Raw genomic sequence first — 72,089 nt, forward strand, 5'->3', positions numbered from 1 at the left:
TTTTAGTTCCTCTTCACATTCTACCATAAGGGTGCTGTCATCTGCGTATCTGAGATTATTGATATTTCTCCTGTCAGTCTTGATTCCAGCTTGTGCTTCTTCCAGCCCTGCATTTCTCATACGTGCTCATCATATAAGTTAAATAAGCAGGGTGACAATATACAGCCTTGACATACTCCTTTTCCTCTTTGGAACCAGTCTGTTCTTCCATGTCCAGTTCTGACTGTTTCTTCTTGACTTGCATATAGGTTTTTCAAGAGACAGGTCTGGTATTCCCATCACTTTCAGAATGTTCCACAGTATATTGTGATCCACACAGTCAAAGGCTTTGGCATAGTCAATAAAGCAGAAACAGGTATTTTTCTGGAACTCCCTTGCTCCTTTGATGATCCAGCAGATGTTGGAAATTTGATCTCTGGTTCCTCTGCCTTTTCATAACCAGCTTTCGCATCTGGAATTTCACAGTTCACATTTTGCTGAAGCCTGGCTTGGGGAATTTTGAAGATTACTTTACTAGCGTGGGAGTTTCATGCAATTGTGAGGTTGTTTGAGCATTCTTTGGCGTTGCCTTTCTTTGGGATTGGAATGAAAACTGACTTTTTCCAGTCCTATGGCCACTGCTGAGTTTTCCAAATTTCCTGGCATATGGAGTGCAGCACTTTTAAAACATCAAATTGCATTATTTGCAATAGCTCAACTGGAATTCATCACTTCAGCTAGCTTTGTTCATAGTGATCCTTTCTAAGAACCACTTGACTTCACATTCCAGGATGTCTGGCTCTAGGTGAGTGATCACACCATCGTAATTATCTGGGTCACAAAGACCTTTTTTGTACAGTTTTGTGTATTCTTGCCACCTCTTCATAATATCTTCTGCTTCTGTTAGGATCATACCATTTCTGTCCTTTATTGACCCCATCTTTGCATGATATCTTCCCGTGGGTTCTCTAATTTGCTTGAAGAGATTTCCAGTCTTTCCCATTCTATTGTTTTCCTATCTTTCTTTGCATTGGTCGTTGAGGAAGGCTTTCTTATCTCTCCTTGCTATTCTTTGGAACTGTGTATTCACATGCTTATATCTTTCATATTCTCTTTTGCTTTTCGCTTCTCTTCTTTTCACAGCTATTTGTAAGGCCTCATCAGACAACCATTTTGCTTTCTTTGTATTTCTTTTCCATGGGGATGGTTCATCCGACATTCTATCAGATCTAATCCCTTAAATCTATTTTTCAATTCCACTGTATAAACATAACGGAGGTGATTTAGGTCATACCTGAATGGCCGAGAGGTTTTCCCTACTGTCTTCAATTTAAGTCTGAATTTGTCAATAAGGATTTCAAGATCTGAGGCACAGTCAGCTCCTGGTCTTTTTTATGATGACTGTATAGACCTTCTCCATCTTTGGCTGCAAAGAATATAATCAATCTGATTTCAGTGCTGACAGTCTGGTGATGTCCATGTGTAAAGACTTCTCTTGTGATGTTGGAAGAAGCTGTTTGCTATGACTAATGCATTCTCTTGGCCAAACTCTATTAGCCATTGCCCTGTTTCATTCTGTACTCCAAGTCCAAATGTATCTGTTACTCCAAATGTATCTTGACTTCCTACTTTTGCATTCCAATCCCCTATTGAAGGATTGAAACCATATGATCACTTTAATAGATGCTGAAAAATCTTTCATATATTCCAACAATCATATGTGATAGAAACTCTCCAACAATTGAACATAGTAAAAACTACCGCAATTAAAACCACACAAATCAAAACTACAATGATGTATCACCTTGCACCATTCCAAATGCCCATCATTAAAAAAAATAAAATCTGTAACTGCCCTGCTGGTCCAGGGGCTAAGACACCATGATCCCAATGCAGAGGTCCCAGGTTTGATCCCTGGCCATGGAATTAGATTCCACATGCAGTGATTGAAGTTTGTTGCAACCAAATAAAGAAGTAAATATATACGTGTATATATATATTTATATGATTGCATACTAATATATGAAGGAGAAGGTGTGGAGAAAAGAGAAAGCCCCTGCCTATAACCCAATAATCACACTGTTTGCCATACACTAAAAGGAAACCTTAAACAAAAAATACATGTGTATGCCAGTAACCATTGTAAAACCATTTAGAGTAGCCAATAGAGGGAAGCAACCCCAGTGTCCATCAAACGAAGAATGGATAAAGAAGCTATAGTCCATATATAGGATTGAAAATTACTCACCCATAAAAAGGGAGAAAGTTGGATTATTTGCAGAGTTGCAAATGAATCTAGAGCCTATTACACAGTGAAGAAATTAAAAAACAGAAAGACCAATATTGCATATTAATATATATAAGTGGAATTTAGAAAATAGGTACTGAAGAACCCATTTGAAGTGTAGGAAGAGATGCAGTCCTAGAAAACAGACTTGTGGACACAGTGTGTGAAGGAGAGAATGGAATGGATTGACAAATTGCACAGACATATGTAAAATACCAAGTACGTAGTAGATAACTAGTGCTATGGAGAGCTCTAGTGGAGTGGGTTGTGGGGTAGGAGAGGAGGTACAAGAGGGAGATGGGAGGACCACTCAAAAGGGAGGCTCAGCTATATTTACTAATAACTGATTTATTTCGCTGGGCCGCAGAAATTAACACAACATTGTAAGTTAATTATGCTCCAAATTTTAATCATTTTGTTTCAATTGATGAAAGAAAATCAATACTTGGCCAACTTGTGAAAGTGAGAAATAAAGTATCCAGGGCATGTCAAGTAAAATATGTACCTAAGACTGCTTTAGTATGTATAGACTTAGCAAAAACAAACAAACACACTTAAAATGCAGAACTAAGTTAGCCAGAATAAGTTCAGACTCTACACTTAAGTGTCCCTTCACTTCACTAATTTGTCATAAACGTAAAGAAGGGGTTCCTAAAATAAAGCAAACAAATGTGGTGATATGTTTTCATAAAATGATGTCACCATTTTATGAATCCATGAATCCCCTCAAGTTTTAATAAGTAATAGCAGACCTTTGACTTTCAGAACTATGGTAAGTAGGAATTAGTAAGCATAGGTTAAAACTGAGGTGCTGCATAAGAATCCTTTATATCGCAATACTAGAATGTGTGCTGCTGCTGCTGCTAAGTCACTTCAGTCGTGTCCGACTCTGTGTGATCCCATAGACAGAAGCCCACCAGGCTCCCCTGTCCCTGGGATTCTCCAGGCAAGAACACTGGAGTGGGTTGTCATTTCCTTCTCCAATGTGTGAAAGTGAAAAGTGAAAGGGAAGTCGCTCAGTTGTATCTGACCCTTAGCGACCCCACGGGCTGCAGCCTACCAGGGTTCGCCATCCATGGGATCTTCCAGGCAAGAATACTGGAGTGGCTTGTGTGTGCTCCGAGAATGTGTGCTACTGACTGGGAAAAATGCATAGCCTAAAAGTGGAGAATTATGTTTTCTTCAGCAGGACTTTCATCCTAAGAAGGATTTTATCATGAGGAGTAACTTCTCAAGTATTGCAAAAAGCCTGCTCTGAACAAGGATAGATGGGGCCAGGTTTTACAAAAGTTTTGGTACAATGATCAGGTATGGAGAATGTCCAAATATTATGGTTAATGAAGAAACACTGGACACCAAAAGTGAATGGGTTGAGATTTTTTTACTTATGGGAAGATGCAAAAATCTGGGCTCCATGAAATAATCCCTTTGATAAACACCTTAACTAGGGCTAGTATCTATTCTCTCTGTCTGGAATCAGTCCTTCAGGCAACACTGGTGGCAGCTGCAGTAACTAAGGACTTGATCAGTTCAATACAGTTCAGTTCAATTCAGATGCTCATTCGTGTCCGACTCTTTGCGACCCCATGAATCACAGCATGCCAGGCCTCCGTGTTCATCACCAACTCCCGGAGTTCACTCAAACTCATGTCCATTGAGTTGGTGAGGCAATCCAGCCATCTCATTCTCTGTCCCCCCCGTTTCCTCCTGCCGCCAATCTCTCCCAGCCTCAGGGTCTTTTCCAGTGAGTCAACTTGTCGCATGAGGTGAACAAAATACTAGAGCTTCAGCTTTAGCATCAGTCCTTCCAATGAACACCCAGGATTGATCTTCTTTAGAATGGACTGGTTGGATCTCCTAGCAGTCCAAGGGACTCTCAAGTGTCTTCTCCAACACCACAATTCAAAAGCATCGATTCTTCGGCAATCAGCTTTCTTCACAATCCAACTCTCTTGATACAAGTCCTTAATTGCAAGGACATACCTGAAATTTTATACCTCCTGCAAAATGCATCAGTTCAGTTCTGTTCATTCGCTCAGTCGTGTCCTACTCTTTTCGACCCCATGAATCACAGCACGCCAGGTCTCCTTGTCCATCACCAACTGCCAGAGTTCCCTCAAACTCATGTCCATCGAGTCAGTGATGCCATCCAGCCATCTCATTCTCTGTCGTCCCTGTCTCTTCCCAACCCCAATCCCTCCTAGCATCAGACTCTTTTCCAGTGAGTCAGCTCATCGCATGAGGTGGCCAAAGTATTGCAGTTTCAGCTTTAGCATCAGTCCTTCCAACGAACACCCAGGATTGATCACCTTTAGAATATATACTGCTACCTATATACAGCAAGATAAACTTTCCACATATACATATGCATGTGTATGTTTAGCTATACATATATGGCTGTCTAGGTTGCACTAGTAGTAAGTATCCTGCCTTCTAACGCAGAAGTCATTAGAGATGCAGGTTCGATCCAAGTGTTGGGACGATCTCCTGGAACTAAGCGTGAAAACCAAGTCCTATTTCCTCACCTTGAGAATTCAGTGGATTGAGAATACATGATGGGCGACAATCTGTGTGATGCAGAGTGTCAGACAGGAGTGTAGTGACTTAACACATGAAATATCACTTTAAGGGTTGCTGCTTCCCTGGTGGCTCAGAGGTTAACGTGTCTGCCTCCGATGCGGGAGACCTGGGTTCGATCCCTGGGTCGGGAAGATCCCCTGGAGAAGGAAATGGTAACCCACTCCAGTATTCTTTCCTGGAGAATCCCATGGATAGAGAAGCCTGGTAGACTACAGTCCCCAGCGTCGCAAAGAGTCGGACACGACTGAGTGACTGAACAGAACAGAAATATACATATACATATATATATATATATATATATATATATGTATACCTTCTGTCTTAGTCAAGTCCAAAAGATAGAGTCTGTACTCCAGCACATCATGCCCAATGCATACATAAGTAATAATTTTTGCGGGTAACAGTACCAGGTACAAGACACCTTTTAGCTGATGTGCAACCAAATTGAAGTAATATAGAAACCTTTAATGCTAGTTTCAGAGAGAAAATGGTCATCTCCCAGTTGATACAGTCAATAGGACTCAAATCACTAATAACATTCAACTTGGCCACTCTATGGATCCTAGTCAAGAAGTTTCAGTTCAGGCCTGTCTGCAGGCTCACATTTCCATTTCTCAAATGTTTTCATTCAATTCTCAGACAGTTAATATATAGACAATCTACGTGCCCTCTCGCAAAATGATTAAGACTGTAAGAACAAAGAACATTTCTAGGGCAAGAGACAGATGGTGCTACAGGTTGGTGATTAGATGGAGGAAGATGGAGAGGAGAATGAAACGGAGATTTCAGAGCTTGTGTCTGACTGTTTGAGTTGGTGGGAGCAACACCAAACCTGCCTTCAGACCTCAGAATGCTATACTAGACCAAATGCAGTGTTACCACTTAGAAATTCAGGAGATAGTATTTGGGCAGGGGGGTGGTGGTCTTGTGGGAGAATTCTCTATTAGAGTTCTTCCAACATATAGCATAGTTAATAGATTTGGAGCCATGGTTCACGTTTCGATAGCATGCTCTTTCACAAATATTTCAATTGAGTTATCTTCAGTGGATCTATCATATCAAATCTTTGTGAACCCCATGGACTGCAACAGGGCAGGATTCCCTGGTCGTCACCAACCCCTGGAGTTGTTCAAACTCGTTTATTGAGTCGGTGCCACCATCCAACCTTCTCCTAATCTGCCATCCCCTTCTCCTCCGGTCTTCAATACATTCCAGGCATCAAGGTCTTTTTCAAAGAATTCGAACTTTGAGTCAGCTGGAGCTTCAGTATCAGCCCATCCAGTGAATATTCATGGTTGGTCTCCATTCGGATTAACTGGCTTGATCTTCTTGCAGTGCAAGGGACTCTCAAGAAACTTCTCCAACACTGAAGTTCAAAAGCATCAGTTCGGCACTCAGCTTTCTTTATGGTCCAACACTCACATGCATTCATACATGACTACAGGAAAAACTATAGCGTAGACTAGATAGACATTTGTTGGTAAAGTACTGTATCTGTTTTCTAATATGATTTCTAGCCTTATCAAAACTCTTATTCAAAGGAACAAGGATATTTTAAATCATTACTACAGTCCCCATCTGCAGTGGTTTTGGAGCCCAAGAAAACTAAGTCTCTCACTGTTTGCATTGTTCCCCCATCTATTTGCAATGATGGACAGGGAGGCCTGATGTGCTGTGATTCATGGGGTCGCGGAGAGTCGGACACGACTGAGCGACTGAACTGAACTGAACTGAATGGGAGTGCATTCCATGATCTTCATTTATTTAATGTTGGATTTTAAGACAGGTTTTTTAGCTCCCCAATAGGTTCTTTTGTTATTTTTCATTTTCTGCCTGAAGGGTGGTGCTATCTGAGTATTTGAGATTATTGTTATTTCTCCTAGTACTCTTGATTCCATATTGTGCTTCATCCAGTTCAGCATTCCGTATGATGTACTCTACAAATAATTTAAATAATTAGGGTGACTACATATAGCCTCGGTCATCTGTTTTCTTGCAATTTGGAAACGATGTAATGCACCTTGTCTCGTTCTAACTGTTGCTGCTTGACCTGTATACAGATTTCTCACAAGGCAGGTAAAGTAGTCTGGTATTTTTGTTTCCTTAAGAGTTTTCCAGTTAGTTGTGATGTGCATTATCAAAGGCCCTAGCATAGTCAGTGAAGTAGAAGTAGATTTGTTTTTTTCGGGAATTCTCTTTCCTATGATCCAGTGGGGGTTGCCAATTTGTTTTCTGCTTCTTCTGCTTTTTCTAAATTTAGCTTGAACATCTGGAATTTATCAATGCACTTACTCTTGAAGACTAGCTGGAGAATTTGAGCATTACTTTGATAGAGTGTGAGATGAGTGCAACTGTGTGACAATTTCAATAATTTTGTTATGACCTTTCTTTGAAACAGGAATGAAACTGACGTTTTCTTGTCCTGTGGCCACTGCTAATTTTTTTTCCCCTAATTTGCTAGCATATCATGTACAGCACTTTCACATTCTCATTATTTGGGATTTGAAATAGTTTAGCTGGAATTTCATCATCTCCAATAGCTTTGTTTGCAGTGATGCTTCGTAAGGCCTTCTTGACTTCGCATTCCAGGATAGCTAGTTCTAGGTGAGTGATCACACCACTGTGGTTACTGTAAGATCTTTTTTCTGAAGTTCTTCTGTGAATCCTTGTCACCTCTTCTTAATGTCTTCTGCTTCCTTTAGCTCCATACACTTTTGTCTTATTCTGCCTATCTTTGCATGGGATATTCCCTTGGTATGTCTAATTTTGAGGGAGAAATCTATAGCCCTTCTCGGTCATTGTTTTCGTATGCCTTTTTACATTTATCACTTAGAAAGGTTTTCTCAGCTCTCCTTGCTATTCTTTGTTACTCTGCACTCAAATGGACATATATTTTCATTTTGCCTATCACCTTTCCCTTCTCTTCTTCTGTAGAAAGTAAGCAAATTGAAAGTCCTCCTCAGACAAGCATCTTGCCCTTTTGCGTATCTTCTCCTGGGGGTGATTTTGATCACCGCTTCCTGTGCAGTGTTATGAACCTCCATCCATCAGTCCATCATATTGGGCACCTGGCAGTCTTGGGAATTCATCATTCAGTGTCCTTTCTTTTCACCTTTTCATTCTGTTCATGGGATTCTTCTCAAGACAAGAATACTGAAGTGCTTTGACATTCTTTTCTCCAGTAGACCATGTTTCATGAGAATTCCCACCATGACCTGAATATCTTGGGTGGTTATACAGTATAATTCATAGCTTCATTGAGTTAGACAGGACTCTGTCCAAGTGATCACTTTGGTAAGTTTTCTGCAATTGTGGCTTCTATTTTGTCTGTCCCCTGATGGATAAGGATGAGAGGCTTATTGGGGTTTCCTCATAATATTTCAGTTATGAAATCATATAACAGCATACCTTGGATTTGCATTTTCTTTTCTCTTTGGATACTTCTCTACTGATACAAAATGAAGAAAGTACACACTTGGAAGTCCCATATTTTTATTAGATTTTTTACTTACTTTTTAAACTGTACCAATGTTGCTGAATGACTTCCTGCCACTAAATATAACCTATTTTTTAATAACTCCTCCTGCCATACGAGACACACGCAAATAAATGGAAAGGAAGACAAAATGCAAAAGAACAGACAAACCAATTTCCGAAGAGTGTTGCAAATAAAGAGAAGCCATGGGAAAATCAGCCATAAGTTGGTTGACCGACATCGTAGTGTGAGGGAAACTCTGGAGAGAAATCAGCAAAACTTGTAAACAAATCATTTGTCGTCAATCTAGTACAGTTCAGTCTCTCAGTCGTGTGTGACTCTTTGTAACCCCATGGATTGCAACATGCCAGGCTTTGCTGCCCACCAGCAACTCCCAGAGATTTCTAAAACTCATGTCCATTGAGTCCATGATGCCATCTAACCATCTCATCCTGTGTTGTCCTCATCCCCTTCTGCCTTCCATCTTTCCCAGTAGCAGGGTCTTCTCGGGTGAGTCATTTCTTCACATTACGTGGCCAAAGGATTGGAATTTCAGCTTCAACATCAGTCCTTCCAATGAATATTCAGGACTATTTCCTTTGGGATGTACAATTTGGATATCCTTGATGTGCAAGTGACTCTCAAGAGTCTTCTGTAACCCCACAATTCAAAAGCATCAATTCTTCAGTGATTAGGTTTTCTTGTAATCCAGCTCTCACACCCATACAAGACCACTGTCACTTGTCATAGATATCCTTAAGTTCCTATTTATAACATCTGATTCTCATTATCCCTCCCTTCCTAATATATCTTGCCTACATATTAAGAACCTGCTGGATTTCAAATCTAAATGACACATTTCAACTTCTTCCTTAGTTTCATGACAGGATTCCTTTTGACCTTGTTAGCCACCTCTGATTAAGACAATTGTGACCACACTTAATGTATCTTATAAAACTTATTAATGTATGAAAAAGGGAATTATGCTAAAACTAATGCTAAAAGCATTAGTTCTCACTAATACTTGAGAACTCCTTCAGAAACTGGACTCTCAGCCTTCCTGATACATTCTCTGGCAAGGTCTAGAGGCTCAGAGGAAAAGAATATTATAGAGATTCACCTTTTTGTATGGAATGGATTGTGGAATATAGTTGAATCTAAAACCTCTTTAAATTGTGACATAAAAGTAGGCATGACAGTTCGCTAAAAACAAAAAACAGAGCCACATACACTTGGGAAAATAGTTCTAGTGGCTCTCTAGTGATATGACAGACCTGTTCATGTCTGCCGCTTAGAAGCCTGGTCCTAGATAAGGAAGAGGTATATGTGGGTTTTAGTGTTGACATTTCCTCTCATTTCCAGAGATTTCCATTGCTCTAGAAAAGGGAAAATTTGTTAGAAGTTATTATTCCCAAATCAACAAAGCCATATCCCAGTTTACCAGATCCCATATAGCTAAAGAAAGATAGAAATCCATATTTCTGGTAATAGGAAAGAAATTCCAAAACATCAGTGGAGAAAAGGAAGCAAACTTCTTGCCACATGGGAGGAAGTTTTCCTTTGTTTTGTTTTTAAGCAGCAGCCAATAGTCTATAGAACATTCACAGAGATAATTTAGAGAAAACTGCTTGTCCTTCAGTGTGAAACATATGAAGACCTGTGAAAAAGAAAGAAAATTTGTATCTGAACATCAGTTAGATGTGTAAGTGTGTGTCTCTCTCCTATCCAACTCCTTGAAAACCAATGAGTGTAGCCCCCCTGGGCTACAATTCTGTCAATGGAATTTTACAAGCACGAAACCTGGAGTGGGTTGTCATTCTCTACTACATTAAGTTAGATGTATAAAGCTGAAGAAAAACATTACCCAAGTATTTTACAGCATCTTTTTCAAGGTAAAGCAAGCTGTATAAGCTCTCTGCTCTAGAGAGTCTCTCTGAAATTCCAAAGTTGCACTTGTGAAAAGGGCAGGTTTACAAACTTGTGGACTGGGATGAATCAAGGCATAGAAGAGACAAATTAAGCAAAAAAGGGAAATGTTTAACAATCTGGATTACTTCAAAATTCCTTGAGTCCTTTATTTTTTCTCTAAGCCCCAAAATAGAATAAATTCCATCCTTTACTGCTTCTACACGTCAAGCAGGAGAAAAAGGTAAAAAGAAGGAGTAGAGTGCTGAGAAGTGGGTCCTAAATCTGTGCATCTGAATCAGTAACTTTACTACATTTTCTTTTTTTTTTTTTCTCTAGAACTCATCTCCAAGAACTTCCTTCTAACTCTAATAATGCTGCAGATCTTGTGTTGCCTTGGTGATGGCAGTAGAGGGCCAATGAGATAGTGTCCCTGACTATCCCTCAGGGCTTCAGGTATAAGGCAATGTATCCAGTGTTAATATTTGTTGTGGGAGAGTCTAGAGATCAGCTAATGACATGTTCCAAATGGGCACAGAAACCATACGCATGCAGAACCAGTTGCAGATTAAGAACTTTAATCACTTATTCCTCCTGGACATGGTGTTCAAGAAGATAATAAGATCTAGGCACAGTTTTAGTCTCTGTTTCTATCACTCAAGTATGAAGTACAAGTTTGTGCTGGTTTAAAGCGGGGATGGGTGTACATAGAAGCATAAGTGATCATGAGGTAGTCATGAAGTGGCTGGTTGCTGTCACATTCAATGAATGTAAAGCTGAGGACAATAAATCCATATTGTAGCATGCTGTTAGAACTATGCAGAACTATGGCTGCTGGTGCTGGATTTCAAAGATGTCTTCAACATGTCCCCCACTAGGTCCTATCACCTATTCCATGTTTTATGCTATCCCTCCAACAAATGTTCAGGGAGGAGAAAATACTACTAGTTTGCTGCCATGAAGCTAGAGCTAATGTATCTGCTGGAGTATGGACTTGGTCAAGAAGCAGTCTCCTCCATCTGTACTACTAATTCCAGGCAAGCTGAAAATACAACGTTCCAAGACTAAAGCAGATAGGGTCCTGGAAAATGTGCTTATTAACATCCTAACTGCACAGAAGAGACATCAGAACATAATCCTCCTCCACTTAAGCATTTCTGATGAGTTTCACACCTAAATGATAAGATGTTTCTAATCATGTCTGACATCGCTGCTCACTGCACGTGTCTACACATGACCAGTCATTCAGGTTCCCTTAAGGTCCATGTTTTATTCTTCCCCTGTTCTGTGCCTTATCAGGGTCCTTCATTTTGCCTGAATTGCCCTTCACTTCTTTCACAATTTCTCCTACCAAATGCTGATGTTTTTAATGCCTTCTTCAGGTGTAATTTCATCTTCAAATGCTTCCTGAAACATTTATAAGCTTCCCCAAATATATCACTACCTATAGTGTGTCTACACTCCACGTATTAATATATATTACTTATATTCATTACAATCATTTTTCACTATCTCTTCTATTAAGACAAAGACTTAAAATAATGTGAATAGTACTTTTTTGCACTCATTCATAGCACTTATATATTCCTGACATATATAGATCGTTTCTTTCTGATGAATAGCCACAGGTAAGGTGAGAAGCCTGAAAAATATATTGGATATTGCTCATCTATGACATATTCATCAAATAAATCTACACTAGACATTTAGAGTCTTAAAATAATGTAAACTTTCAGATGTTCAATCTGAATTTAGAAAAGGCAGACGGGCCAGGGATAAATTGCCAGCATCTTCTGGGTCATAGCAAAAGCAAGATAATTCCAGGAAAAAAAAAAAATCTACTTCTACTTTCCGGATGACATAAAAGCCATTGACTGCGTAGATGAAAAAAAAAAAAAAAAAAAAACTGTGGAAAATTCTTCAAGAAATGGTAATGCCAGATCCCATTCCATGCCTCCTGAGAAGTCTGTATGTAGGTCAAGAAATAATACTTAGAACCAGACGTGGAACAACAGACTGATCAAAACCTGCAAAAGGGATATGTCAAAGAATAGTGTCACTTTGCTTATTTAACATATATGCACAGTACATCATGCAAAATGCCAGGCTAAATAAAGCACAAGATGGAATAAAGATTACCTGAAGAATTATCTGTCCTCAGATACTCAGATGATACCTCAGTTATGGCAGAAACTGAAGAGGATCTATAGAGCCTCTTGATGAAAGTGAAAGAGCAGAGTGGAAAAGCCGGTTTAAAACTACACTTGCAAGAAATGAAGATCATAGCATCCAGTACCGTCACTTCATGGCAAATAGATGGGAAAAGAATGGAAACAGTGACAGACTTTACTTCCTAGGGCTACAAAATCACGACAGACACTTACTGTAGCCATGAAATTAAGACACTTCCTCCTTGGAAGAAAAGTTATGACCAACCAAAATAGCATATTAGAAAGCAGAGACATTTTTTTGCTGATAAAAATCCATCTGCTGAAAACTATGGCTTTTCCAGTAGTCACGTATGGATGTAAGAGTCGGATTATAATAAAAACTGAGCACAGAACAATTGATATTTTTGAACTGTTATGTTAGAAAATACTCTTGAGAGGCCCTTGAACAAAAGGAGAACCTACTAGTCAATCATTAAAAAAAAAAAAAATCAGTCCTGAATATTCATTGGAAGGACTGAGGCTGAAGTTGAAACTTCATTTTTGGTCACCTGATGTGAAGAAATGACTCTTTACAAAATACTATGATGCTGGAAATAAATTGAAGGCAGGAGGATATGACAAAACGGTATGACAAAAGATGAGATGGTTGAATGGGATCACTGACTCTGTGGCTATCATTCTGAACAGGATCTGACCATTGTTGGTTTGGTAGGGAATTTTGGCATACTGCAGTCCATGGGGTCACAAAGAGTCAGACATGTCTCAGTGACTTAACTGAATGAAAAAATAAACAAAACAAAAATGGTGCCTAATCTGAATGTGATTCGTTACAGATATATTACAGATACTGATACTGATGCTGAGGAGAATACAGAAGAATTAGGGATAATGATATCAATGATAACAATTGTTTATACATAATGTCAGTTTGCTTCGTGTACTTCGTTATCCATTCTTATGGAAATGTAATCCTAACAATAGCTTCAGAATTTGCTGCAATTTATTCAGGTCAACATTGTCTGAGGAAACCTCATATTAAAAGCTTGCTGGACTTTGACAAGCAACATCCTTTATATTGCTGTTTTTTCATCTATATACATAAGATAGTGGATCAGTTTAGCAGTTGTTCACCTCTAAGCTTTAACCTTTTCTTCCTCAGATGACATTATATACAACAGACAAAATTTAAACTATTTGAGTTGATTTATGGAATGAATGTGGGCCTGCAAAATTTTGATTTCTAATTTATCTTTTTCCTGCAATCTTCTTAATCAAGACATCTCCCTATAACTTCTAAACTCTTTCATGTTTGGATATTTTCAATGGCAGACATTTGACTATTTTGCTCCTTAGAAGCCTTCTAGCTCATAAGTGTCTAGCTTTGTGCACCTCCTATTGTAACAGGTTATGCAGTTTAGAGAAGGTTGATCTTACAGCCTGGATTAGTAGAAGCTGTCATCAAAGAACCATTCAATAGAATTGCGCCAAGGATCTTGAACTTTGAGTATGGTGGTTAGTCACTGGAGTGCTCATTGTCATTGACCTGTACAGTTCAGACACAAAAAATATCTGCTTGCAATGTTGGAGACCCTGGTTCAATTCCTGGTCAGGAAGATCACCTGAAGAAGGAAATAGCTACCCACAACAGTGTTCCTGCCTGGGAAATTCCAGGGACAGAGGAATCTGGCGTTGGGGGCGTTGAGGTGCGGTACTGTCCTTGGGGTAGCAAATTTAAGACACGTCTAAGCCACTAACACTTTCCCACTCTGTTAGTACTTTGGTACGGTGGTTTACTGGAAAAGTCTAGTGGTCCAGAAGTCAGAGGTAGACTCTGACTCAGGCATGCAATAAACAGGAAGACCAATGGCGAAAAAGAAAAAGAAAGAAACAGAGAACTCACCCAATGTGGCTTGCTGGGAGAACTGTACCAGACTATTCCTCCTTAATGTTATACCACAAAGGTTCATTTAAAAATCAGGCAACCTTCAACTATACAAATCCTGGCCACTAGTACCTGTAAAAGACTCCCATGCTGGAAAACTGCGTTTGGTTACATGAAAGTATCCTCATCTGAGAGGTGAAAATCCCATTTCCATTGGTAAAATTTTGACAGGGATAACATGGAAACAAATGACTGAAAGAAAGTGAGATGAAGTGTAGTATAATTTGATTTCCAGTTGAGATTATACTTGCTTTTCCACTGCTTTATCTTGCTTCTCTCATTCCATGTCTCCTGAAAATCCTCACCATTAAGTCCCATGAACAGCAATAATGGGCACTGATTTAAGGGATTCTTATGGAAAATGTTCCAACCACAGAATAGAAAATACATACCATTCAACAAAATAGTAAAGGGAAAAACATTCATGTTCTAGCGTCAGTTTCTCTTAATGAGAAATTTTGCTCTTTCTGCCATTTACTATCCCTGATACAGACCTCTGAAATCTCTCTATTTTCCTCTTTTAGGTTCCTTGCCCACATAAGTCATTGTAAAATATGATTTCTTTAGAAGATGATGACATTTTTTTAGCTGATCTTGGGAGCGACACCCAATGTTGGTTATTTTAATTTGTAAATTATATACTATTTTTTCAGAGGGTTAGGATCTTAACAATCTTGCTTCCATCCAGAATTTCTTAAGATGAACATGTTTAATACGTGTTTCTTATTGATCCCATTAGTTCTTGTTCAGATGTTTTTTATTTATTTTTTCTAAATAGAGACCTCTACTCCTGAAGCAGGTGAGTAAAAGCAAAAGGAAACATAGACATGGAATGTGACTGTTCATTCCAATCAGAGACCACAGTCTATCAAAGAAAATTGAACAGCTCAACTAAAATAGTAATCTTTTAACAGTCTGTAAAATCAGATTAGAAAACTTCATGAGTAATTTAAAATCATATCTCAAAGGTCATTAACACAAAGATAAAAATTAAGGGAAGCAGAAGAATGGCAGATGCACAGGCAGTGACACCAAGAAGAACAGAACACAGACTGAAAGTTCAGTGTGACTGAATAAAAAAGCATTAATGGAACAACAGGAAGACTGATAATTACTAGCTTATTGTGAACAAGGTCAGATTCCTGATCTCTGAAGAAACAGGTTTTGTTTCGGGTACAGGGACCACACTTGATCACTCATGAACTTTTGTGTAGCAGAATTTTATCCAAGAATGAAATGGGACAGAGAAAACTTCTGACATAGACATCAGAAGGGGGATAGAGAATGCCCCCTGACTAGTCTAAGCAAGATAGCTATATACTATTTCATTTCGTCATAAAAATAAATCCACAGAATGACGCAAGGTTGTAAAAAAGTTTACCAGACCACTTCCATAATTTACATTTTAAGGTAACAGGATTAGAATTTACCAGACCCACTTCCATAATATACGTTCTAATATTAAGTTTAGTCAGAATGTTTTCAAGAAGGAGAAACTGTTCTCAAGCAGGATACACTGTTGTTATATAATCCTTACTAAAGAATAATAATAATAAGCTTGTCTTTTCCTACTCCTTGAGAATTCCAGGCCTCTATTTCTTCTTCAAGAATCTCAAACTCTTTCTCCTCCTCAGGGCCTCTGGACTTATCATACTGCCTATGAACTGACTCTCTTATTATCCTCTTTTCTTTTTAGGAGAATTACTTTGCCAAGGAAAAGCGGTGTCATTTTAATTCCATAACTACTTCCTGATGTGATGGAGCTTCATCCTTAAATTTATCAGCATCTCTTCTAACCATCATATTGACAGTCTCTGGTTCAAGTAATAGATGGGAGAGGCTGCGGCAATTGTAGGAGCCTGTACATTTGTAACTTAAAAACTTTCACACAGTTAGAAACAAACCCTGTTTTAAAGTTAGAGATGAAAGTTAAAATAGCCATTAAACCAAATTAAAACCCAGGCAAAGTTAAGAGTTACATTATGTCCATAGTTACATGAGTCCATTTTAGGATTTTTAGATATCATCAGATCAAGAAGTGTCACATATGATTGTTGTTATTGAAGACATTCACAGAGCTGAAAAAAGGCTTTTCCTTGAAGTGGAGAATCCCACCATGGGAAGCCCCCTTCAACTGATGGGGAGTTTGAAAAGCTGAAACCTGAATCACATAGTTAATTCTAAACCTTTATGATGTATGCAAATATCTGTGCTTAAAAATAGTCTGTCTTTGAGATAATCCTTTTTTTTTTTTTGGCGGGGGGGCAGTCTGAACCTTCGTTAAAGGTATGGGTAAATTTTCAACTAATGGTTTTGTGTTTCCTGAGTTAGCTTATGCAGATGCCTCTTAATGATATCATTTCTCTTTTTCTACCTTTCCTGAAGATTGGAGTTGGTTAAGTGACATTCTATTCATATAATTTTGACACTCCTTCAGTTACAATAGTTTTAAAAATGGAGCCACTGTTGCTTTGAATTGTAGAAATTAAGATTCCACTTGCATCATGAGAAGTCAGTACAGTAAGATTTTGTCCATTCCTTAAACTCAAGCTGTAATGATACTGCTCTTGACATGAAAAGAGTTCTTTGAGCATGATACACACAGTGCCTTTGAGGTTGGTAACAACAGGAACAACATTTGCGCTCGACCCATACTTTTCCCATCAGCCCACACCCTAACATTTACATTATTGTTCATATTAAAAGAAAGGGTTCCATATTCATGAAAACAGAGGCCTGGACTTGTTCAGCATATTCCTCCCCCAAAGGGATAAGAGAAGCTCTGGCATCATTAGGAACCCATGCGGAATTAACACAGAATCCTAGCTGCAGCTTAATGGATGACGGATATAATAGTGTTTGCCTCATCCTGACAGCTCCAATATAATAGTGCATAGTAGGAAAGTGGACCAGAGGCTTCTGTGAGCACAGAGAAATTTGCCAAGGTTTCCAAAAGGAATCAACAGATTAGCCCCAGCACAGTGCTTAATACCTGGTGTCCACAGATATTATTAAGATGTGGGCTTGTGTGTGGTCCCACTTCTCTGGAGAGTCTGATGACTGGGGCCTATACCTCAGAGGTCAGTCTCTCTCTAGTGTGGTCTTTTGCAGACAAGACAGGGAGTCAGAGGTCTCTTAGATGTCTGAAGGGAAACCCTCTGGAGATGCCCCTCCTTTCCACAGTAATAGCAAGCCCATGCCTTTTCATCCGTGTTTTTCTGCTTATTTTTCTCAGACTGTTTCAGAGCAGTTGGGACTTCAGTATTTTGTTGGATTTCCCCCCTATTTTCCTCCTCATATTCTTTACCATTATATAGCATCTGAAACATTTGCAACAGTTTTTCAAGCTTTCAGTTCAGTTCAGTCTTTCAGTTGTTTCTAACTCTTTCTGACCTCATGAATCACAGCATGCAAGGCCTCTCTGTCCATCACCAACCCCTGGAGTTCACTAAAACTCATGTCAATCGAGTCGATGATACCATCCAACCATCTCACACTCTATCGCCTCTTTCTCCTCCTGCCCTCAGTATTTCCCAGCATCAGAGCCTTTTCCAGTGAGTCAACTCGACGCATGAGGTGGCCAAAGTATTGGAGTTTCAGCTTTAGCATCAGTCCTTCCAATGAACACCAGGATTGATCTCCTTTAGAATAGACACCTTGGATGTCCTTGCAGTCCAAGGGACTTTCAAGAGTCTTCTCCAGCACGACAGTTCAAAAGCATCAATTCTTCGGCGATCAGCTTTCTTCACAGTCCAACTCTCACATCCATACATGACCACTGGAAAAACCACAGCCTTGACTGGATGGACCTTGTTTGGCATAGTAATGTCTCCACTTTTTAATATGCTATCTAGGTTGGTCATAACTTTCTAAGGTTCAATTGGGTCCAAATACCTGTTTTCGTAAATTATGGCAGACATCTGGAGCCAAATGAGTGAGAAATCTTTTTTTAGAATTATTTCCCCCTCTGTAATATTAACGTGAAAGTCAGTAAAATTATGGAGAGACTCCGTATTCTATCTAGGCAAGTACCATAATTTCCTTGTCTCCCTATTCTATGTCAGCCAACTTAGCATAGTTTAAAATCAGTAGGTGGTGGGGGGGGGGGTGTGCAGTCCTAAGATGGCAGAGGAATAGGACGGGGAGACCACTTTCTCCCCTACAAATCCATTGAAAGAACATTTGCAAGCTCAACAAATTACACAAAACAATTTCTTTACACTGGCAGAGGAAAAAAGACACCCAGAAATGTGGCCAGTTTTCTTCAAAGGACGTAGGACAGAATATAAAAGATAAAAGGAGAGAAAAAAGAGTTAGTGATGGAGATCCACCCCAGGAAGGGAGTCTTAAAGAGGAGAAGTTTCCAAACATCAGGAAACCCTCTCTGCGGCAGGTCTGTGTGGAGTTTTGGATTCTCAGAGTGCAACGTACCTGGGAGGAAAAACACATACATACATAAATACACAAAACCTACAGATTATGTGCCTAACGACAACTCCCAGCAGAGAAGTACCCCAGTCACTTGCATCTACCACCAGGAAGAGGAGGCTGAACAGGGAGGAGCGGGATACATTGTTTAGGGTAAGGACCAGGTTTGAATACCCTGAGGGCAATCTGAGGGAGCTATCATGAGAAAACAACCTCAACTATGTGATAGCCAGGGCCGGGCTGGGGGTGGGGCTTCGTGTGGGAAGAGAGGGAGAACTATCCTGCAAAAAGCCCTAACCTAAGGTACGGCCGGGCCAGCTCACAGAACAAAGGACTGAGAGAATATCAATGGAGAGTTAGCCGGCAGTGGACAGCCCATCAACTTCAGTAGTCAGGCAGGTGGAAGCCAGAGCAAGAAAGGGGCAAACTCAGCCCCAGAGACGGCATGCCCTATCAAACCATGAACAGGATTCCAGTTGCTAACCAAGACTTCCTGGGATTCTGGACAGTTGACATCCATCAGGAGGGTGGCATCTAGAGATCAGCTCCCCAGTGGAGACACATGGCACACCAGAGATGGTGCACACTATCACCCAGTAAACCAAGCGACTGGGACACAGGAAGTGATAGGACGAACTCACTGCCCAGGGAATGCACACTCGCCAAGCACCTGGTTGCCTGAGCTGTTCCGACCTGGGAAGGGTACAAAAAAATTTAAAAAAGCCCAACTGAGTCTAAGTCTTTGTGGAGTACCTGAGATCGTGAACCTAGATCAGGAACATGCACACAACTGGGGACCAGCTCCATGCAGAGTAATCTGGAGCCTGAACAGTGTAGACTGGGAAAGCACACACACCAAAAGCAGGAGCAAACCCAGGGTGTCCAAGACACCGTGAGAACTCTCCACATGCCAGTGATATTTGTTTGCAATGTTCCTCCCTCTTCACAGCACGGTTGAAAAAATAAGCCTGAATAAGAGATCACTTCTCGCCCTTATGATATGGTGGAAATTAGACACTGAAGAGATCAGCGAACAGAAGAAACCAAACAAAGAGATGGAACCACTTTGAAGTGACAGGTGAAACAGAATAAACGGTGTAGATAACAGCAACTACACAGGAGGGACCTTAGATCATCTAAGCTGGAACCAAGAACTATCTGAAACTGAACTGAGCCCACACTGTCTGCAACAGCTCCAGAAAAATTCCAGGATGTATTTTTAATACAATCATTTTTTTTAACTTTTATTTTTTAAGACCTCTATACTGCCTTTAATTTTCATTTTTATAACATACTATTACATTGCCCCCACCAAAAAAGTAGAGGTTAGACCATCAAAACTACAATATTTAAACAAAAACAAGATCCCCCAAATATATATATATATATTGTTTTGTTTTAAGATTGTATTTTTGAGAGTCCGACTTCTACTTTAGATTTTTAATCTTTGCTTTTTGGTATTTGTTATCAATTTTTTACCTTTACAAATCTACTCTTAAGTACCCATTTTTATCTTGGAGTGTGAATACTGGCTTGATTACTCTCTCCCGTTTGGACGCTCCTTTTCTACACCAGGTAGCCTCTATTTCCTACCTCCACCTTCATTTCTCTACCCACATCTGTGAAATTCTTTGTGTGTTCTGGGCTGTGGAGAAGATAGTACTACCTTGATCTATCTCTCTCCTTTTGATTCCCTTTTTTTCTCCTCCATTTCACGCTATCTCCTTCCTCCCTCTTCTCTTCTCTGTATAACTCGGTGAGCCTCTCTGAAGGTTCCAGACTGTGGAGAGCACATAGAGAATGGTTTACTGACTCGATTGCTCTCTCCCCTTGTGATTCCCCCTCTCTGCCTTCTGGTCACCTTTTATCTCCCTCCTCCCTCTTCTCTTCTCCATGTAATTCTGCAAACCGCTCTGGGTGTCCTTCACTGTGGAGAGTCTTTTCATCATTAATCTAGAAGTTTTATCATTGGTGCTGTATGGATGTAGAAGTCTTGAGGCCACTGTGAGAATAAGACTCTAAACCAGAAGCAGGAGGCTTAAGCCCAAATCCTGAGAACACCAGAGAACTCCTGACTTCAGGGAACATTAACTGATAAGAGATCATCCAAAGCCTCCATCATTTCAGTCGCTCAGTCGTGTCCAACTCTCTGTGACACCATGAATCACAGCATACCAGGCTTTCCTGTGTATAACCAAAGCCTGGAGTCCACTCAAACTCATGTGCATCCAGTCGGTGATGCCATCCAGCCATCTCATACTCTGTCGTCCCCTTCTACTCCCACCCCCAACCTTTCCAAGCGTCAGAGTCTTTTCCAGTGAGTCAACACGTAGCATGAGGCGGTCAAAGTTTTGTAGTTTCAGCTTCAGCATCAGTTCTTCCAATGAACACCCACGATTGATCTCCGTTAGAATGAATTGGTTGGATCTCCTTACAGTAAAAGGGACTCTCAAGACTCTTCTCCAACACCACAGTTCAAAAGCACTAATTCTTCGGCGATCAGCTTTCTTCACAGTTCAACTCTCACATTCATACATGACCACGGGAAAACCAAAGCCTTGACTAGATGGACATTGGTTGGTAAAGTAATGTCTCTGCTTTTAAATATACTGTCTATGTTGGTCATAACTTTCCTTCCAAGGAGTAACCGTCTTTTAATTTCATGGCTGTATTCACCATCTGCAGTGATTTTGGAGTCCCCCAAAATAAACTCTGAAACTGTTTCCACTCTTTTTCCATCTATTTCCCATGAATTGATGGGACCAGATGCCATGAATATTGTTTTCTGAATGTTGAGCTTCAAGCCAACCTTTTCACTATCCACTTTCACTTTCATCAATAGGCTTTTGAGTTCCTCTTCACTTTCTGCCATAAGGGTGGTGTCATCTGCATATCTGAGGTTACTGATATTTCTCCCAGCAATCTTGATTCTAGCTTGTGCTTCTTCCAGCCCAGAGTTCCTCAGGATGTACTCTGCATATAAGTTAAATAAGCAAGGTGACAATATACAGCCTTGATGCACTCCTTTTCCTATTTGGAAGCAGTCTGTTGTTCCATGTACAGTTCTGACTGTTGCTTCCTGACCTGCATACAGGATTCTCAAGAGGCAGGTGAGGTGGTTTGGGATTCCCATCTCTTGAAGAATTTTCCACAGTTTATTGTGATCCACACAGTCCAAGGCTTTGGCATAGTCAATGAAGCAGAAGTACATGTTTTTCTGGAACTCTCTTGCTTTCTCCATGACTCAGCAGATGTTGGCAATTTGACCTCTGGTGCCTCTGCCTTTTCTGAAACCTGCTTGAATGTCTGGGAGTTCACGGTTCACATATTGCTGATGCCTGGCTTGGAGAATTTTCAGCATGATTTTACTAGCGTGTGAGATGAGTGCAGTTGTGCGGTAGTTTGAGCATTCTTTGGCATTGCCTGTCTTTGGGATTGGAATGAAGAGTGACCTTTTCCAGTCCTTTGGCCACTGCTGAGTTTTGCAAATTTGTTGGATTATTGAGTGCAGCACTTTCACAGCATCATCTTTCAAGATTTGAAATAGCTCAGCTGGAATTCCATCACCTCCACTAGCTTTGTTTGTAGTGATGCTTTCTACGGCCCACTTGAGTTCACATTCCAAGATGTCTGGCTCTAGGTCAGTTATCATGTTACCGTGACTATCTTGGTCGTGAAGATATTTTCTGCACAGTTCTTCTGTGCATTCTTGCCACCTCTTCTTAATATCGTATGCTTCTGTTAAGTCCAAACCATTTCTGTCCTTTATCGAACCCATCTTTGTATTAAATGTTCCCTTGGAATTTCTAATTTTCTTGAAGAGATCTCTTGTTTTTCCTATTCTGTTGTTTTCCTCTATTTCTTTGCACTGATCACAGAGGAAGATTTTCTTATCTCTCCTTGCTATTCTTTGGAACTCTGCATTCATATGCTTATATCTTTCCTTTTCTCCTTTGCTTTCGCTTCTCTTCTTTTCACAGCTATTTGTAAGGCCTCCTCCACCAGGCATTTTGCTTTTTTGCATTTCTTTTCCATGGGGATGATCTTGGTCCCAGTCTCCTGTACAATGTCAAGAAACTCTGTCCAGAGTTCATCAGGCACTCTATCAGATTTAGTCCCTTTAATCTCTTTCTCATTTCCACTGTATAATCATAAGGGATTTAATTTAGGTCATATCTGAATGGTCTAGTGTTTTTCCCTACTTTCTTCAATTTAAGTCTGAATTTGGCAATAAGTATTTCATGATCTGAGCCACAGTCAGTTCCTACTTGCACTGAATGCAAGGATCACCCAAGAGCCAACAAGTTCCAGAGAAAGACATACCACACAAATTCTCCAGCAACACAGGAACATAGTGCTGAGCTTCAATACACAGGCTTCCCAAAGTCATACCAATCCCATAAACATCTCAAAACTCACTACTGGACACTTCATTGCAATCCAGAGAGAAGAAACCCAGTTCCACCCATAAGAACACTGACAAAAGCTCAACGACTCAGTAAATTAACAAAGATCAAATGCAACGAACAGATTTTAAAAGCTCCAAGGGAAAATCAACAAATAACACACAAGGGGATTCCCATAAGAACAGCAGCTGATCTTTCAATAGAATCTGTTAAGATCAGAAGGGAAAGGCAGGACATATTTAAAGAGATGAAAGAGAAAATATGCAACCCAGATTACTGTACCCAGGAAGGATCACATTCAAATATGAAGGAGAAATCAAAAGCTTTTCAGACAAGTAAAAGCTGAGAGAATTCAGCACCACCAAACAAGCTCTTCAACAAGTGCTAAAGGATCTTCCCTAGACAGGAAACACAGAAAGAGTATATAAATTCAAACCCTAAAGAACAAAGTAATTGACAATGGGATACTACTTATCAATAATTATCTTAAATATAAATGGGTTGAATATCCCAAACAAAAGACAATGACTGGTTGAATGGATACAAAACAATACCACGATATACGCTGTCTACAAGACAGCCACCTCAAAACGAGGGACACATAAAAGTGACCGAAAGTGAAGACCTGGAAAAATCATTTTACACAAATGGAACTTAAAACAAAACAAAACAAAACACTAGTAGCGATACGCTTATCAGATGAAATAGACTTTTAAATAAAGTCTGTGAAGAGAGACAAAGAAGGGCAGTACATAATGATCAAAGGATCACTCCAAGAAGAAGATATAACAATTATAAATATATATGGACCCAACATAGGACATGGAGAAGGAAATGGCAACCCACTCCAGTGTTCTTGCCTGGAGAATCTCAGGGATGGTGGAGCCTGGTGGGCTGCGGTCCATGGGGTCGCTCAGAGTTGGACACAACTGAAGCGACTTAGCAACAGAAACCTAGGACATTGCAATATGTAAGGCAAATGCTAACAAGTATGAAAGGGGAAATTAACAATATCACAATAATAGTGGGAGACTTTAATAACCCACTCAAGCCTATGGATATATCAAATAAACAGAAAATTAACAAGGAAACACAAATTTTAAATGACACAATGGACCAGTAGACCTAATTGATATCTATAGGACATTTCACTCTGAAACAATCAATTTCACCTTTTTTTCACTTGCACATGGAAACTTCTCCAGGATAGATCACATCCTGGGCCATAAAACTAGCCTTGGTAAATTAAAAAAAATAATAATTGAAATCATTCCAATCATCGTTTTTGACCAAGTGACATAGATTACATCTCAATTACAGGAAAAAAAAAAAAAACTATTAAAATGCCAACATATGGAGGCTTTTCAATAACCAAAAATCATAGAGGAAATAAAAAGAGAAAAATATGCATAGAAAGGAGTGAATAATGAAAACACAACAACCCAAAACCTATAGGACACTGTAAAACCTGTGCTAAGGAAAGGTTCATAACACTACAGGCTTATGTATGGAAAATCCCCAAAAGAGGGAATGGCAATCCACTCTAGCATTCTTGCCTGGAGAGTTCCATGGACAGAGGAGCCTGGTGGTCCATGAGGTTGCAAAGAGTCAGACATGAGTGAGTGACTAACAATTTAATTTTCAGGCATGTTCATTAAGGGTCTTGGGCTGTGGCAGACTCCAAGCTTCAGCTGACTGAAATCTTGAGAATCAGAACGAGATGCTATCAAGATCCCTTATATTCCAGCTTGTCTGGTGCAGATATAGATATCTATTCTTCTTCATATTGAGATGGTAACAGGCAGGAAGGCCAGGGGTCTCCAAACGGAGGAAATAAGCTGCAAGTGTCAGACATTTTTATCTCTCTTAAGCGGCAGGAGGAAACAAACTAGATATTTTTTTTCTTCTCTATACAAATTTTAAAAAAATTTCTCTTAAAATACTGTGTTGCCATAATGACACCTGGTTTCACCTGAAGTTAACTATTCTCAAATCTTGAGTTAAACAATTCATTTTTCTTATGGAAATGTTGGTCTTAAGATATGTTAATGTACTAAGCATTTACCTCAGACTCTATCTTCAAGTCGGTTCCGCCAAATGGCTCAGGGCCTACTTGATAAACCTCTATGTTATACTCAGATATTGTTCCCTTAATCTATGCAAAATGAAACTATTTGTATAGTAATCTGCCCTTCTACAAGATTCAAGCTAATCATTTTATGGCCCAGGATGAATCATCTGGTGTCAAAATTATCCCAAATGCATCTTATATCTGAGGGGCGTGGTGCCATTCTAAGCCTTAAGGCATTCCTTTCTTTCATTAACAGACAGCTGCTGCTGCTGCTGCTGAGTCACTTCAGTCGTGTCCGACTCTATGTGACCCCATAAACGAAAGCCCACCAGGATCCCCCATCCCTGGGATTCTCCAGGCAAGAACACTGGAGTGGGTTGCCATTTCCTTCTCCAATGTGAAAGTGAAAAGTGAAATTGAAGTCACTCAGTGCTGTCCAACACTTAGCGACCCCACGGACTGCAGCCTTCCAGGCTCCTCCATCCATGGGATTTTCTAGGCAAGAGTACTGGAGTGGCTTGCCGTTGCTTCTACGCTACTGACTATATAACATTCAGCTGAAGACTAGCAGGGGGGAACTCTTTCTGCCCCCTTCTGATGTCTATGTTAGAAAGCTTTCTCTATCTCCTTTATCCTTTAATAAAACTTTATTACACAAAAGCTCTGAGTGATCAAGCCTCGTCTCTGGCCCCGGATTGAATTCACCTCCGGAGGCCAAGACCCCGGTGTCTTTGTGTCATTCCGCAACAACCTTTCAATATTCTTTCCACCTATCAGTTCAGTTCAGTTGCTCAGTCCTGTAAAACATTTTGTGATCCCATGGACTGCAGTACTCCAGGCTACCCTGTCCATCAGTAACTTCCAGAGCTTGCTCAACTCATGTCCATCAAGTCGGTGATGCTATCCACCCAAATCGTCCTCTGTCATCCCCTTCTCCTCCCGCCTTCAATCTTTCCCAGCATCAGGGTCTTTCCCAATGAGTCAATTCTTCACATCATTAGCCAAATTATTTGAGCTTCAACATCAGTCCTTCCAATGAATATTCAGGACTGATTTCCTTTAGAATGGACCGGTTAGATCTCCTTACAGTACAAGGGACTCTCAAGACACTTCCCCAACACCACAGTTAAAGGCATCAATTCTTCAACACTCAGTTTTCTTTGTGGGATTATTTTATGAGAGTTCAATTCTCTTATCCATACATGACTCCTGGAAAATACCACAGCTTTGAGTAGACGACTTTTTGTTGGCAAAATGATGGTTCTGCTTTTGAATATGTCTAGGTTCCTCAGAACTTTTCTTCCGAGGAGCAAGCATCTTTGAATTTCATGGCTGCAGTCACCATCTGTGGTGATTTTGGAGACTACAAAAATAAAGTCTCTCGGATTTCCATTGTTCCCCAATCAATTTGCCTTGAAGGAAGAAAAACAAATGGCATGATCTTCGATATCTGAATGTTGAGTTAAGCCAGCTTTTTAACTCTCCCTTTTCACTTCCATCAAGAGGCTCTTTCGTTCTGCTTCAGTTTCTGCCCTAAGGGCATTGTCATCTGGATAGCTAAGGTTATTGATATTTCTCCCAGAAATCTTGGCTCTAGCTTGTGCTCTGGCATTTTGCATGATGTACTCTGAACTAAGTAAACATGGTGACAATATATAGCTTTGACATATGTCTGTGCAATTTAAAACCAGCCCATTGTTCCATGTCTGGTTCTACTGTTGCTTCTTGACCTGCATACAGCCTTCTCATGAGGCAGGTAAGGTGGTCTGGTGTTCGCATCTTTGGAGAATTTTCCAGCATTTTGTTGTGACCTACATTGTCAGTGGCTTCAGTTCAGTTCAGTTCAGTCGCTCAGTCGTATCCAACTCTTTGTAACCCCATGAATTGCAGCACGCCCGGCACCCCTGTCCATCACCAACTCCCAGAGTACGCTCAAACTCATGTCCATTGAGTCGATGATGCCATCCAGCCATCTCATCCCCGGTCGTCCCCTTCTCCCTCTGCCCCCAATCCCTGCCAACATCAGGGTCATTTACAATGAGTCAAAACTTCACATGAGGTGGCCAAAGTATTGGAGTTGCAGCTTTAGTCCATCAGTCCATCCAATAAACACCCATGACTGATCTCCTTTTATGATGGACCGGTTGGACCTCCTTGCAGTCCAAGGCACTCTCAAGAGTCTTCTCCAACACTGCAGTTCAAAAGCATGAATTATTCGGCACTCAGCTTTCTTCACAGTCCAACTCTCACATCCATATATGACTATGGGAAAAACCATAACCTTGACTTAATGGACCTTTGTTGAAAAGTAATATTTCTGTTTTTTAATATGCTATCTAGATTGTTCATAAGTTTCCTTCCAAGGAGTAAATATCTTTTAATTTCATGGCTGCAATCAACTTATGCAGTGATTTGGAGCCCAAAAAATAAATCCTGACACTGTTTCCACTATTTCCCCATCTATTTCCCATGAAGTGATAGGTCCGTATGTCATGATCTCAACTTTCTGAATGTTGAGCTTAAACCCTTCTTTTTCACTCTCCTCTTTCACGTTCACCAAGAGGGTCTTTAGTTTCTCTTCACTTTCTGACATATAGATATTGTCATGTGCATATCTGAGGTTGTCGATATCCAGGCAAACTTAATTCCAGTTTGTGCTTCTTCCAGCCCAGAATTTCTCATGATGTACTCTGCATATATGTTAAATAATCAGGGTGATAATTTGTAGCCTCGACGTACTCCTGGGCATAGTCAATAAAGCAGAAATAGATATTATTCTACACTCTCTTGCTTTTTCTATGATCCAGTGTATGTTGGCAACTAGATCTCTGGTTCCTCTTCCTTTTTCTATATTCAGCATGAATATCTGGAAATTCTTGGTTCAGTTTTGCCGAAACCTCACTTGGAGAACTTTGAGCATTACTTTACTAGCATGAGAGATGAGCACAACTGTGCAATAATTTGAATATTCTTTGTGAGTAACTTTCTTGGGGATTGGAATGACAACTGATCTTGTCTAGTCCTGTGGCCACTGCCGAGTTTTCCACATTTGCCGGCATATTGAGTGCAGCACTTTCACAGCATCATCATTTAGGACTTGAAAGAGCTCAGTTAGAATTCCATCACCTCCACTAGCTCTGTTCATAGTGATGTTTCCTAAGGCCGATTTGACATCACATTCCAGGATGTCTGGCTCTAGGTGAGTGATAACACCATTGTGTTTATCTGGGTCATTAGAGAGACGCTGGCCCCAGTGGCACAGACGCAAGAGACGCCGGCCCCGGTGCAAACAACCACGCAAAGAGGTACGGCTGTGAGGAGGTACCCCAGGCCTTAGGCCAGGGCCAGTGGCCGAGAGGAGCTACCCCATGTCCAATAGGCCGTGGCTGCGCGGGTGCAGGAGGGCCAAGAGAAGCTACTCCACCTTCAAGGTCAAGAGGCGCGGCCATGAGGAGATACCCCTCATCCAAGATAAGGTGCAGTGGATGCGCTTATTTGGAGCAGCTGTGAAGAGACATCCCATGCCCAAGGTAAGAGAAACCCAAATAAGTTGGTCGGTATTGAGAGGGGGCATCAGAGGGCAAACACACTGAAATCATAATCACAGGAAACTAGTCGATCTGATCACATGGAACACAGCCGAATGTGCTCCACTGGAGAAGGGAATGGCAAACCATTTCAGTATACTTGCCTGGTGAACCCCATGAACAGTATCAAAGGGCAAAATGATAAGATACTGAATGAGGAATTCCCCAGGTCGGTAGGTGCACAGGATGCTACTGGAGATCGGTGGAGGAATAACTCTAGAAGGAATGAAGGGATAGAGCAAAAGCAAAACCAATACCCAGTTGTGGATGTGACCGGTGATAGAAGAAAGATCCGGTGCTGTAAAGAGCAATATTGCATAAGAACCTGGAATGTTAGGTCCATGAATCAAGGTAAATTAGAAGTGGTCAAACAGGAGATGACAAGAGTGAGCATAGACATTCTAGGAATCAGTGAATTAAAATGGACTGGAATGGGTGAATTTAACTCAGATGACCATTATATTTACTACTGTGGGCACGAATCCCTTAGAAGAAATGGAGGAGCCATCATGGTCAACAAAAGAGTCCTAAATGCAGTACTTGTATGCAATCTTAAAAACGACAGAATGATTTCTGTTCGTTCCCAAGGCAAACCATTCAATATTACAGTAATCCAGGCCTATGCCCCAACCAGTAATGTCCTTTTCATCATAGGGGACTGGAATGCAAAAGGAGGAAGTCAAGAAACACCTGGAGTAACAGGCAAATTTGACCTTGGAGCACGGAATGAAGTAAGGCAAAGGCTAATAGAGTTTTCTCAAGAGAACGCACTGGTCATAGCCAACACCCTCTTCCAACAACACAAGAGAAGACTACACATGGACAGCACCAGATGGTCAACACCAAAATCAGATTGATTATATTCTTTGAGGCCAAAGATGGAGAGGTTGCATACAGTTAGCAATAAAAGTCCAGGAGCAGACTGTGGCTCAGATCATGAACTCCTTATTGCCAAATTCAGACTTAAATTGAAGAAAGTAGGGAAAACCACTACACCATTCAGATATGACCTAAATCAAATCCCTTATGATTATACAGTGGAAGTGAGAAATAGATTTAAGGGACTAGATGTGATAGAGTGCGTGATGAACTCTGGACGGAGATTCGTGACCTTGTACAGGAGATTGGGACCAAGACCATCCCCATGGAAAATAAATGCAAAAAGGCAAAATGCCTGGTGGAGGAGGCCTTACAAATAGCTGTGAAAAGAAGTGAAAAGCAAAGGAGAAAAGGAAAGATATTAGTATCTGAATGCAGAGTTCCAAAGGTTAGCAAGGAGAGATAAGAAAGCCTTCCTCAGTGATCAATGCAAAGAAATAGAGGAAAACAACAGAATAGGAAAAACAAGAGATCTCTTCAAGAAAATTAGAAATTCCAAGGGAACATTTCATGCAAAGATGGGCTCGATAAAGGAAAGAAATGGTATGGACCAAACAGAAACAGAAGATATTAAGAAGAGGTGGCAAGAATACACAGAAGAACTGTCCAAAAAAATATCTTCACGACCAAGATAGTCACGATAAAGTGATCATTGACCTAGAGCCATACATCTTGGAATGTGAAGTCAAGTGGGCCTTAGAAAGCATCACTAGGAACAAAGCTAATTGAGGTAATGGAATTCCAGTTGAACTATTTCAAATCTTGAAAGATGATTCTGTGAAAGTGCTGCACTCAACATGCCAGCAATTTTGGAAAACTCAGCAGTGGCCACAGGACTGGAAAAGGTCAGTCTTCATTCCAATCCCAAAGAAAGACAATGACAAAAAATGCTCAAACTACCACACAATTGCAGTCATCTCATACGCTAGTAAAGTCATGCTCAAAATTCTCCAAGCCAGGCGTCAGCAATAGGTGAACCTTGAACTCCCCGATGTTCACGCAGGTTTCAGAAAAGGCAGAGGCACCAGAAATCAAATGGCCAACATCTGCTGAGTCATGGAGAAAGCAAGAGAGTTCCAGAAAAACATGTATTTCTGCTTCATTGTTCATTGACTATATATGCAGATAAGGAAGCAACAGTCAGAACTGTACATGGAAAAACAGACTGGGTTCCAATTGGAAAAGGAGTACGTCAAGGCTGTATATTGTCACCTTGCTTATTTAACTTATATGCAGAGTACATCCTGAGGAACTCTGGGCTGGAAGAAGCACAAGCTGGAATCAAGATTGCTGGAAGAAATATCAATAACCTCTGATATGTAGATGACACAACCCTTATGGCAGAAAGTGAAGAGGAACTCAAAAGCTTCTTGATGAAATTGAAAGAGGAGAGTGAAAAGGTTGGCTTGAAGCTCAACATTCAGAAAATAAAGACCATGGCATCTGGTCCATCACTTCATGGGAAATAGATGGAAAAACAGTGGAAACAGTGTCAGACTTTATTTTTGGGGGGCTCCAAAATCACTGCAGATGGTGATTGCAACCATGAAATTAGAAGACGGTTACTCCTTGGAAGAAAAGTTATGACCAAACTTGATAGTATATTAAAAAGCAGAGACATTACTTTGCCAACCAAGGTCCGTCTAGTCAAGGCAATGTTTTTTCCCGTGGTCATGTATGGATGTGAGAGTTGCACTGTGAGGAAAGCTGATCGCCGAAGAATTGATGCTTTTGAACTGTGGTGCTGGAGAAGACTCTTGAGAGTCCCTTGTACCACAAGGAGATCCAACCAGTCCATTCTAAGGGAGATCGATCCTGGGTGTTCATTGGAAGGACTGATGCTAAAGCTGAAACTGCAATACTTTGGCCATCTCGTGCAACGAGTTGACTCATTGGAAAAGACTCTGATGCTGGGAAGGGTTGGGGGCGGGAGAAGAAGGGGATGACGGAGAATGAGATGTCTGGATGGCGTCACCGACTCTGTGGACATGAGTTTGAGTGAACTCCGGGAGTTGGTGATGGACGGGGAGGCCTGGCGTGCTGTGATTCATGGGGTCGCAGAGAGTCAGACACGACTAAGCGACTGAACTGAACTGATGCCTTGTCATTTAAAAATAATAATAATTATTGACTCTGATGTGAGTAGATGGAGGACAGGAGAAGGGGACGACAGAGGATGAGATGGCTGGATGGCATCACCGACTCTGTGAGCATGAGTTTGAGTGAACTCCAGGAGTTGGTGATGGACAGGGAGGCCTGGCCTGCTGTGATTCATGGAGTCGCAGAGATTTGGACAGGACTGAGCGGCTGAACTGAAGATCTCTTTTATGTAGTTCTTCTGTTCTATAATTCTTCAGTTTTATATAGTTCTTCTGTTTTTACCACTTCTTTTTAATAGCTAATGCTTCAGAAACGGTCCATACTATTTCAGTCCTTTATTTTGCCCATCTTTGCATGAAATATTCCCTTGTATATCTAATTTTTTTCAAGAGATTTCTAGTCTTTCCCTTTCTATTTTTTCCCTCATTTATTTTGTGTGTGGGGGGATTGAAAGCATTGTTCATTTAATGTTATTTTCTTATATCTCCTTGCTATTTTTTGGAACTCTGCCTTCAGATGGGTGCATCTTATTCCTTTACTCCTTTGCCTTTAGCTTCTCTTCTTTTCTCACCTATTTGTAGGGTCTCCTCAGACAACCCTTTTGCCTTTCAGCACTTCATTTTGGTGGGTGGTTTTGATCATGGCCTCCTGTACAAGTTTAGGTACCCCCAACCATTGTTTTTCAAATTGTGTTTGTCAGAACTGATCCCTTGAATCTAATTTCTCTTCTACTGAATATTCATGAGGGATTTGACTTAAGTCATACCTGAGTGGCCTATGGGTTTCCACTACTTTCTTTAATTGAAATCTGAATTTTGCAATATGGAGGTCATGATAGAGCCACAGTAAGCTCTTGGTCTTCTTTCTGCTTACTCTATAGAGCTTCTCCATCTTTGGCTGCAAAGAACATAACCAGTATGATTTTGGTGCTGACCATCTTCTGATGTCCACGTGTTGTGTCTTCTCTTGAGTTGTTGGAAGATGGTGTTTTCAATGACCAGTGCATTTTCCTTGCACTTTTCGATGGCAGCTATTCTAACTGGCATGAGATGGTAGCTCTTTGTGGTTTTGATTCACATTTCTCCAATAATGAGTGACATGGAGCATCTTTTCATATGTTTGTTACCCATGTGTATGTCTCCTTTGGAGAAATGTCTGTTTAGATCTTTGGCCCATTTTTTGGATTGGGTCATTTACTTTTCTGGCAATGAGCTGCATGAGCTGCTTGTATATTTTGGAGATTGATTCTTTATCAGCTGTTTGTTATTTTCTCCCATTCTGAAGGCTGCCTTTTCAACTTGCTTATAGATTCCATTGTTGTACAAAGGCTTTAAAGTTTAATTATGTACTGATTGTTTATTATTGCTTTTATTTCCATTACTGTTGGAGGTGGGTCATAGAGGATCTTGCTGTGATTTATGTAAGAGAGTGTTCTGCCTATGTTTTCCTCAGGCGATTTAGTTTCTGGTCTTATTTTTAGATATTTAATCTATTTTGAGTTTATTTTTTTGTATGGTCTTAGAAAGTGTCCTGGTTTCATTCTTTTACATATAGTTGACCAGCTTTCCCAGCACCACTTGCTCAAGATAATGTCTGTTCTCCTTGTATATTTTGGCCTCATTTGTCCAAGATCAGTTGTCCATAGGTGTGTGGATTCATCTCTGGGTTTTCTATTTTGTTTTGTTGTTCTATATTTCTGCCTTTGGGCCAATACCATACTGTCTTGATGACTGTAGCTTTGTAGTATTGTCGGCTTGACATCCTATTTTTGCATCCCAGTCCTCTAAGATAAAAATGACAAGTGTTTTGGGGGTATTAGTTCTAGAAGGTCTTGTGGGTCCTCATAGAACCGTTCAACTTCAACTTCTTTGGAATTAGACTTGGCTTATTGTGATATTGAATAGTTTGCCTTGGAGATGTACCGAGATCATTGTCGTTTTTTGAGACTGAACCCAATAAATGCATTTTGGACACTTTAGTTGACTATAAGGGATACTCGATTTCTTCTAAGGGATTCTTGCCCACAATAGTAGATGTAACGATCATCTGAATTAAATTCACCCATTATATTCCACTTTAGTTCACTGATTCCTGAAATGTCAATATTCACTCTTGCCATCTCCTATTTGATCACATCCAATTTACCTTGATCATGGACATAACATTCCAGTTCCTATGCAATACTGTTCTTTATGGTATCGGAAATTGCGTCCATAATCAGTCACATCCACAACTGGGCACTGTTTTCACTTTTGCCCTGACTCTTCATTCTTTCTGGAGTTACTTCTCCACTCTTCTGCAGTAGCATATTGGGCACGTACTGATGTGGGGAGTTCATCTCTCAGTGTCATGTCTGTTTGCCTTTTCATACTGTTCATGGGGTTCCCAAGGTAAGAATACTGAAGTGGTTTGCCATTGCCTTCTTCAGTGGACCACATTTTGTCTGAACTCTCCACCATGACCCGTCCATCTTGGCCTGCCCTACACAGCATGGCTCATAGTTTCATTGAGTTAGACAAGGCTGTAGTCCATGTGATCAGTTTGTTTAGTTTTCTCTGTTTGTGGTTTTCATTCTGTCTGCCCTCTTATGGATAGGGCAAAGAGAGTTATGGAAGCTTCCTGATGGGAGACAATGACTGGGGGAATCTGGGTCTTATTCTGATTGGCGGAGCCACACTCAGTAATATTTAATCCAATTTTCTCTTGATGGGGGAGGCTGTGTTCCCTCCAGGTGGTTGGGTCTGAGGCCAAAATGTTGACACATGCTTCCATCAGACTACTGGACTCTCCCTGGGAAGTCCAACTTAGTTATTTGTGGGAACACTGCTCCTTTCTTTTGGCTCCTGGTGCACACAAGGTTTTGTTTGTGCCCTCCAAGAGTCTGTTTTCCCAGTCCTATGGAAGTTCTGCCATTAAATCCCACTGGCTTCAGAGTCAAATTCCCTGGAGGTTTTCTGTCCATTTTATAGATACCCAGGTTTGTAAATCTTCTGTGGGTCCTGGAACTTTAGTAACAGTGCGAGAATTTCTTTGGTATAATCGTTTTGCAGTTTGTGGGTCATCTGCTCGGTGGCTCTGTGATGGGTCAAATGGCAGCTTCCTCCAAGAGGCAAATGTTCTTTATTATTCCGTGTATGAAAATCTGGACAAAAAGTTTATTGCATGAATATGGCATACTCTTTATTTTACATTTGGAGACCTGAGTACAGATTTTCCCATAAAAAATATGGACTGCTCAGTACTTAACATTTGAAAGCCTAGACATATATTTTTATAAAGGAAACATGAATCTCTCTATATTTGACAGTGAAAACCTGAGCATATTTTTCCATTTAAATATTAATTGCCCTTATTTGCCTATGAAAATCTGAATGAGTAGCTTGAATCATGAAACACAGAACGATGTTCATTTTACTTATGATATTCTGAAGTGAGATATTCATACATGAAAAATGAGATCTCTATATTTTACATATGAACATATGAATGAAGATTTAAGTACGTGGACTATAATTTTTATGTGTCCTATATTGAATTCTATTGGAGAAGGAAATGGCAACCCACTCCAGTGTTCTTGCCTGGAGAATCCCAGGGACGGGGGATCCTGGTGGGCTTCCGTCTCTGGGGTCACACAGAGTCGGACACGACTGAAGTGACTTAGCAGCAGCAGCAGCAGCATATTGAATTCTAGGCATACATATTCTGATATGAAATATGGAATTCTACATTTCACATATGAATATCTGGGCTTAAATTTTCCTATGAATTTCCTATGAGAATTATGCAATCTCTATAAAAATTTTGGCATGCAATATGGAATATTGTACATCGCACACATAAAAGTCTGAGAGAAAATTTTCTTCTAGGAGATATCAATTATCTATATCTCACATATGATTATGGTGCAATACGGAAATTTCTATATTTCATGTATTGAAATATGACACCAGATATTCCCACTTGAAAGATGAGATTCTCAGTTTTACATATGAAAATGTATATGCAGACTTTAAGACATGGAATATGAAATTCTCTGTAATTCACTTATGAATATCTGGGGACAGATTTTCCAAGTGAAAATACAGAAATAAAATATAAAATATATATTTCATATCTATATAAATCTATATTTCACAGATTAAATATGGATATAGGTCTTTCTGTATGAAATGTGGAATTTTTTATATTTCACTTTTGAAATTCTGGATGCAAATTTTCTACCATGACAGAGAAAAATTTCTCTATTTCACACATCAAAATAAGGTCTCCTTTTTATAACATAAAATGTGTAATTTTTCGTATTTCTCATTTGAAAATCTCTGTTGATTTTTTTTCTTCATGAAGTATGGAATTCCCTACATGTAACATTTGAACAAATTGGCATTAATTTTCCTTAAGAAATAATGGAATTTTATATTTTACATATGAAAATCTGTCCTGCTTGAGACATAAAATTTTTATTTTAGTGAAGAAAATTTGAATGGATGCTTTCCAACATGCAATATAAAAATCTGTGTCTTTCACAATTGGGAACAGATTTTCTTATGTGAAATATGAATGTCAATATATCACATATGAAAATTTATCGACAGATTTTTCACACATAAAGTATGAATTTTCTATGATTCAGAACGTATAATCTGGCCTGAATTGCCAAATATAGAATCTACTATTTTTCCTATATGAACATTTGGTCACAGATTGTTCTAAAGTTATTTGGAATTCTCTATGTTTCAATAATGAAAATCTGGTTGAAGACTTCCCTATATGAGATATGGAATAATATATATTTCATATCTGAAACACGGACTGTCAATATTTCTATATGATTTTTAATTCTCTCTTAATATTTGAATTTCGTGATTTTGAGTTTTCCATAGAAAAAAAGGAAATTTTTATATTTCACGTATGGGAATCTGGATGCCAGTTTTCATACATGCAATATGGAACTCTCCATATGAATATCTGGGTGCAGGTTTTCCTACATAAAATGTGAGACTCTATAATTAACACGAGAAAATATGGGCATTGATTTTCCCCCATGAAAGATGAAATTCTCATCATTTTCGATGTCTAAATCTGAGCATATATTTTATGACTTGAACAAGTCATTATTTATATTCCACATTTGAATGTCTGGGTGCAGATTTTCCTGCGTTAGTTATGCATTTATCTCTCTTTCACCTTTGAATATCAGGACATCAATTATCTCCACATGTGGCATGCTGAAGAAGAAAATCTGCTTGCAGATTGAAATATGTGAAATATAGGAAATTCCAAATATTAGGTAGAGCCATCAACTCCTGGATGTCAATCACAACTATTTGTGACACCATGGATTGAGATCTCCAGGCTTCCCTGTCCTTCACTGTGACCCACAGTGTGCTCAAACTCATTCACTGAGTCAGTTATGCCATCCAACCATGTTATCCTCCATCACCCTCTTCTTCCGTCCTCAGTCTTTCCAAGCATCAGTGGTTTTTCCAATGAGTCAGCTCTTCACATCAGGTGCCCAAAATATTGGAGCTTCAACATCATCCATTCGAATGAATATTCAGGTTAGTATCTTGGATTGATCTCCATTCTGTCCAGTGGACTCTGAAGAGTCATCTTCAGCACCACAGTTCCAAAGACTCATTTCTTTGGCACTCACCCTTCTTTATAGCTGAAATGTAACAGCCACACGCAACTCCTGTAACACCATAGCTTTCACTGTGTGGACAAAGGTCATCTAGTGATATCTCTTCTTTTCAATCCATTGCCCCCAGGTTTGTCATAGCTTTTCTTCCCAGGAGTAAGGGTCTTTTATTTTCATGACTGTAGTCACTGTCCCCAGTGATTTTGGAGCCCAAGAAAATTGTCTGTCACTGTTTCCACTTTTAACATTTCTATTTGCCAAAACTGTTAGCCTTGTCCTGCCTCAATTTGTACTCCAGTGCCAAACTTGCCTGTTACTCCAGGTGTCTCTAGACTTCCTGCTTTTTCATTCTACTTCCCTGTGATGAAAAGGATATCTTTTCTTGGTGATAATGCCAGCAGGTCTCTTAGGTCTTCACAGAACTGTTCAATTTTCCTATTCGCTTAGATGGTAAAGAATTGAAATACAGAGACTTCCTTTTTTCATGAAGGAAAATCTACATTCAGATGTACATGTGAAAAATAGTGACTTCCACGTTCCCTCTAGGAAAACTGTCCGTTCAGATTTTCAAATGTGAAATACAGAGAATTCCATCTTTCACATAAAATTGGCAACTAGATCTTCATATGTGAAATGTGGAGAATTCTTTATTTCATGTAGGATAATCTACACCAAAATATTCATATGTGAAATCTAGAGAATATATATTTCATGTAGGAAAATTGACCATATTTTTCATATGTACAATATGGCTAATCTAATTTTCAAGGGGTTAATTCTACATCCAGATATTCAATGTGAAATATTTTAAAAAATCATATTTCAGGGGAAAAAGCTCAGTGCCTAGATTTTCACATGTCAATAATAGAGAATTCCATATTTCATGAAGGAGTATCATTGCCCAGATTTTCATTGTGAAATAGAGATTTCAATATCTGCATGGAAATCCTAACCCAGATTTACCTATATAAAATATAGGTAATTACATATTTCACTGAGTTAAATCAGTGCCAAGATTTTCATATGTGATATATAGAGAATTCAATATAAATGTAGAAATGTGAGTGTTCTGGTTTGCATACATGAAATAGAATACGATATTTGGTGTAATGAAATCTATGGTCAAATGTTCATATGTCAAATATGCAAAATTACAAATTTCATGTAGAAAAGCCCACATTATATTTTATGTAAAATACATATAATTCCATATTTCATATAGGAAAATAGGTACACAGATTTTCTTGTGAAATATACAGAAATTTCATTTTGAAAAGTATGTGCCAAAATTTTCATGTGTGAAATACAGAGAATTCCACATTCCTTTAGGAAAACTACATATGTATTTTCATATGTGAAGTATCAGTTCAGTTCAGTCGCTCAGTCGTGTCCGACTCTCCACAACCCCATGAATCACAGCACGCCAGGCCTCCCTCTCCATCACCCCATTATTTTATATAGGAAAATTTTGGCCACATATCTAATTATGACATAGAGAGAATTACAATTTATGTAGAAAATTTGCACTTGGACTTTCTTCTATGAAGTTCAGAAGATCCCATATATTATGTAGGAAAACTGGCACTCAGATTACCTTGTATTTAGCCTTTGGTCTTGTGTGTTGCTCAGTCGTGTCGGACTATATGTGTCCCCATAGACTGCAGCACGCCAGGCCTCCCTGTCTGTCCCCAGCTCCTGGAGTTTACTTTAACTCATATCCTTTGGTAGATGATGTCATACAATCATCTCATCCTCTGACATCCCATTCTCCTCCTGCTATCCATCTTTCCCAGCATCAGGGTCTTCTCAAATGAGTCAGTTCTTCACATCAGGTGCCAAAGTATTGGAATTTCAGCTTCAACATCAGTCCTTTCAATGAACATTCAAGACTGATCTCCTTTAGGATGGACTGGTTGGATCTTCTTGCAGTCCAAGGGACTCTCAAGAGTCTTCTCCAACAAAGACAGTTCAAAAGCATTGACTCAGTGGCACTCAGCATTCTTTACAGTCCAACTTAAAAAAACTAATTTTCAAGAACCTGTAGCAATCATGACAACATAATTCAACATTATATATATAATATATATATATATATAACTGTTCAAATATTTTGGAAATATACTTTTCTTGTCAATGAAAAACTCATATTTTTTAAATGAATGGGGAAAAGACGTTTAATATTCATCCATAACATGTTAGTAAAAGACTGTGTGTGACAAATAAAACATACATTTTAAAGAATCAATTGAATAACTAAATCCAGGTGACTGATAATAATTCTGTTGCCACCTATTTAAAAGGTATTTTTTCTTTTCGGAAAATCTTACAACCTTTTGACATACACATATACACTAATTTCTGTACTTCACATTTATTTTTATTCATACTATTTTCATGATAAGTGCATTATCAAATAAAATTCAGTTTTCAGGGCTTTATAATCAATTTGTCATTCAGGTATACATATTTCGAGTTCTTCTTTTGAATTCATAAGTAACATGAGAAGCAGTAAGAGGTATGCCTTTTTTTAGTTGAATGTACTTTGAAATTTAAATTTTTATTGGAACATAATTGCTTAAGACTCTTTTCTTAGTTTCCACTCTACAGCAAAATTATAGCATGCTGCAATCCAATGGTTCCAAAGACTCGGACACCATTAAGTGATTGAACAGTCATACACCTATCCTCTCATTTTGAGACTTCTTTCTGAATCACATCACCACAGTGATGTTCCCTTTGCTGTATATATATATGCATCAATAGTGTACAGCTGTCAGTAGCAATCTCCCAATTCCTTCCACCAGCATTCAGTTTATCCTTGATATCCATAAGTTTCTTCTCTATAAATGTGTCCCTACTTTTGCTTCTCTTATAAGATCATCTATGCAGTCTGTTTACTGTTTACTTTATATGCAGAGTACATCATGAGAAACCGTGGGCTGGAGGAAGTACAAGCTGGAATCAAGATTGGAGGAGAAATATCAGTAACCTCAGATATGCAGATGACACCAGTCTTATGGCAGAAAGTGAAGAAGTAAAGAGCCTCTTGATGAAAGTGAAAGAGTCATAACAACTCTTTAAGCCAACTTAAAGCTTAAAGCTCAACATTCAGAAAACTAAGATTACGGAATCCAGTTCCATCACTTCAAGGCAAATAGATGGGAAAACAGTGGAAATAGTGGCTGACTTTAATTTTCTAGGCTCCAAAATCACTGCGGATGGTGATTTCAGCCATGAAATTGAAAGACACTTACTCCTTGGAAGGATGTTATGACTAACCTAGACAGCATATTAAAAAGCAGAGACATTACTTTGCTAAAAATAAGTCCGTTAGTCAAGGCTATGGTTTTTCCAGTGATCACGTATGGATGTGAGATTTGGACTATAAAGAAAGTTGAGTGCAGAAGAACTGATGCTTTTGAACTGTGGTGTCAGAGAAAACACTTGAGAGTCCCTTGGACTGCAAGGAGATCCAACCAGCCCTTCCTAAAGGAGATCAGTCCTGGGTGTTCATTGATTGGAAGGACTGATGTTGAAGCTGAAACTCCAATACTTTGGCCACCTGATATGAGGAGCTAGCTGATTTGAAAAGACTCTGATGCTGGGAAAGATTGAGGGCAGGAGGAGAAGGGGATGACAGAGTATAAGATGGTTGGATTGTATCACTAACTCAATGCACATGGGTTTGGTTGAACTCTGGGAGCTGGTGATGGACAAGGAGGCCTGGTGTGCTGTGGTTCACGGTGTCACAAAGAGTCGGACATGACTGAGCACCTGAACTGAACTGATACAGTTTATACATACATATATATATATATATATATATATAAAGTTATGTTACATATAATATATACGCTATGAAATATAAATATATATATTATACAATATATTAAAATTTTATGTTAGATAAACAGTCTCTGTTATATAAAGTTATGTTATTTATAATATATGTGATAAAATATGTTATATATACTGTATTAACAGTTTATATATATGTTAATAAGTGATATTTGTTTTCCTTTTTCTATTTTGTTTCATTATATAGGACTCTTTTTCAATCCGTCCACCTCTCTACAAATGACCCGATTTCATTCCTCTTTTGATTATGTAATGTTCTATTTTGTATATATACCAAATTATCTTTATTCATTCCGTGGTAAATGGACATTTCTGTTGCTTCAGAGTTCTGCTGTTGTAAATCCTGAAGCCATCAATACTGTTGTTATGCATCTTTGGCAATTATGATGTTCCTTAGGTAAATCCAAACAATCCCAGCAGTGGAATTGCTAGATCGTATAGTTTCTTCATTCCTAGATTTTTAAAGGCTCTTCATACTGATCTGCATACATAGTGGCTGTATCAATGTATATTCCTTCCAGCAGGACTGGAAAGAAAATGAAAGTGAATGTCACGATGCCATGTCCAAATGTTTGTGACAGACTGGGATTCTCTAATCCAGAATGCTTCTTCTGAGGAATCTGAGTTCCTGAATTCAGAATCTGAATTAAAATATTCAGGGCAATTCCCTTCTCCAGGGGAATTTTCATAACCACGGGATTGAATCCAAGTCTCCTGCATTACTGCTGGATTCTTTCCATTCAAGCCACTTGGGAGGGTTACCTTTTCTCCACACCCTCTGCAGAATTTATTTATTTATAGATTTTTGTTGCTGTTGTTGTTGTTGATAAGGGTCACTCAGGCCGGTGTTAGGTGCTACCTCATTGAAGGTTTTGTTTCCCTTTTTCTAATAGTGATGTTGAGCATCTTCTCTTATGATATTGAAAACCTGTTAGTCTTCTTGGGAGTAACGTCTGTTTCCTCTCGGTCCATTTTTTTTTCCAATGGGGTTGTTAGTTTCTCTGCTATTCAGCCATGTGTGCTATTTGCTTATTTTGGAGTTTAATCTGTTTTCATTTCCTTCATTTGCAAATGTTTTCTCCCACAATGAAAACTGTTTTCTGTCTTGCTTTTGGTGTTGCTGTGTGAAAGTTATTAAGTTTAATTAAGTCCTACTTGGTTATTCTTAACTTTATCTTCATTGATTTAGGAACTAGATTTAAAAAGAAAAAAAAAATATCATTCTCCATTTTATGTCAAAATTTGTTCTACCTATGATTTCCTCTAATAATATAGATTTAGAGTGACTAACCTTATATTTAGGTATTTAATCCAGTTTGAGTTTATCTTCTTGCATGATGTTAAGGAGTGACTAAAGGTGATCCACTGAAGAAGTGAATGGCAAAATACTCCAATACACCCATGAATTAACTCTATAAAGAGGCAAAAATATATTACACTGAAAGGTGTCTCTCCCGGTGCAGAAGCTGTCCAAAATGCTACTGGGGAAGAGCAGAGGGCGATTTCTAATGGCTGTAGGAAACATAAAGTGGTGAGATGAAAGAGGAAATGTAGCTCAGTTATGGATATGTCTGATGATGAAAGTAAAATCTGATGCTACAAAGAACAATAATGCATAAGAACACGGAATGATAGGCCCATGAATCAAGGTAAATTGGATGGGGTCAAATGGGAGAAAGCAAGAGTAAACATCAACTAGGATTCATGGAACTAAAATGGAGAGGAATAGGTGAATTTAATTCAGGTGACTAGTTTGTCTATTACAGTGGGCAAGAGTCTCATAGGAGTAAAGGAGCAGTAATCATAATCAACCTAAGAGTCTTAAATGCAGTATTTGGGAGCAGCCTCAAAAGCGACAGATGATCTCAGTTCGTTTCCAAGGTAAAACATTCAACATCACTGTAATCCAAATGTAGGTCCCAAAAGCTGACCCAAAGAAACTGAAATTGATCAGTTCTATGAAGACTGCAAGAACTCCTAGAACTAAGACCGAATGAAAGATGTCCCCATCACCATAGGGGAGTACAATGCAAACGAATGAAGTCAATAAATACCTGGACCAAACTGGAGCAACTTTGACCTTGGAGTACAAAATGAAGTAGGGCAAAGACAAATAGAATTGCACCCAGAGAATGTACTGGTCAGAGCAAACATTCTTTAACTACGTCACAAGAACCGACTTTACACATGAATCTCACCAAAAGGTCTGTAAGGATTATCAGCTTGGTTATTCTCGGTAGCAATCAAGATGGAGAAGCTGTATAGAGTCAGCAAAAACAAGACCTGGAGTTGATTGTGGCTCAGATCATCAGATTCTCATGACAAAGTTCAGGTTTAAAATAAAGAAAGAGTTGATTGGGTTGGAACCGCTAGGCTAGCCAGGTACAACAAAAATCAAATTGCCTCTGGAAAATGCAGCAGAAATCACAACCAGTATTAAGGGCTTAAATCTAGTAAACAGTTCCCCAAGAACTACAGAAGGAGCTTCAAAATGTTGCACAGGGAGCAGTGAACAAAACCATCCTAAAAAAAAAGAAAAGCTTGAAGACAAAGTGATTTTCTGAGGAGGGTTTATATATAGCTGTGTAAAGATGAGAAGAAGAAAACAACTGAAAAATATAAAGATAGCCCATCTAAATGCAGAATTCCAGAGAAATTCAAGAGACAAGAGAGTATCTTCAATAAATAATGGAGATAAATAGAAGAAAGCAAGCAGATAGGGAAATACCAGTGATGTATTCAAGAAAATTGAAAAGATCAAAAGATCATTTCCTCCAAAGATGGACTCAATAAAGGACAGAAACAGGAAAGGACTAAAGAAGCAGAAGAGATCAAGGCAGGATAGAAAGAATACAGAGAAAAACTTTAGAAAAAAAAAAAAAAGACCGTAATAACGCAGATAACCACAAGGTGTGAGTATTCACCCACCAACACTCATTCTGGAATGTAAAGTCAAGTGTTATGAAACATTTCTGACCATAGAACTAGTGGAGGTGATGGATTTCCAGCAGAACTGTTGAAATCTTAAATGCTCTCAAAGTGCTGCAATCAAAATTGTGCACATGTGGAAAACATGGCAGTAATCAGTGGACTGGAAAAGGTTAATCCTTATCCAAATTTCCAAGAAGGACAGAACTAAATAAAGTTTAAACCACCACTCAGTTTCACACATCTCCCATGCTAGTAAAGTTATGCTCAAATTCCTTCAAGCTAGTCTTCAGCATTACATGAACTGAGAACTTCCAGACGTTTGAGCTGGGATTAGAAACATCAGAGAAACCACAGATCAAATGAACACCGATTACTGGATCAGAGAAATACCAAATGAATTCCAGAAAATCTCTGCCTGTTTTTCATTGACCACTGTAAAATCATAGTCTGGGCAACATATAAATTGCGGAAAACCCTTAAAGAGATGGGAATCGCAGAACATTTTACCTGTCTCCATACTTGACCTGTAGGCAGGTCCAGAAGCAATAGGGTCAAGTATGCAATGACTGACGAGCTCGGGGTTGAGAAAGGAGTATGATAAGGCTTTGATTGTCACCTCATTCATTTAACTTATATGCATAGCAAAGCATGAGAAATGCCAGGCTGGATGACTTACAAGCTGAATCAAGATTGCTGGGGACAATGTCACCAACCTCAAATATGTGTGTGACTATCACTCTGCTGCTACTGCTACTACTGCTAAGTCACTTCAGTCGTGTCCGACTTTGTGTGACCCCATAGATGGAAGCCCACCAGGCTCCCCCATCCCTGGGATTCTCCAGGCAAGAACTATTGGAGTGGGTTGCCATTTCCTTCTCCACTGTGTGAAAGTGAAAAGTGAAAGTGAAGTCGCTCAGTCGTATCCGACCCTTAGCGACCCTGTGGACTGCAGACCGCCAGGCTCCTCCATCCATGGAATTCTCCAAGCAAGAGTACTGGAGTGGCTTGCCATTGCCTTCTCCTAATGATAGAAAAAGAAGATAAACTAAAGAACCGCTTAATGAAGGTGAAGGAGTACAAAGACTTTTTTTTTTTTTTGGCAGTGGTGACAGGGTGGTTTACTTTATTACTCATTTCTTTATTTTCTTTTTTAAATTTATTTATTTTAATTGGAGGCTAATTATTTATATTATTGTATTTGTTTTGCAAATTGACATGAATCTGCCCCAGGTGTACATGTGTTCCCCATCTTAAAACCCCCTATTGTACAGATTGAAGTAAGCAAAAGCTTTTGAAGAGTGCAAAGTGAAAGTGAAGTAATTTAGTCGTCTCCCACTCTTTGAGATTATAGCCTAACAGGCCCATGGATTATAGCCTAACAGGCTCTTCTTTCCATGGAATTTGCAAGGCAAGAGTATTGGAGTGGGTTGTCATTTTCTTCTCCAGGGAATTTTCCTAACCCACGGTCTAACTCTGCTCCCCCGCCTTGCAAGCAGACGCTTTACCATTTGTCCCGCCAGAGCAGGCCTAAAACTCAATGGTATAAAAACTCAGATCACAACCTTTGGTCCCGTCACTTCATCGCAAAGAGAAGGGGTAAAAGGAAAAAAACAATGGCAGGTTTCCCCTTCGTGGGCTCTGACATCAAGGCAGATTGTGTCTGCAGCCATGAAATTAGAAAATAAATGCTTCTTTACAGAAAATGTATGACAGAATTAGATAAAGTGTTACAATGAAAGAAATCACCTTGCTGGCAAAAGTCCGTTACAATCAAAGCTATGGTCTTTCCCGAAATCATATACTGTTGTATGAGGGACCATAAAGGAGGCAGAACTGATGCTTTTCAACCAGGGTTCTGGAGAAGACTCTTGAGAGTCTCTTGGACAGCAAAGAGAAGAAATCAGTCAATCTTAAAAAATCACCCTGAAATACCCATTGGAAGGATTGCTACTGAAGTTTATGCTCTAATAATTTGCCCACCATATGTGAAGAGACAACTCATTGGAAAAGACCCTGATGCTGGGAAAGACTGAAGGCAAAAGGAGAAGACAGCAGGAAGGATGAGATGATTGGGTTACATCAGTGATGCAATGGACACCAACTTGGGTAACCTTCAGGAGATGGTGTGGGACAGGGAAGCCTGGCATGCCACACTCCACGGTGTCACAACAAGCCAGTGTCCTAATTTCATTCTTTTACTTTTAGCTGTCCAGATTTTCCAACATCACTTATAAAAGAGATTATGTAGTCTCCATTGTATATTGTTGTCTCATTTGTCAGAGATTAGATGACCACTTGGGCAAGCGATGATCAGGGTTTCTATCCATGGCAATGCCTTATATTTCTGCTTTGGGCCCATTCCATGCTGTACTGATTACTGTAGCTTTGTAGTATTGACTTATGTCAGGAAACTTGATTCCTTCAGCTCTGTTTTCTTTCTCAAGCTTGCATGGTTATTCAAGGTCTTTCACATTTCCATACTAGTTGCAAAAATATTTTGTTCTAGTTCTGTTAAAAATGCCATTGGTATCTTGATAGCAACTGCATTGAAACTGTAAACTGCTGTTTATAGTGTAGCCATTTTCACAAAATTGTTTCTTCCAGTGCATGTGAATGGTATATCTCTCCATCTCTTTGTGTCAGCTTTGCTTGGTTTCTTCCATGCTTTATTATTTTCTGCACACCACTATTTCCCCTGCCTCGGTAGGTTTATTACCAGGAATTTTACTCTTGTTTCCATGGTGAATGGGATTGTTTCCTTCATTTCTATTTTTGATATTTTGTTGTGAGTGTGTAGGAATACAAGGGATTTCTGCATATTAATTTTATATCTAGCAACTCCCCTAAACTTATTGATCAGCTCTAGTAATTTTCTGGTGGCATCTTTGGATCTCCAGGCATAATAGCATAGCATGTGTAAACAGTGGCAGTTTTACTCCTTTTCCCATTTGTTTGAAATTGTATTTCTTCTAATCTGATTGATATAATGAGGAGTCCAAAGTCTATGCTGAATACCAGTAGTGATAGTAGGTATTTTTGTCTTATTCATGAATTAGGTGTAACATTTACAGGTTTTCACCATTGAGAATCATGTTTGCAGTGAGTTTATCCATATGTGGCATTTATTAGCTTGCAAATGGTTCCATCTGTTCCCACAAGTTATATACAGGGTTTATTATGAATAGGTCTTCCATTTCATCAAAAACTTTTACTACATCTCTATCCTAAACTGTTTCAAGATCTTTCCTCTTAAAAGTTAGTTGTCTTTTAGTGTTCTTTCTTCCTTTGTCCACCTAATGCAAAGAACTGACTCATTAGAAAAAGCTCAGATAGTGGAAAATATCGAAGGTCAAAGGAGAGGTGGGCAGCAGATGTTGAGACAGTCAGATAACTTCACCAACTTTATAGACATGAATCTGAACAAATTCTGGGAGATAGTGAAAGGAAGCTATCGGGAGCAGCCTCGATATGGCCCAGGGTATCCTCGGGATGAACGGTGTCGGCGTCAGCGAGAGAGAGAGAGACAGGGGCTGATGATTCCTTGGTTTACGCTGGAAACCAATAAAACCCCAGCACGGGGTTTACTCTGTTTACGTAGGCCGCAGGCGCCCTCTCGAATCACTGAAGGCACCCCACCAGGGCACCCCCTCGAGTGGGTCTTAGAAGCCCAGACAGATAAGTAAACTCAGAGGGCCCCGCACTCCAAGGATCTCAACCAGAAAAAGGAGAATAGAGAAAAGGACGGAAAAAGAGAAAGAACGACACGGGGAGACCAAGCTTCAGTGAGCAAGGCCCAAAACTTTATTTTCCAGTGCTGCTTTTATACCCTAAGTTGTGCGCCTAAGAAACAGAGAAAGGGAGGTATAGAGTCATGCCAAAATCACGTGGGGTCAGCAGTCTTGATCCTTATCAGGATCAGGGCTTATTTTTGTGTGTCTCCTGACAAAAGTTTTAGGTGGTTTACATCATCTTCTGGCCAGGGGGCCTGCTAACAGTTTATGTCCCTCTCTCCTAACAATAGGTTAGTTAGCAAGTAAAAGGCTTATATTCTTTTAAGGTGATTTTCCTAAAGTCAGGTGCTAGACACATAACAAAGTTACATTCCTATAAGGCACAGGTGTAGTGAGCTGCAAGAAAGGAATTTATTAACTTAAGATCTGATGTGGTTAAATCAAAGGCTACTACTTATATTCTCTATATGTGATTAATAAATTTCCAAGGATACAATAGATAGAGGAAATTTTGCAGCAAGCATTGATTCAACAATGAAATCTTTTTTAGTACTATTCTAATGATTTTAACTTCTTCAACAGATTCCTGTATTTTAGAATATTAGGCTTTCTGTCTTTGCATGGCTGGGAGGCTATAAACAGTCACATTCATAGTTGTAAGAGCCCGGACAAACTTGTCATGCAAGTTAGAAAGCTATCAGAGGGGCTTGGATTGGAACACTCCTATTAAGCCGAGGAGTACTTTTAAACTACAGCTCTGAATTAATGTTTTCAGAGAAAGGTGGTTGGGGGGAAGCCCCTGTAAGTATTAGAGGACTTGGTAAGAGGCATAAGATAGTACAGCAGTCAGACTCCGGTTTTCTTTGGGGTAGATGCTCAGGTAAGTCGAGTCCTGATTAGCCTTTGCCCGTCAGGCCTCTTCCCCAGTTGACCTTTGCCATGGGTAGGATTTCCCCCGCTGGCTCCCAGCAGGAAGCCTGACAGGCTCTAGTCCATGGGGTCACAAAGTTGGACATGATTTCCTGGAAGAGCAACAAATTCTCTCCTCTGTGATTGAGACCATTACTTATTCTCAACTGCTTCATTTTCTATCCACCTCACCCTCTTCATATCTCAGGTATCTTAATTTTACTAGTTATCATGTTTAGAATCAGTTATGTTTGTTTGACTTTATTGTCACCCACCTGGCCCCAAATTTGTGTGATATCTCAATTGCACATGACTTATATGTGATGAGGGCATGGCGTTGACAAATAATGATATTGAGAGGTGCAGGCAGAGATGGGGTTTTTCCAAGTCAGCTGAGCACAACACCCTATGCTATTTGTCTGTGGTTTCTGGAAAGAAAGCACAGAGGATAGAATCATGCCAACGTGAATAACACTGTGAATCTGTCCAAGGTGATGTGAGAATACAGAACACTGTTGTTCATTTCTCAGCTCTCCATAGTGAGCACTTCCAAACCTGCCCACCTCTTTGCAAGGCTGTCCTCCTCAGGAGCAAAGCCCCAGGTTAGGAACCTTCCAGGATAATTAGCAGAAGTGGAAGAGGTGCTTGACTTGATTGAAGAGGGAGTGAAAAAAAGAAATAAAAAAGAACTGGGACAAAATAAAAAGGGGGGGATGTTGCTTGCATGAAATATTGAATTTTGTATGCTTCACATTTGAAACCTGGGGGAAGATATTCTTACAATTAACGTGAAATCTCTGTATTTTACATGTGAAAATGTAGGTATAGCTTTTCACAAATGAGATATAGGATTTTATATGTTACCAAGATAAAATCAAGTCCTAATATTTTTTCTTAAAATATGGAATTTTCTACATGAAATATAAAGTCTCTGAATTTCCCATATGAAACTATATTGGTCTTGATTTTTGTGAATACATTTTGGAAGTTTTTTTGTTTCACATAAAATGGAAATCAACCCCAGGATATTTCTATATGAAACATAGATTTCTCTTTCTTGCTGACATAAAGACCTGCACACATGTTTTCCTAAATGAAAATAAAGAATTCCTTGTAGTCCCTGTGTGAAAACATTGATGGTGATTTGAAACATTAAAATTTGAAGTGAAACATGGAATTTTCCAATTTTATATTTTAAAATCCGAGTGGGTATATTTCACAAGATAATCGGAAATTTTGTAAATGTTTGATGAACTCTGCATTGATTTTCCTACATGAAGATGGAAAAATCATGTATGAAAACTTTAGATTTTCCCCCATGAAATAGGTTTTGTCATCTATTTTGCACATGAAAAGCTGAACACACCTTTTCCTAAGTGATAATTAGAACTCTCTCTATTAGTTCATGTATGATTCTGTGTGTGCATGTTTATACATGAGTCATTTTTTTCTCCAAATTTTTGTATGGTAATCAATGTGCTGGTTCTCTTCTATGAAATACGCAGTTCTTTATGAACACATATCTAATACTTGCGCTGATTATTCTACAGCATTATACGATTCTCCACATTTCACATATGAAAATTTGTGCATAGATGTTCCAACAGGGAACCTTGTGTCCTCTGTAATTAACATATGAGAACTGACTTGATTTTCTGACATGAAAAATGACATTACATATAATTAATATATTCATCCTAGGTGTGGTGAAATATGGATTAATCTATATTATATATATGAAATTCTGCAGATAGAATTTACTACATAAAATATTTAATTGTGTATATTTTACATATGAGCAAATGAGTATAATTTTTCAATTTAATATATGGAATTATCTGTGTTTCATATATGGACATCTGAATAAAACTTTTTTGACATGACTTTTGAAAGTTGTATATTACACATAAGATATTCTTACATGAAATATGAGGTGTATATTTCACATATGAAAATTAGGATACAGTTTTGATAAATGAAATATGGATTGCATTATCATTCATAGGAAAATGTGGGTACGTTTCCATAAATATATTTGGAAAGTAAAAAATTTATATGCAGTCCTAAACCCAAATTGTCATGTGTAAAATAGGAGTATTTGATATTTTAAATATAAAGAAATCACTTAGTCTTTCAAGCATGAAATATAGAATTTCCTATATTGTTAATATGGAAAACTGAGTGCATATTTTCTCATATGAAACAGAATAAACTCTAGGTCACATTTGAAACTCTGGACACAAATTTCTTACATGAAATTTCAGATTTTCTGTATATCATATATGAATATATGTGCTCCAGTTTTTACAGGAAAAATGGAATTCTCTCCTTTTCTTTTATGAAAATCCAGATGGCAACTATCTACCTGAAATATAGGATGCTGTGTATTTCACATAAGAAATTTTGGCTTATCTTATCTTACATGAAACATGAAGAGTTTTCTACTCTTCATATGAAAGCCTGGACTCTGATTTCCCTGTAAGAAATATGGAATTCTCTGTGTTTAACACAGGAATCCTGTAAACAAATTATCTTACAGTAGGGTTCTCTATGTTTTGCCTAACGAAAATCTGCACACACCTTCTTCTGTATGAAACATGAAATTCCCTACATTCAATATATGTAAACCTGGGCACAGGTTTTTTAGCATGATATATAGAGTAAAATATGCAAATTTCCCTTTTTTTTATATGCAAACTGGGATTCCATATAAAATATAAAAGATTTCCATATAAAATATTTGTCATTTTACTGAATTTATATGAAATCTACTTACAGTTTTTAGTATATGAAATATAAAAATTCTAACACTATATATGTTAAAATAGCTTCAGACTTCCAAACATGAACCAAGGCGTTTATATATTTTGTATATGAAAATCTGGGCAACGTTTTTCTTATGTGAAGACATGAAAGCCTCTTTATGTTACATTTGGAGTTTGACATGCAGATGTCCCAAAATGAAATTTGAGATTTGTATATTTCATTTCTGAACATCTGGGTGCTGTTTTCTACATGAAACGTGGAATCCTTTAAATTTCACATGTGAAAATATCAGTGTCTATCTAAAATATGGAACACTGTCTATTTGCTATGAGCAGATTAGGTTGCAGATCATCCTAAATGACATTTGAAATTCTCTATATTTCACATAGGAAAAACCTAAGCACTGTTTTTCTTAGATGAAATGTGGTATTTTTATTATCTGTATGACAACATTTTCACAGGGCAATTTTACATATGAATTCTCTATATTTCACATAGGAATGCAGGTACAGACTTTCCTCCATGTAATTGGGAATTTTTTATATTTCATAAATATAAAACATACCCAGATTTTCTGTATAACATATGGAATGATTTGTTTTACATATGAAATCTTGACTTATTTTCATGTTAAATATTTCCTATCTATATTTCATGCATGAAAATATGGGTCCAGGTTTTCCTCTTGAATTTACTATGCAATTAACTTTGCTTCACATATCAATTCTACACACCAAAATTTCTCCGTGAGTTATGGGATCCTCCTTATTTTACATAGGTTTATCAGATGGTAGATTTTTCTACATGAAGTATGGAATTCTCAATATGATATAAGTATGAAAACCAGAGATTTTCTTACATGAAAAATGTCACTTTCCAGATTTTGTATATGAAAACGTGTGCGGAGGTTTTTTAAATGAATTACTGAATTTAAAATATTTCATGTGTGAATGTATGGATAGAATTTAATGCATAAAATATGGAATTTCCTGTATTTAGTGTATAAAACTCTAGACAAAACTCTAGGCAAAAGTTCTATGAGTGCAAAGAAATTTTCTCTTCCGCATGTGAAAATCTGTGCCCAGGTAATCATCCAAAAAATATGGGATTGTCTATATTTCATATCTAAACATCTAAGGACATATTTCCACTATTAAGTATATATTTTATGCAATATATCACAATAAACAACTTTCAGTTCAGTTCAGTTCAGTCGCTCAGTCGTGTCCGACTCTCCCCGACCCCATGTATCACAGCACGCCAGGCCTCCCTGTCCATCACCAACTCCCGGAGTACACTCAAACTCATGTCCACAGAGTCGGTGATGCCATCCAGCCATCTCATTCTCCGTCGTCCCCTTCTCCTCCCGCCCCCAACCTTTCCCAGCATCAGAGTCTTTTCCAGTGAGTCAACTCGTCGCATGAGGTGGCCAAAGTATTGCAGTTTCAGCTTTAGCATCAGTCCCTCCAATGAACATCCAGGATTGATCTCCTCTAGAATGGACTGGTTGGATCTCCTTGTAGTATAAGGGACTCTCAAGAGTCTTCTCCAACACCACAGTTCAAAAGCATCGATTCTTCGGCGGTCAGCCTTCTTCACAGTCCAACTCTCACATCCATACATGACCACGGGAAAAACCATTGCTTTAGGAAACATGAAAATCTCATCATCAACATCCTTCATGAAATATGGAATTTTGTATGCTTCACATATTAAACCTTGGGCACTGATTTTCCATGAGGAATTTTGGAATTTTCTATTCTTACATAGAAAAATCGAAGCACTGATTACTCCACATGAAGTATGGAATTTTCTTTCTTTCCCATATGGGTGTCTATTTTCCCATATATAAACAGAATACTCTATATTTCAAATGTAAGCTAAGATCACTGATTTTCTTACATGAAATAGAGAATTCTCTGTATTGCCCATAGGAAAATCTGGGCCCAGATATTCTTCCATAACCCGTGAAATTCTGCATACTTCAGGGTCAATTTCAGCTGAATGAGTGTATTGCCTGCATATGTGAATCTTCTAACAGATTCTGAATATAGTACTGAAGTCGCCATTTTACATATGAAAATCTGCATGTCAATTCTCTCCCATGAACTATGGAATTCTGAAATTTATCATACAAAATTCTGGACTGTGGAATATATTAGAGAAAATTTCATATTCTATTTCACATCAGCAAATATGGATGTAAATTCTCCAACAAGAAATGTGCAAGTGGCTAAATCCAGGTGTGCAATTTCCCTGCATGACACTTGCAACCCTCTCTCGGTCACTTATAAGCTATAAGGTTTTCCTATATCATGAACTGAATTAGATGTCTTTCATGCATGAATATCTGGACACAGATTTTCCTAATTAAATATGGAATTCTCTGAATTTAATATACTAATCTAGTCTCTTTGCCTAAATGAATTATTCATGCTCAGTTGCTGCATTCTTGTTAGACTCTTTGTGACCTTGGATTGTAGTTTTCAGGATTCTCCGTCCATAAGATTACCATAAAACATGGAATTTGCTATTTTCAGTTATGAAATGGTAGAGATGATCCTATATAAAAAAGCGATTTCTCTATACTTTCACATCTGAACATTTGCCCACCTTTTTTCATATATGAAATTTGGAATTTTCCTTATTACATAGATGATTGTATGGGAGCCAATTAATCTATATATGAAATGTTTAATTCCCTACATTTCACTTGTGCGCATCTCGACAGAATTTACTCAGAAGAAATGTCGAATAGGATATTTAGATGCGATATAAAATACTGTATATTTTCCACATGGAAGTTTGTGCAGAGTTTCCACATGCAGTACAGAATTATTTGTGTTTAACTTATGATAATCCAAGAGCTTATTATTGAACATCACATATGGAATCTGTATGTCTCCTTTAAAATTCTCTGTGCAGAATTTTGTACATTCAAAATTGAATTCTCTATATTTCACATATGAAAATCTTATCAAAGATTTTCCTCCATGACTTACTGAACTCTTTAGTTTACCTATGAAAATCTGGATGTTGATTCTCCTACATGAAATTGGGAAATTTCATTATTTCACATAGGAAAATCTGGGATAGATATTTTTTTCTTAAGTGAATATGGGTTTCTCTATATTACGCAAATAAAATCCAAACATGGATTTCTAAGATTAACTTGAAATACACACTCATATTTGAAAATATTCTTATATCCAATATGGAATCATATTTTTTACGTATGAAATTCTTGACACAGATTATTTTCATGTAGTAAAGAATTCTCTAGGCTTCATGTATCAATTTAGGATGAAGATATTCCGAAGTGAAGTACGCCTTTCTTTCTATTTCACATATGAGCATGAGAGGGGTGATTTTTCTATATGATACTTATGGTACTCTTTATTTCACATATCAACACTTGGAGTAAATATCCCTACATAAAATATAGATTTGGTATATTTCTCATATGAACATCTTATCACAGATTTTCCTACATGAAATATGGAATTCTCTATGGTTTGCATATCAAATTGTGGGTGGTAATTTTTCCATATGGAATTCTCTAGATATCATTTATGCATGTAATCTGAGTGGCAATTACCCTTATGTATTTCTCTAGATAGCACTGATGAATATTAAGATCTACAAGTGTTTACATGAAAAATGGAATTCTCTACTGCATTTCACCTATCAAAAATCTGGTTCAGAAACATAAAATTTCCTTCACATCACATAGGAAATTTTGGGCTCATTTTTCTGATATAGGGCGTGGAATTATGATATGATACATGCATATATGATGGTATGGGTCCATTTTTATCTACGTATCACATATGAAAACCTAATCACACATTTTCTCAAATGAAAGTGGGAATCCAATGTATTTAACATTGAAAATGTAGCCCCAGAATTTCCATATTGAAGTATGGAATTATCTGTATTTCATATATGAATATCTAGCTGCAGATTTTCCAACAGAAAATGTGGAATTATCTATAGTTCATACATGAACGTCCAGGTGACATTTTCCACGTGAAATATGGATTTCTCAATATTACACATGCATAAGTGCGAGAATACGAAATTCTCTGTATTTCATATTTGAAAAGTTGAATGCAGATTTTCTCAGAGAAACTTGGGTTTCTCTGTATTTCATAGAGGGATGTATGGGTGTAAATATTCCTACTTATAATACATTTCAAGTGATCATACATGTGAAAATCCGCGAGCAGTTTACTGAGATGTATTATGAAAATTTCTATTTGTCTTATTGAGAATTTGTCTTCAGTTCTTAATAGACTAAATATGGATATTTCTGTTTTTACATATACAATATTTGTAATTTTCCTAAATGTATATGAAAATCTACAGAAAGCTTTTCATATGTAAAATATGAAAATTCTAGAATTTTATATGCGATAATTTTTTTGGATTTCCAAACATGAAATATGAAATCCTTTATATATTGTATAAGAAAATCTGAACAGTGGTGTTTCTATGTGAAGTACATGAAAGCCTCTGTATGGTGTATTTGGAAATAGATGCGGATGTTCCAAAATGAAATGTAGAGTTTGCTGTATTTCATATCTGAAAATTTGAGTGCAGATTTTCTACATGAAATGTGGAATCCGCTATATTTCACTTAGGAAAAATATTGCTGTCTATTTTTCTGTCTAAAATATGGAACAATCTATGTTTAACATTAACAGGTTAGAGTGCAGATGATCCTAAATGAAATATGGAATTCTCTATATATGACATATAAAAATATAAATCCTGGTTTTCCTGGATGAAATATGGGATTCTCTATATCTCAATGAAAATTTGTACTGAGGAGAATTTTCTGTCTGAAATCTCTATATTTCACATAAGAATGTAGGTACAGATTTTCCCACATAAACTTGGAATTTTATGTACTTCACAATATGAAATATTGACTTTCCTATATTTCACATGTGAACATCTGGGCATAGATACTCTCAGATGAAATGTTGAATTTTCTATTTTAAATGGCAATGTCACAGTGCATATTTTTAATAAAATATGAAATACTATATTTTCCGTAGGGAAAATATGTGCACAGATTTCTACAAACAAAATGCCATTCTCTGTATTTAGCTATGAATTCAGCATATGAAACTCCAAGAACTTATTATTTTACACGTAATATATGGAAATGAATATATACACACACATAATATATGGAAATCTGTATTTCTCCTGTAAAATTCTGTGTGCAGAATTTGTACACACAATATTAATTTCTCTTGATTTCACATGTGTAAAATCACTGCAGATGCTGATTGCAGCCATGAAATTAAAAGACGCTTGCTCCTTGGAAGGAAAGTTATGACCAACCTTGATAGTATATTAAAAAGCAGAGACATTACTTTGCCAACCAAGGTCCGTCTAGTCAAGGCAATGGTTTTCCCGTGGTCATGTATGGATGTGAGAGTTGGACTGTGAAGAAAGCTGATCGCCGAAGAATCGATGCTTTTGAACTGTGGTGTTGGAGAAGACTCTTGAGAGTCCCTTATACTGCAAGGAGATCCAACCAGTCCATTCTAAAGGAGATCAATCCTGGGTGTTCATTGGAGGGACTGATGCTAAAGCTGAAACTGCAATACTTTGGCCACCTCATGCGACGTTGTGACTCACTGGAAAAGACTCTGATGCTGGGAAAGGTTGGGGGAGGGAGGAGAAGGGGACGACGGAGAATGAGATGGCTGGATGGCATCACCGACTCTGTGGACATGAGTTTGAGTGTACTCCGGGAGTTGGTGATGGACAGGGAGGCCTGGCGTGCTGTGATTCATGGGGTCGCGGAGAGTCGGACACGACTGAGCGACTGAACTGAACTGAACTGAACTGAAGTTTGTCAAAGATTTTCCTACCCATAATACTGAATTCTTTACTTTACATATCAAAATCTGGATTTGGATTTTCCTTTATGAAATTGGGAAATCTCTGAATTTCACATATGGAAATCTCGGGACAGATTTCCTTCCATAAAATTTGATTATTTTCATTTGATAAATGAATATACGATATTTATTTTTCTACATTACATGCGTAAATTTTGAGCACAGGTTTTCAACATGATATATGGAATTAAAGATGAAATACACATTTCAAAATAGGTAGGACCAGAATTCAATATATGGCATTAGAAAATTCTATATATCATGTATTTAAATCAACATTCTAGTATCCATATATGAAATATAGAAACTTCATATTTCATGTTTGAATTTCTTTTTTGAGGTTACCATATATAAAATGTATAAAATTTTATATTGTATTTCAGAAAATATTCATTCTGATTTTCAATGTGAGTATATAGAGAAACAAAGGTTTCAACAAAAAATTATGCAATCCTTTTTTCTCTGTGAAATATACAAAGGTCCCTATTTCTCGTAGGAAAATCTATGCGTTGAGTTTCAAATGTCTAATATTGAGCATTCCATATTTCATTTGGGAATATCTGTGCCAAGTTCTCAAATGTAAATTAGAGAGAATGCTATATTATTGCACAAATTTTGTGTCCAGATATTCACAAGTATCCAGTAACATATTTTGTGAGACATAGAAGAAACGTATGAAAGATTTTGAATAGAATTAAGTACATAAAAAATTAAAACATAACAAATAGACCCAAAGGTAACCTGTGTCGATTATATCCAGGTTACTGATAGTAGTTCTGTTGCCACCACTTTTAAAGTAGATTTTCTTTGGGGAAAAAAAAAAAAAAAAACTTTTAGTCTTTTAACATGCACATATACACTAATATATGTACAACACATTCAGCTTGATTTTACTATTTTCTTAAAAAGTGTATTATATAGTTGGATGACAATTGAAATTTTCAATAAGATACTGACATTTAGATTTCTTATTTTGACTTCCAAATTAACGTGAGATCCACCAAGACTTATACTACTTTAGTAAAATAATTAATATACGTTGAACAGTTAATTTTATTGGAGTATAACTGATTAAGAATACTTTGTTAATTTCTACTCTAAACCACAATGCTTGCATATTGCATTCTGTGGGGTAGAAAAGACTCAGAAATGCATTATTGATGGAACAATAACCATATATCTAAACCTTCTATTTTAGACTTCCTCTCAATTTAGGTCACCACAGTGCATTAGGTAGAGTTCCCTGTGTTGCATATAGGCATCATAAGCACATGTGTGTCAGTTACAGTCTCCCAGTAGCTTCCACCACAAACCGTTTCCTCCCTGCAGCCTTATATTTCTTCTCTATATATGTGTCCCTATCACTGCTTCTCAAATAAGATCATCTCTATCAGTTTCTTAGAGTCCATATATGTGTTAATCTGTAATATTTGTTTTCCTTTTTGCAATTTAGTTCTTTATGATTATACAGTAGAAATGAGAAATAGATTTAAGGGGCTAGATCTAACAGATAGACTGCAGGATGAAATATGGACAGAGCTTCGTGATGTTGTCTAGGAGACAGGGATCAAGACCATACCCATGGGAAAGAAATGAAAAAAAAACAAAATGGCTGTCTGAGGAAGCTTCACAAATAGCTGTGAAAAGAAGAGAAGTGAAAAGCAAAGGAGAAAGGGAAAGATATTCCCATTTGAATGCAGAGTTTCAAAGAATAGCAAGGAGAGATGAGAAAGCCTTCCTCAGCCATCAATGTAAAGAAATAGTGGAAAACAACAGAATGGGAAAGATAAGCGATCTCTTCAAGAAAATTAGAGATACCAAGAGAACATTTCATGCAAGATGGGCGCAATAAAGGACAGAAATGGTATGGACCTAAGAGAAGCAGAAGATATTAAGAAGAGGTGGCAAGAATACACAGAAAACCTGCACCAAAAATATCTTCACAACCAAGATAATCACGATGGTGTGATCACTGACCTGGAGTCAGACATCCTGGAATGTGAAGTCAAGTGGGCCTTAGAAAGCATCACGACGAACAAAGCTAGTGGAAGTGATGGAATTCCAATTGAGCTATTTCTAATTCTGAAAGATCATGCTGTGAAAGTGCTGCACTCAACCTGTCACAAAATATGGACAACTTTGCAATGGATACAGGACTGGAAAAAGTCAGCTTTCATTCCAATGCCAAAGAATGCTCAAGCTACCACACAATTACACTCATCTCACATGCTAGTAATGAAATTCTCAAAGCCAGGCTGCAGCCATATGGGAACCGTGACCATCCAGATGTCCAAGTTAATTTTAGAAAAGGCAGAGGAAGCAGAGATCAAATTACCAACGTCTGATGGATCATTGAAAAAGTAAGAGAGTTCCAGAAAAACGTCTATTTCTGCTTTATTAACTGCATAAGCCTTTGGCTATGTGGATCACTATAAATTTTGTGGAAAATTCTGAAAGAAATGGTAATACCAGGCCACCTGACCTGCCTTTTGAGAAACCTATAGGCAGGTCAGGAAGCAAAAGTTAGAACCAGACATGGAACAGACTAGTACCCAATAAGAAAAGGAGTACATTAAGGCTGTATATTCTCACCCTGATTATTTAACTTATATGCAGAGTGCATCATGAGAAACGCTGGCCAGAAGAAGCCCAACCTGGTATCAAAATTGCTGGGAGAAATATCAATAACCTCAGGTATGCAGATGACACCAGTCTTATGGCAGAAATTGAAGAGGAACTCAAAAGCCTCTTGGTGAAATTGAAAGAGAGTGAAAATGTTGGCTTAAGGCTCAACATTCAGAAAACTAAGATCATGACACCTGGTCCCATCACTTCATAGCAAATAGATGGGGGAAAGGTGGAAACAGTGTCAGACTTTATTTTGGGGGGTGCTCCAAAATCACTGCAGATGGTGACTGTAGCCATGAAATTAAAAGACACTTACTCCTTGGAAGGAAATCCATCACCAACCTAGATAACACATTAAAAAAACGGAAACATTACTTTGCCAACAAATGTCCATCTAGTCAAGACAATGGTTTTTCCAGTAGTCATGTGTGCATGTGAGAGTTGGACTGTGAAGAAAGCTGAGCACAGAAGAACTGATACTTTTGAACTGTGGTGTTTGAGAAGACTCTTGAGAGTCCCTTGGACTGCCAGGAGATCCAGACTGTCCATCGTAAATGAGATCAGTCTGGGTATTCATTGGAAGGACTGATGTTGAAGCTGAAACTCCAGTACTTTGGCTACCTCATGTGAAGACTTGAATCACTGGAAAAGACCCTGATTCTAGGAAGGTTGGAGGCAGGAGGAGAAGGGGATAACAGATGATGAGATGGCTGGATGGCATCACCGACTCGATGGAGATGAGTTTTCATAAATTCCGGGAGTTGATGATGGACAGGGAGGCCTGGTGTCCTATGGTTCTTGGGGTCGCAAAGAGTCAGACACGACTGAGAGACTGCACTGAACTGAACTGATATGACCTTTTCTGAATCCAGACACATTTCTACAATTGACATGATTTCTTTCCTCTTTAAGACTGAACTCTGTGGTAGAGGGTGAGGGTGGGATGTTTTGGGAGAATGGCATTGAAACATGTATATTATCATATGTGAAACGAATCACCAGTCCAGGTTCGACACATGATACAGGATGCTCAGGACTGGTGCATGGGGATGATCCAGAGCGGGGATAAGGAGAGGAGGGGGGGGGGGTTGAAAAAAGGGAACACATGTACACCAGGGACGGATTCATGTCAATGTACGGCAAAACCAATATTGTAAAGTAATTCAGTTCAGTTCGGTCGCTCAGTCGTGTCTGATTCTCCGCGACCCCATGAATCACAGCATGCCAGGCCTCCCTATCCATCACCAACTCCCGGAGTTCACTCAAACTCATGTCCACAGAGTCGGTGATGCCATCCAGCCATCTCATTCTCTGTCGTCCCCTTCTCCTCCCGCCCCCAACCTTTCCCAGCATCACAGTCTTTTCCAGTGATTAGCCTCCAATAAAAATAAATGAATAAAATAAAAAATAAAAGACTGAGTGATAGTCTAATATATCAGTTCAGTTCAGTTCAGTCACTCAGTCGTGTCAGACTCTTTCTGACCCCATGAATCACAGAACGCCAGGCCTCCCTGTCCATCACCACCTCCCAGAGTTCACTCAAACTCATGTCCATCGAGTCGGTGATGCCATCCAACCATCTCATTCTCTGTCGTCCCTGTCTCCTCCCACTCCCCAATACCTCCTAGCATCAGACTCTTTTCCAGTGAGTCAACTCGTCGCATGAGATGGCCAAAGTATCAGAGTTTCAGCTTTAGCATCAGTCCTTTTAATGAACACCCAGGATTGATCATATTCAGAATGGACTGGTTGGATCTCCTTGCAGTCCAAGGGACTCTCAAGAGTCTTCTCTAGCACGACAGTTCAAAAGAATCAATTCTTCGGTGATTATGTGCCAGATTGTCTTTATATATTTCCCCGTAGGTGGACACTTGTTTTTTCCAGGTGCTAGCTATTGTAATTATTGCCATCATCAATTTGGGGATATGTATCTTTTGGAGTTTAGATTTTCTTCAGGTATATGACCAGTAGTGGGATTGTGAATCATAAGGTAGTTGCATTATTATTTTTTAAAGGACCCTCCATATTGTTCTCCATATAGTGACTCCTTCAACGTATATACCAAGCAGGAGGAGAGAAGGATTCTCTTTTCTTCACACCCTGTCTAGGATTTATTTTTTTGGTAGATTTTTAGATACTTGCCATTAGGGCCAATGAGAGTTGATATCTCATTGAAGTTTTTATTTTCTTGTCTCTAACAGTTAGTGATTTTGAGCATCTCCTCATCCATATTGGCCATCTCTATATCTTCTTGACAGAAATGTGTATTTCGTCTTCTGTCCAATTTTTTTTTTCAATTTCTTTGTTTTTCTGTTATTGGGCAACATCAGCTGCTTCATATTTTGGAATTTAACGTCTTGTAATTTCCTTCATTGCAAAATATTTTCTCCCATAGTGTGAATCATTTTCTGTCTTATTTGTCGTTTTGCTGTGTAAGCCATTTAAGTTTAATTAGGTTGCACTTGTTTGGTTGATTTTTGTTTTATTTTCATTAAAATAGGAGGTAGGTCAAAGATAAAAAATAAAGATATGTTGATATAATTTATGTCAAAGAGGGTACTTATACTTTCTTCTAATGTTATAGATTTAAACTGGGTGGGATTATATTTGGGTCTTTCATCCATCTTGAGGTTATCTTTTATTGCAATATTTTGGCCACTTCATGCGACGAGTTGACTCACTGGAAAAGACTCTGATGCTGGGAAAGTTTGTGGGTGGGAGGAGAAGAGGACGACTGAGAATGAGATGGCTGGATGGCATCACCGACTCTGTAGACATGAGTTTGAGTGTACTCCGGGAGTTGGTGATGGACAGGGAGGCCTGGCGTGCTGTGATTCATGGGGTCGCGGACAGTCGGACACGACTGTGCGACTGAACTGAACTGAACTGAACTGAAGGAGTGACTCCAGTTATCCGCTGATGAATGGCATGGCAAACCACTCCAGTGCACGTGCCCTGATTCCCTCATGGATGTGTAAAAAGGCAAAACAAACAAACAAACAAACAAAACACACCAATGACACTGAAAGTTGAGTCCTTCAGTTCAGAATGTGTTCAGTATGCTACTAAGAGCAGAGGAAAATTACTAATGGCTGTAGAAAACATGACGTGGTTTGACCAAAGCTGTAATCAAACTCATTTATGGATTTGTCTGCTGAGGAGTGTAAACTGTTTTTTTTTCCCTACTTTTGTGAAAGGTTCTATTAGTAATTGCATAGGAATTACACTGAACCTTTAAACTCCATTTTGTAGTGTAGGCATTCCCCAATATTGATTATTCCACTGCAAGAGAACAGTATGTCTCTACATTTCTAGTGTTATTTTGATTCATTTCATTTCTGCCTTATTCTTTGCTGCGCACCAGTATTATCCCTACCTAAGTAGACATATTCACAGGAATTTCATTCCACTTGTTGCTGTGGTGAGTGGGACTGCTTCCTAAATTTAAATTTTTGTCCTTTTGCTGTTAGTGTATAAGAAGGCAAGATATTTCTTTAGGTTAATTTTGTATCCAGTAACTTCCCTAAGTTACTGTAATTTTGTATCCAGTAACTTCCCTAACGGAGAAGGCAATGGCAAGCCACTCCAGTACTCTTGCCTAGAAAATCCCATGGATGGAGGAGCCTGGCAGGCTGCAGTCCGTGGGGTCGCTAAGGGTAGGACACGACTAAGCGAATTCACTTTTACTTTTCACTTTCACACTTTGGAGAAGGAAATGGCAACCCACTCCAGTGTTCTTGCCTGGAGAATCCCAGGGATGGGGGACCCTGGTGGGCTTCTGTGTATGGGGTCACACAGAGTCGGACACGACTGAAGTGACGCAACAGCAGCAGCAACTTCCCTAAACTCAACCTTTAATTCTAGGCATTTTTAGGTGGCTTATCTTTCACCATAATCTATCATCTCAGACAGGATCTTCAGGATAAGGTAATAACATTCGAGAGCTCTAGCCTCTCTGCTTTCACAATATACATGTTTTCTGCTTTACGTTACTAACTCTTCAGTGTGATTGTGTGAATGAATGACAACTTGCAGAAATGAACCTTGAGCCCTGCTCTGTGGTTTCTCAGTGCCTCATAATGACTGAAAGTAGTCCCCAAAAGGGGTGTCTTCTCAGGGGTTTATACCAAACTGCCAATATCAAGAGGCATACAACATCCCTGTGAAAGGAACGGCTAGAAATTGGTGAAGGATGTGGACTGAACTTTTTTTTCTAGGTCAGATTTTCATGATCTCTTTGACCATTTCATAATCGCATCAGGATGTATAGTTACTAACCTAATCTGTCAGATTATCCACTTTCAAGGGACTTGAGAGCCATGCTGTTGCTGTGTACTTTTACTTAGCCTCCATGTATGTAAACATCTAGCCTTGTTAGGGGCCAAAAGTTACAGGAACACGTTTGGAAATGATTTGGAACTCTAGCTTTAGCACCAACCCACTTCGCTGCCTGCCTCAGGGGCTAGCGACCTGGAAATGACGCTTTGTCATGCTGTGCTTCTAATTGATAGATCTATGTTAATTGGAAGAGCAATGGACTTCTTCCTTTGGTAGTGCTAGCTCTTAACAAACCAGACAAAGCTCCTCAGTGGCTTCAGTTTCTATTATATAGATAGTTGTTTTGTAGAATCTGTGGAAATGAACTGAAAGTGTTGGCCCTAGTAACTGGAGGAGAAAATTCACTTTTTCCTTGCTGGCCAACCCTCTACCACCTCTTTTGATTTCAAACACACGAGCGTGGTGAAACTCAGATGGGACATCTTGGTTCTTGATCATTCCTTTATGACTCACTGTTTCTATTGTGGTCACGTCGACTCAGGAATGTGCACAGGTACACATTAGATGGATGCCTACCCTAGTAGTCCTAGTTTGAGAAACATTCTGAGAAAGCTACTCTGTTACACTCTGGGTGGTATCTGACTAAAGTGAAAATCAAACAAAGGTCTTGGTGATAAATAACTAGAAAACAGTCTAGGATGCCATCAGGTCTACCCCTGGTGTATCTCCACCCTGCCTCAGTGGTATAACCGGGAGGGACCAGTAACACGCCTTTGTTGGTGAGGAACAGACTAAGTCCGAACAGGGAAGGAAAGCTTTGGTGGAAAATCTGTCTCCACCCACTTCTAGAGTAGGGAGGGACACCTCTTGGTGAAAGGAGCCATGACCGCGGATGCTGCTTTTTTCTCTTTTACAGATGGGAGATTGACGTTCCGGAACCACTCCTTTAAAATGTGTTAAAACAGCAGAGGGAGGAAGATGGCAGAGGAATAGGATGGGGAGACCACCCCCCCCACCCCCCGCAATTCATCGAAAGAACATTTGGACACTGAGTAAATTCCACAAAACAAATTCTGAATGCTGGCAGAGACATCAGGCACCCAGAAAAGCAGCTCATTGTCTTCAAAAGGAAGTAGGAAGTAAAATAAAATATAAAAAGAGAGTCAAAAGAGGTAGGGATGGAGAGCTGTCCGGGGAAGTTAGGCTTAAAAAAAAAAAAAAAAAGAGAGAGAGAGAGAAGTTTCCATACACCAGGAAACACTCACTGGCAAGTCTGTGGCAAGCCTTGGAACCTCAGAGGGCAACATAACGGGGAAGAAAAATAAATAAATAATTTAAACCCACAGATTATGTTTCCAATTGTAAGTCCCAGAGGAGAAGGAGCGCAGAGGCCTGCATCCCCACTGGAAAACAGGGGCTGGGCAGGGTGGCACAGGCTGCATTGCTTAGTGTAAAGATTGGGCCTGAATGTCCCGAAGGCAATCTCAGGGAACTAACTTTGAATACCAAAGCAGACTGTGGGATACCTACCCCGTGAAAAGGCGAAAAGCCCTAACTTAAGACACTGCTAGACATTCTCACTGAACAAAGGACTGAGCAGAACTAGCCAGCTGTGGATGGTCTATCCCTGCCAAGATAGGCAGGGTAGGGCAGCCAGAGCCAGAAGGGGGCAATCGCGCCCTTAGAGAGGCATCTGATACCAAACTGCAGGCAGGCTTCATTGCTAACCAAGACTTCCTGGGATTCAGGCCAGTCGACATCCACCTGAGAAGGTACGCTGGTTTTACACTCAGAAAACACAGGGGCAGGTCTGGGGAGGAGATAAGTCACAGTGACCACGCTCACCAGATATCCGGTCACCTGAGCTGCTCAGAGAAGGGCACAAAACGCAGGCCCAACCAATTCTGAGCCTTTGAGGAGTGCCCGAGTACCTGACCCTGAGGGACTTAGACCTGGGAAGTGAATACAACCCAGGGAAGTCTTCAGACTCTTGCTGGCAGAGCAACCTAGAGCCTAAGCAGTATAAACAGGGAAAGCACACACACTGTGAGCGGGGACAAACACAGTGTGGCTGAGACACTGCAAGCACTCCCCACAGACGTCAGTGATATTTGTTTGCAGCGTTCCTCCCTCCCCACAGCATGACTGAACAAGTGAGCCAAAAAGGTGACCACCACCGCCCCCTTGTGTCATGTCGGAAATTAGACATTGAAGAGACCAGCAAACTGAAGAAGCTAAAACAGAGGGAACTGCCTTGGAAGTGACAGATGGAGAAGTCTTGAGGCTACTGCAAGAATAAGACTGAAAACTAGAGGCAGGAGGCTTAAGTCCAAATCCTGAGAACAGCAGAGAACTCCTGACTTCAGGGAATATTAATCCATAGGAGCTCATCCAACGCCTCCATACCTACACTGAAACCAAGCACTACCCAAGGGTCAACAAGTTCCAGAGCAAGAGATACCACAAACATTCTCCAGCAACACAGGAAGATAGCCCTGAGTTCAATATACAGGTTGCTCAAAATGACTTCAAACCCATCGACATCTAATAAATCATTACTGGACACTTCATTGCACTCCAGAGAGAAGAAATAGAGCTTCATCCACCAGAACACCAATGTAAGCATTGCTAACCAGGGAATCTTGACAAGCCACCTGTCCAATGCCACCCACAGCAAGGAAACTCCACAATAAAGAGAAATCCACAAACTACCAGAAGACGGAAAAGCTACCCCAAACAGAGCAATATAAGCACCATGAAGAGGCAGGGAAATGCCCAGCAAGTAAAGGAACAGGATAAATGCTCACCAAACCAAATAAAAGAGGAAGAGATAGGGAATCTACCTGATAAAGAATTACCAATAATGATAGTGAAAATGATCCAAAATCTTGAAAACAAATTGGAGTTACAGATAAAAAAAACCTGGAGACAAGAATCGAGAAGATGGAAGAAAGGTTTAACAAGGATCTAGAAGAAACAAAAAGAGTCAATACACAATGAATAATGCGATAGATGAGATTAAAAAAAAAAAAAAAAAAAAAAAAACCTCTGGAGGGAACCACAATAGAATAACGAAGGCAGAAGATAGGAAAAGTGAGATAGAAGATAGAGTGGTAGAAAGAAATGAAACAGAGGAATAAAGAAAAGCGAATTAAAAGAAATGAGGACAATCTCAGAAACCTCTGGGACAATGTTAAACGCCCGAACATTCGAATCATATGACTCTCAGAAGAAGAAGATTAAAAGAAAGACCATGAGGAGATACTTGAGGAGATAATAGTTGAAAACTTCCCTAAAATGGGGAAGGAAATAATCACGCAAGTTCAAGAAACCCAGAGAGTACCAAACAGGATAAACCCAAGTCGAAAAATGCCAAGGCATACATTAATCTAATTAACAAAGATCAACGCAGAGAACAAATATTAAAAGCAGCAAGGGACAAACAACAAATAACACTCAAGGGAATTCCCATAAGGATAACAGCTGATCTTTCCATAGAAACTCTTCATTCCAGGAGGGAATGGCAGGACATACTTGAAGTGTTGAAAGAAAATAACCTACAGCCCAGATGACTGAACCCAGCAAGGATCTCATTCAAATATGCAGGAGAAATCAAAAACTTTACAGACAAGCAAACCTGGGAGAATTCAGCATCACCACATCAACTCTCAAGCTAAAGGACCTTCTCTAGATATGAAACACAGAAAGGGTGTATAAACTCGAACCCAGAATAAAAAAGTAAATGGCAATGGGATCATCAGTTCAGTTCAGTTCAGTCGCTCAGTCGTGTCCGACTCTCCGCGACCCCATGAATTACAGCACGCCAGGCCTCCCTGTTCATCACCAACTCCCGGAGTACACTCAAACTCATGTCCACAGAGTCGGTGATGCCATCCAGCCATCTCATTCTCCGTTGTCCCCTTCTCCTCCTGCCCCCAACCCTTCCCAGCATCAGAGTCTTTTCCAGTGAATCAACTCGTCGCATTAAGTGGCCAAAGTATTGCAGTTTCAGCTTTAGCATCAGTCCCTCCAATGAACATCCAGGATTGATCTCCTTTAGAATGGACTAGTTGGATCTCCTTGCAGTATAAGGGACTCTCAAGAGTCTTCTCCAACACCACATTTCAAAAGCATCGATTCTTCGGCGATCAGCTTTCTTCACAGTCCAACTCTCACATCCATACATGACCACGGGAAAAACCATTGCCTTGACTAGACGGACCTTGGTTGGCAAAGGAATGTCTCTGCTTTTTAATATACTATCAAGGTTGGTCATAACTTTCCTTCCAAGGAGCAAGCGTCTTTTAATTTCGTGGCTGCAATCAGCATCTGCAGTAATTTGGGAGCCCAAAATACTTATCAATAATTACCTTAAATGTAAATGGGCTGAATACCACAACCAAAAGACAAATCCTGGCTGAATGGATACAAAAACAAGACCCCTATATATGTTGTCTACAAAGGACCCACCTCGAAAAGAGAGACACATACCGACTGAAAATGAAGTGCTGGAAAAAGATACTTTACGCAAATAGAGAAAAAAAGAAAGGAGGAGTAGCAATACTCATATCAGATAAAACAGACTTTAAAACACAGGCTGTGAAAAGAGACAAAGAAGGACACTACATGATGAGCAAAGCGTCAATCCAAGAAGAAGATATAATAATTATAAATAAATATGCACCCAACATAGGAGCACCACAATACGTAAGGCAAATACTAACAAGTATGAAAGGAGAAGTTAACAAAAACAGAATAATAGTGGGAGACTTGAATACCCCACTCACACCTGTGGATAGATCAACTAAACAGAATAACAAGGAAACACAAACGTTAAATGATACAATAGACCAGTTAGACCCAGTTGATATCTATAGAACATTTCACACCCAAACAATGAATTCCACCCATTTCTCAAGTGCACATGGAACCTTACCAGGATAAATTAAAAAAAAAAAAAAAAGAAATAATTCCCAGCATCTTTTCTGACCACAATACAGAAAGATTAGATCTGAATTACAGGAGAAAAACTATTAAAATTCCTACATATGGAGGCTGAACAACACGGTGCTGAATAGCCAACAAATCATAGAAGAATTCAAAAAAGAAATAAAAAAATGCTTACAAAGGAATAAAAATGAAAACACAAAAACCCCAAACCTATGGGACACTGTAAAGCTGTTCTAAGGGGAAGTTTCATAGCAATACAGGCATACCGCAAGAAACAAGAGAAATGTGAGCTGTATAACCTAACTCTACAACTAAAACAACTATTAAAAGAAGAAATAAAGAAACCCAGGGTTCATAGAAGGAAATAAATCGTCAAAATTAGACCAGAAGTAAATACAAAAGAAACAAGAGACCATAGCAAAACTCAACAAAGCCAAAATCTGATTCTTTGAGAGGGTAAATAAAGTTGATAAACCACTAGCCAGACTCATCATGAAGTAAAGGGAGAGACACCAAATCAATAAAATTAGAAATGAAAATGGAGAGATCATAGCAGACAACACAGAAAGACAAAGGATCACAAGAGACTACTACCAGAAATTATTTGCCAATAATATGGACAACCTGGCAGAAATGGATAAATTTTTAGAAAAGTACAACTTTCCAAAACTAAACCAGGAAAAATAGAAAATCTTAACAGACCCATCACAGGCACGGAAATTGAAACAGGAATCAGAAATCTTCCAGCAAACAAAAGCCCAGATCCAGACAGCTTCACAGCTGAATTCTCCAAATTTTAGAGAAGAGCTAAGAACTATCCTACTCAAACTCTTCCAGAAAATTGCAGAAGGTAAATTTTCAACTCATTCTATGAGGCCAACATCACCCTATTAACAAAACCTGACAAAGATGCCACAAAAACAGAAAACTACAGGCCAATATCACTGATGAACATAGATGCAAAAATCCTAAATATATTTCTAGCAATCAGAATCCAAAAACACATTAAAGAGAGCATACATCATGAGCAATTGGGCTTAATCCCAGGGATGCAAGGATTCTTCAATATCCAACAATCAATCAATGTAATACATCACATTAACAAAATGAAAAATAAAAACTATATGATTATCTCAAGAGATGCAGAGAAAGCCTGTGAGAAAATTCAATCAATTTATGATAAAAACCCTCCAGAAGGCGGGAATAGAAGGAACATACTTCAACATAATAAAAGCTATATATGACAAACACATAGCAAACATTAACCTCAATAATGAATAATTGAAAGCATTTCCCCTAAAGTCAGGAATAAGACATGGGTGCCCACTATCACCACTAATATTCACCATCGTTTTGCACGTTTTGACCACAGCAATCAGAGCAGAATAAGGTATAAAACGAATCCAAACTGGAAAAAGGGAAGTAAAACTCTCATTCTTTGCATATGACGTGATCCTCTATACAGAAAACCCTAAACATTCTACCAGAAAATTATTGGAGCTAATCAATGAATACAGTAAAGTTGCAGGATATAAAATCAATAACAGAAATCCCTTGCATTCCTATACATCAAGAAAGGGAAAATAGAGAAATTAAGGGAAAAATTCCATTCATTGTTGCAAATAAAAGAATAAAATACTTAGGAATATATCTACCTAAAGAAACAAAAGACCTATATATAGAAGACTTTAAAACACTGGTGAAAGAAATCAAATAGAACACTGATAGATGGAGAAATATATCGTGTTCATGGACTGGAAGAATAAATATTGTGAAAATGAGTATACTACTCAAAATTATTTATAGATTCAATGCAATCCCTATCAAGCTACCGATGGTATTTTCACAGAGCTAGTGCAAATAATTTCACAATTTGAATGCAAATACAAAAAACCTCAAATAGTTAAAGCAATCTTGAGAAAGAAGAATGGAACTTGGGCAATCAACCTGCCTGACTTCAGGGTCTACTACAAAGCCACAGTCATCAAGATAGTATGGTACTGACATATCTCATGAATAGCAAACTACAAAGTAAGAAGTCCTCAATTTCACTGTGTCATTTTGCTCAAGGCCAAAGAAATATCTCCAACCACTATTTTTGTCCGTAAATTCCAGATGACAAAGAATTGAAGAGAATATTGTAAATCAACTATATATCAATAAAAAATAAAATTGGTGAAGTATACCAAGCATGTTTGATTTGTTGATATCTTGTTTTATAGTGACTAGTGAAAATTTAGCTACTGACAGATTAGTACGAATAAAATATTTTTCTCTCTCTTAAAAAAAAAGAAATATAAATCAATACGACAAAATAGAAAGCTCAGAGATAAAGCCCTGCATCAATGGACACCTTATCTTTGACAAAGAAGGCAAGAATATTCAATGGAAAAGACAATCCCTTTAACAAGTGGTGCTGGGAAAACTGGTCAACCCCTTGTCAAAGAATGAAACTAGCACACTCCCTACCACCATACAAAAAAATAAACTTAAAATGGATTAAAGATCTAAATGTAAGACCAGAAACTATAAAACTCCTAGAGGAGAACATGGGCAAAACACTCTCCAACATAAATCACAGCAGGATCCTCAATGACCGACCTCCCAGAATAATGGAAATAAAAGCAGAAATAAACAAATGGGACCTAATTAAAAACAAAAGCTTCTGC

The sequence above is a fragment of the Moschus berezovskii genome, chromosome Y (assembly GCF_049115385.1).
Source record: "Moschus berezovskii isolate FMDL1 chromosome Y, NW_MosBer_1.0, whole genome shotgun sequence".
In the NCBI taxonomy this organism is placed as follows: domain Eukaryota; kingdom Metazoa; phylum Chordata; class Mammalia; order Artiodactyla; family Moschidae; genus Moschus; species Moschus berezovskii.